Source organism: Pelmatolapia mariae, linkage group LG10_11, assembly GCF_036321145.2.
Source record: "Pelmatolapia mariae isolate MD_Pm_ZW linkage group LG10_11, Pm_UMD_F_2, whole genome shotgun sequence".
NCBI classification, from domain to species: domain Eukaryota; kingdom Metazoa; phylum Chordata; class Actinopteri; order Cichliformes; family Cichlidae; genus Pelmatolapia; species Pelmatolapia mariae.
Window position 1 is genome coordinate 14,897,359 of NC_086236.1, and position 72,089 is coordinate 14,969,447.

General features: G+C 39.5%; 4 protein-coding genes across 4 annotated transcripts in view; 3 read left to right on the plus strand and 1 right to left on the minus strand.

Annotated features, from left to right (window-relative positions):
* The window catches only part of ubtd2 (ubiquitin domain containing 2), a 12,373-nt gene extending 4,995 nt beyond the window's left edge, over positions 1 to 7,378 (plus strand). Inside the window, exons 2-3 of the mRNA XM_063486083.1 lie at positions 60 to 296; positions 5,930 to 7,378. Of these exons, the coding sequence (XP_063342153.1) occupies positions 60 to 296; positions 5,930 to 6,429 (737 nt within the window). The 3' untranslated portion in view covers positions 6,430 to 7,378. The remainder of the gene's footprint in view (positions 1 to 59; positions 297 to 5,929) is intronic.
* A 3,433-nt stretch (positions 7,379 to 10,811) lies between these two features.
* Positions 10,812 to 13,267, plus strand: il12bb (interleukin 12B, b). The gene is made up of 8 exons (XM_063487682.1): positions 10,812 to 10,905; positions 11,002 to 11,097; positions 11,285 to 11,461; positions 12,151 to 12,256; positions 12,356 to 12,525; positions 12,659 to 12,819; positions 12,925 to 13,043; positions 13,168 to 13,267. The coding sequence occupies exons 1-8, from the start codon at positions 10,812 to 10,814 to the stop codon at positions 13,193 to 13,195; spliced, it is 951 nt and encodes a 316-aa protein (XP_063343752.1). The 3' UTR covers positions 13,196 to 13,267.
* Positions 13,268 to 14,779: 1,512 nt separating this feature from the next.
* On the minus strand, positions 14,780 to 21,531 carry ublcp1 (ubiquitin-like domain containing CTD phosphatase 1). The gene is made up of 11 exons (XM_063487722.1): positions 21,397 to 21,531; positions 20,786 to 21,053; positions 20,294 to 20,385; positions 19,924 to 20,009; positions 19,713 to 19,828; positions 19,472 to 19,570; positions 19,073 to 19,110; positions 18,821 to 18,919; positions 16,539 to 16,655; positions 16,302 to 16,429; positions 14,780 to 15,545 (listed from the first exon to the last, which is right to left on the minus strand). Exons 2-11 carry the CDS (start codon positions 20,937 to 20,939, stop codon positions 15,518 to 15,520), a joined length of 957 nt encoding a protein of 318 aa, XP_063343792.1. The 5' UTR covers positions 20,940 to 21,053; positions 21,397 to 21,531; the 3' UTR covers positions 14,780 to 15,517.
* Positions 21,532 to 23,084: 1,553 nt separating this feature from the next.
* Positions 23,085 to 37,400, plus strand: LOC134635917 (RING finger protein 145-like). The gene is made up of 12 exons (XM_063485603.1): positions 23,085 to 23,249; positions 26,909 to 27,160; positions 28,365 to 28,473; positions 28,680 to 28,771; positions 30,091 to 30,326; positions 30,449 to 30,624; positions 31,115 to 31,255; positions 31,586 to 31,768; positions 32,112 to 32,259; positions 32,409 to 32,531; positions 32,655 to 32,888; positions 32,985 to 37,400. The coding sequence occupies exons 2-12, from the start codon at positions 26,977 to 26,979 to the stop codon at positions 33,696 to 33,698; spliced, it is 2,340 nt and encodes a 779-aa protein (XP_063341673.1). The 5' UTR covers positions 23,085 to 23,249; positions 26,909 to 26,976; the 3' UTR covers positions 33,699 to 37,400.
* The last annotated feature ends 34,689 nt before the right edge of the window (positions 37,401 to 72,089 follow it).

Genomic DNA, 72,089 nt, shown 5'->3' on the forward strand with positions numbered 1-72,089 from the left:
ATTAGTTGCATTTTCTCTCTAAATCCCCCCTTTCCTCTCCCTCTCTTTGCCGCTCCCAGTGGCTCTAGGGCGTAACCAGCCCCTGAAGAGAGAGCGGCCTAAATGGAAAAGTGACTACCCGATGACTGAAGGCCAGCTGCGCAGCAAAAGAGATGAGTTCTGGGATACGGCGCCAGCTTTCGAAGGCCGGAAGGAGATCTGGGATGCGCTGCGGGCTGCGGCCAGCGCCTTTGAGAGCAATGACCACCTGCTGGCTCAGGCGATCCTTGACGGAGCCAGCATCACACTGCCACATGGTAACACACATTTCCACAGTGATGGATCTAGTTGACAAGTCATAGATTTTGTTTTATTTTCTGAAAACTAGCTGTACTGGGACACTGAAATGTCAAAGTCGAAATGTCAAAGTGAAAATCTCCCCTGCGAATACTCACGATACAGAGCTTTTACTTCATTCCACCTGTCAGCATTCACTACCACATGCAGCTACAAAATAGTAGCTCTTCAATATAAAGAGGTTAAATTTACATAGAACAGAGAAGCAAAGGGAGGCTGCTTCCCCAGGAAGTGTCTTTAGATTGCCCTCTGATGAGTTTCATAAACAGGAAGCAAACTTTGCCACATATTACTGAAGCATTTTGTTTATGTAAGTACTTTCTTTGCTGTCCATGTTAAAGTCACAGACTACAATTGACATTTTAGTGAACATGGAAGTAAATAGAGCGATTATAAAGCATCAATATAATTCAGCCTGCTATAAAAGAACCTCTTAGTGATTTTCAGTGACCACATTTTAGAGTTTAGGCTTTAGCTGCGAGGAAGTGCTGCAGAAGTAACCCATAAATAATAAATAAGGGGCATGTTCTTGCTCTGCTGAAAGGAGGAAGTAATAAGTCACCTAAGTATGCCAAAGAGTGCAAAACACAAGAGCATTCTCTTAGAACAAATCTATAAAATATATGTGGCTCAAATTCAGGAAGCCCAAATCCAAGCCGTTATAACAATCTGCTGCAGTAGGCTCTCTACGCGTGGATGTGTCATTATTTATTGTTCCCAATTCATCAAACTTCACAAAAACAATACAGTTCTGTGCAAAATCCCTCATTTCTTCATATTTTACTTGAAAAATGGGAAATAGATGCAGAGTTGTTGACACATGAAAACATACAGAGAAATACAGGGCATAAGGCAAAAACAGAGTTTGTATAATTCTACCAAGCTTGAAAGGAAGTAATATTTTTCAGCATAGCCTGAACTCTAATAAGCAAGCTTTCTTGTCATTTCTTTAAGTAGTCTTCAGGAATAGTTTCTTGACCAACATTAAAAGCCCTTCTTTAGATGTTTGCTCCCTTTTGGTCTGTTCTATGTCAACGTGATTCCACACCGTTAATAATGTTCAGAGTTCTGGGTCTCTGGTGAGGCCAATCCATGATGGATTATAGCCCATTCTGCCAGTTGCTTGGTGGAATTGGTTCCAAAGAGGGTGCTGCACCAAAAACATTCTGGTGATTGCTTTGGTCACCAGCAGATTGGAACAGTTACCTGTATTTTCTGTGGAAAACACCAATTTGGCTGCAAACACAGTCAAGCAGCAGTGAAACACTGACTGGAAACGATGGCTTCAAAGAAATGTTTGCTGCAGTGAAGAGGCAGAGCTTTTACTCTGAAGAAAGATGCTCTCCCATTTCTGGTTTCTTCTCACAGTTTCACTACTGTTTGGAGACCACAGGAAGGGACCAAAGCAGTCGCAATGAGGTTTTTGCAAGCTGGTCTGGGACATTTTTCGAATTTTTCCCTAGCGACCAGTGGTTGCTAAGTGATCACTGACCTACGTCTCGGCCTTGGGTAACTGGGGCCTTATTAACTTGATCATATAATGTCGTATAATGATTGTATAATGTGACATTAGATGGTTAGTGGTCACCTGACTGCAAAACCTGTATATGTATATTTTAAGTACCATTAAGAACCTCATGTCAGTGCCTTACAATGTCTACTTTATTCCTCTCAGTAGTTTGGCTAGGTCAGATCAGGTCCTGCTGGGCTGCAGCTGTGGATTCTCTAGACCTGACATCATTGTTTCACTCTACCAGCAGTGCAGTGCAGAGAGTAGACACAACACTTAAATATTTTCACCACTCACACATTTACATTTTCTCATTCAGTCATGCAAAGCATTGATTTCAGATTTCTTTCACCATTCTGCCCTTGTTCACCAGGACACTTTTGGTCTTCCAGTACTGCTTTGCACTTAAACTGAGCAGCATACAGGAATCAGAACTGACATTCCTAAATGTTTTCATCACATTTAATACATCACATGTTGTACAATTGGGATAGAGGGAAAGATGGATGGATTCTTAACTGGTCCCACAAGGGAAATGACTGTGTTACAGCAGCAGAATAAAGGCAAGCTTGCTTAAATCTTTTGGCTATGTGTGATTGGCTGTGAAGTCTGTTTAATAGGTTTTAAGAAACAAATTGAAGTTGCGTTTTGTTTGATGAGAAAGGGCTTATCTTGAACATCAGGCCACCATTCTAGGTCTGCAGCAAAGGAAACGCATAAGAAAGAAACAACACATTGACAAATTTAAAGCAATTTTATTATGTCCAACATCCTAGTTATCATTCTTAGAAGTTAAATATTAAGAAATTCAGAGTACAGCTGAGGCTGACGAAGCCATCATTAGTTTTACACACACATGTTGATGTGGCTAAAGAAAAGCCAGGGTATTTTTGTGACACCAGAATAAAACAATCACTGTAATCTGTAGGATTCACTTTATGGCTGTCTTTTCAGTAGCTGTTTACATTTAGTCTGCACCAGCATGGTAAAAAGAAAATGTTTGCTCACTATGGGACCAAACAGTGATCCTCAAAAATCTTTTAAAATTGCATTACCATTACCAGCTGAGACTTTGTTGGTGCCATTCAGGAAATGGATTAGTTTCTCCAAATCCCCACTCAATTCATAATGGAGACTTTTATTTTATTACAGATGCATCATCTGATGGGTTCTCCTTTCACTGTTTTTGTTTTTTTTAAGAGTTTAAGTTTTTTGTTTGTTTTTTGTTTTTGTTTTTAAGAAAAAAAAAAGGCTGAAAACAAATTTTGTGGTCATTGAAAGTTGCTCTGTGAACCATGAAATGCAATTCAAGTCTTTGTCATTATGAAAGCACAAGGAAATTATAGAGCATCTTTTCTGGAGCCATTTGCTGTCATTAGCCAGCCAACCATCCATCCATCTATCTATCCATCCATTTTGTGCTGCTTATCTGTCTTGAGGTTCCAGGGGCATGAGGTACAAAGTGCCCAGAGGCTCTCCAGCCAACTCTTTAAGCACTTATGGGGACACTGTAACTGAGTTGTTACAAAGCCATCCCAGAAACTACGTCTCTCCAACATCTTTCCTGGGTCCCTATGGTCTCTACGACAGGCCAGTACAGCAGTACAACATTCTGTATCTCATTGTACAGCTGTAGTGACAATAAAGGCATTCTATTCCATTCTATCTGCATCACTACCAGTACCACCTGAATCCATCTGTTAGTCTCCCAGTCTACTCTCCGTTCACTCTGTGATACCTAGGTCTTCCAGCTGAGTCCAGCCATGTAGGTTCTCATCCTGTCCACTTGACACACTTCTTACAAGAGTGAAAGTTGGAGGTCATCATTCAATGAAGCCAACATTGCCACATCATCTACAACAGCAGATCCTGATTCCACTAATCTCAAAACCCTTCACCCCTTGACTGTGCCTAGAAATTTTGTCCATGAAAGTTATGAATAGACTCTTTAACAAAGGGCAACCTTGGTAGAGTCCAGCTCAGGATCCAGTCTGGTTTACCGTGGGTAACACAAACCAAGCTCTTACCACACTTGGCAGGCCAAATAGCCCATAATAATGGGCTAATACCACATACTCCCAAAGCACCCCTCAATCAACATCCCAAGGGATGCGGTCACTTGATTTCTCCAAGTCCATAAAATGCATGTAGACTGGTTGTGCAAATTCCCACGCAGTTTTGAATATCCTCGTGAGGATGGAAAGATTTACAGATTCACATCACTTATATTTTCATCCTTTAAAATTCAAAACGTGTTGGGGGGGGGGGATATGCAGCACAGCAAGCACTTCAACAACATGTTTATTTGCTTTTGTCATAAGATTTATTCTTTAAAATTTGGTACAAGGCTACTTCCACCTTGCGGGTGGAATTTTGTTTGTTTTGATGAAATGCCACAACCAAAAGCATCAGTACCATCTGGAATACATTGGTATTCTGCAGCTGAAAAATAAATAGCTGTTGAAGGGAAAAAAATCAAATGGAGATCCTTTCCAGATCATATTTATACATTTTCATTGAGCCATGTTAAAACTAATATTTATCTTAGCCTTTTGTAATGCTGGCTATCACTACTTCTTCATATTGTGCCCTCTCGGTTATCCCACATAAAAGGAAATTCATCAGAGCCTAAATAAACAACTGTTTAGTTGGTGTGCTGAAATATTGGAGGTAGGATAGCTCAACTGTAGATTTATTTGCTCAAATTTATATTTATTTTATGTACCTGATAAAAGCAGAGAGCTATAAAATATTTAAACATGCTCTCCAATTATTTATGTAGACTCCTACACAATATATAATAGTGTGGTTGTGGTTGAAATAATTGCTGCACTTTCTTTTTGTAGTGGTTTTTGGTGATTGCTGCTACATAGTGAGCTACACGTGCCAGAAACCAGTCTTTTTGCCACCTTATTCCTTCACACTTACATGAACTCTGCACTTTTCTTGAAGGCAAGAGTTACTTTCATGTCCTCACCGAGGCCAAAGTTGTCGTCATCTAGAGAGTAGCGAGAACTTCTCTGGGCTTCTGCTAACTCATCTCGGTCTTGGTTACAGGAAAACTCACTGCTACTCTCGGGTGGATCGTGCTTCGGTTTAAGTCATAAAACAGCGCCAACAGCAGCAAGGTGACCTTTTTTTAAAATGTCATTTAGAAGAAACTGTGGTCAGGCGGTCTTCTCACTTTTGTGGGGAGAGTTTTTCATCTTTTTGGATGTCATCATTAACTTAATCTACTGTTTTTGTTAATCCACAATAAATATGACCTTTTAGTTTTTTGGTATGAAAAGTAGTCACATTGAATTATTTTGCAGGGTATGTATCTGTCAGGAATCCCCTTAAGGACCCTCAGGGATCCCCCTCATGGACAGAATGGCTTACATTTTTACTCGTGGACACAACCTCTTCAGTATGCTATAATTCCCACTTTCTGTCCACCAACTCTTTATTGTCAGAGTCTGAATCACAGAAATGACATAATGTTTCTTTATGTTTTAGTCCAAGATGAGACTTTCCCTTTTCTCCTGCTTCCACAGTCTGTCCCCCTACAATCTTTATTTTCTATTTGTATGACTCTCATTTCTCCATTTCATATCAATCCAGGGTATTATGAAGCATAGTTCAGGTTTTGGCTTTGTTGAATGGGAAAAAGTATGTTTTGACTTTCACTTTATTACGAATGACTAATAGATTTCTTTAAACAGAAAGTATTCCATCTCATGCACAGCAAGGTGTGTGTATATATATATATATATATATATATATATATATATATATATACATACATATTATATAACTTATTTGTTGAGACAACTAGTCCATGAAGAGTTACGAAAAGGAAAAATTAGAAATGACCCTGCTGTTCACTTTAGTGTTTTATGGCTCTGCATTGGAAGCTCCCAGTTAATCATTTACCAAGCTCTTACACTTCTGTTTATATTGTAATGTGATTTATTGACAGTGGCAATTCCTGCAAGCCATAATCTGTAGCTTTCATTTGATTTATTAACCAAATTAATATTTAGATATTTGTTATATTTTATATTATATTGAATTAATTAGTTATATTCTCCGTTCTTCCAGGAGCTCTGACCGAATGCTACGATGAATTGGGGAATCGATACCAGCTGCCAGTCTACTGCCTCTCTCCCCCCGTCAACATGATTGAGGAACGCTCCGATGAGCCCGACGGTTCAGATCCTGACTCCGGAACCGCCGACCCGTCCTTGGGCAGCGCCGGTGATCCTGGCACAGGAGGGGAATGCCAGCTTCGGCTCCGCCTCTCCACGGGTCGCGACCTCCGGCTGGCAGTCCGTTCCACGGACACAGTAGGCATAATGAAGCGGCGTCTGCAAAGTCAGGAGGGTGTGCCTGCCGCAACGCAACGCTGGTTTTTCTCAGGGCGGCCACTGACAGACAGACTGCGCTTGGACCAACTCAACATCTCAAGAGACTATGTAGTGCAGGTCATCCTCAGCCAGCGACCACCACCAGAGCCTGAAACTACGCCAGAAACATCAGGGCCAGTGGCAGCAGAAGAAGTAGCCGCACTGCCACAAGAGCCCACGCCGGAGGAGGATTGATGCTCCCAAACTGGCAGCCTGGAGCGGGGCATACCAATGATGTGATAGTATAAAAGTTGGAGGATAACAAGGGACACAAAAGAAGCTGATTTCTCTTCTCTTCTCTTCTCTTCTCTTCTCTTCTCTTCTCTTCTCTTCTCTTCTCTTCTCTTCTCTTCTCAGACATTTTTTGCTGAGGACTTTGTTTGGGCTGATATTAGCCATCTGCTGGAGCATAAGGACTCTTGGATTGAGAAAAGACTAATCCTTTTGGTTTTTACACATTGAAATTTTGACCTTTTTTGAAGTCTTTTTAACTGTTCCTATGGAAACCAAACCGCAAAAAGAGAACTTTGTCAGATGGCTAAAATGGGTTTTCTTAGCAACACTGATATTTGAATGTTTCTGTGTTTCAGTTTCCATTCAAGTCCTGCTCTTTGGCAAAGCTGGTTCAGCACAGAGAATTCTTCGTATAAGGCGACAGGGTTACGCGTGTACTTTCACAGCATATGTTTTCAATTCAGACATTTCAAAAAGACACTTAACAGTACTGAGAGTTATTCAGAAATTCTTCATTTAAATACATGAAAGTAAATCAGTCAAGAATGCTTGCGTCAGGGGATAAAGTCAGTATACAAACAGCCATAAAGGAAGTTTGGTGTAGTTGGTTAGCAAGCAGATGTGTTCTCCCTCTTGAGGCTGCACTCAGAGGACATGACTGGATGTTTTACCAAGCTGCTGCTGCTGGATCATATTCTTTATTTCACTCTGCTTCACTGAACAATCAGATTAATCATGTTATAAGTAGTCAGCCTGTGCGTGAGAGTGCGTGTGAAGAAGTGCGTGTGTGCGTGCGCAGATGTTCATATATGATCAGGACACAACCACCACTCATTCATGTGGCGAAAAGGATGGACATCAGAAACACAGTTGCATATTTTGATTAAAGACAGAATGTTTTTAATGAAAACTGGTCATTGTTTGTTTTCTTCGATCTCTCTTTCAGAATTTCATATTTCGATGAAGACTTCGGACATACTGGACTGATATGTCACAATACTTAAACTTGCAACAACTGGGATTGCCTTTTAATGCTAGTTTATGACTTGCTTAGTTTTTCCACTTCTTGCGTTTTAATTAAGGTGATTTCCTCACTCATTTTCTTTGCTTAATACATTACAAATATTACACATCAAATGGTCTCACAACGTAATTGTTTGTAGATTGCATAATATTGTGTAAATGGCCTGTATTTGTATAGCGCTTTACTTAGTCCCTAAGGACCCCAAAGCGTTTTACACTACATTCAGTCATCCACCCATTCACACACTGGTGATGGCAAGCTACATTGTAGCCACAGCTGCCCTGGGGCGCACTGACAGAGGCGAGGCTGCCGGACACTGGCGCCACCGGGCCCTCTGACCACCACCAGTAGGCAACGGGTGAAGTGTCTTGCCCAAGAACACAACAACCGAGACTGCCAGAGCCGGGGCTCGAACCGGCAACCTTCCGATTACAAGACGAACGGCCACTATCGCCCCTTATCGCTCCTTGTGTATTCCCATGCACATAGCGTTATTTAAAGTTTCAATTAGAAAAATTCTCCCATATTTTGTGGCTAATATTGAAAGGAAAGGTTAAGGCTAAGGGCTAAAATTAACTTTCTTTCTTTTTACTGGGGTAAAATGAGCTGTGTGACATGTTCAATACCATTTTTAAGCCTGACTACTGAATTTACACATCATCACCTCCTATAAGTGTAACATTTTGCATCAGTTTTAATTTGAACAAAACCCTCAGAATTATTTTAAAATATCACAAATAAAAAAAGCATTTGGATTGTCTAATTTGTTTGGGTCTTTGGACAGGTACTGTAGCCATTTCCATTATAAATGTCAGGCTAAAATAATCACCTCCTGGCTTCAGTCACAACACCATAATAATGTAATATAAGCTCCCAGAGCACTGTTTTGTGCTGATGTTAATGCCACGGGTGTTTTTGGAATTTTGCAGATGCCAAGTTTTATCTACAAATATAACAGCAGAGCACTACTGACTCTTACACACCATGTGCCTCAGCAACATCCCCCACATGCTCTGTAATTTCACGTGGTCAACCACTTTGCGGCTAAGTTGCTGTGCTTCCTAAATGTTTCCACTTTGAAATAATACCAGCTAATTGAGGGAAGCAATTTCACAAACTGACTTGTTACAAAGGTGGCAGCCTGTCACAGCGCCACACTTGAATTCAGTTAGCTCATTAGAACAACTCATTCTTTCACGAATGTAAAGGCAGACTGCTTGGCTTGATGGTTTTATGCTCTGTGGGACTGAAAACACCTGAATTTAAAGATAAAGAGGGACTGTTTTTGTCCTTTGTTGTGTGATTACAATTCAGTAATGTGTCTTATCAATCTTTAAAAAACTAAAATGTAGGATTCCTCAAAAGATCAAATTATAATTTCAGGATCTGACACTGATATATCCATGATAATCTAATCTGTTTTATCTGTCTAGTCTCTTTAACAGGAATAATACAGCAATCTAAGTTTTCCCTTTTTCCTGTAGTCTCTTTTCTCTATAATTTCAGCATCATTGTTTAAGCCCATTCATTTAGTCCTGGCAGAAACTGGAAGTTTTCTTGAAAAACCCAATTACGCAAGCATTGATTAATTGGATTTGCTTTTGAAAGAAGTGCTGCTAAGCGGCATTTCCACCTTGACAATGACATACCTGCTATCATTCAGCTGGTATGAGGAAGGAATGCCAGCTGCCTCTCCACAATTCCTGTAAAATACAAAGGAAGTTAAAGAGTTGATAAGCCACTTGTTTAATATTGAGAAAAGTCGCACCATGCACACACACACACAGGGAAGTAAGGTTAGTATGATATGACATTTTCAGTCCTCATAAGAATACGAAATAGGATAGTGGGGGGGAAAAACCTTTTACTTAACTGAAGTGAGGGTCCAAGCAAGGAAATTGCATTTCCTTTCAAAACAGCATAAAACACACTCCCCTTGAGTCATCTGTTGCCTTTTTTTTTTTTAAATAAACAAAGGTTAATCAAAAGAAACCCCTATACTTATGTGTATTTATAGGAAAGGGTCTATGAGTTGTCATTACAGATGCAACCACACAGGCATGCTTAAATGTTAGTGGTTATTTTGGAAAGAAAACGCTCTGCAGGTAACTTCCCAGATGTATACGTTAAAAAAGAAGAAAATGCAACAGTGATTTTTCCATTTGGTCATTGCGTTTACAAAACTCATTCAGATAATCCTGTTTTGTTTTTTTGTTTTGTTTATAATCTGGGTTTTCTCCTTTATTTCGTCCCTGATGATTCTGTTCTCTTGACGCATTCTGTGGAAGCGTCCTTTTTCTTGTTCTTCTTTAGAAGTCCCATGACAGCTTTCTAGATTACCTGCTCCACTTTCAGTGGCGCATAACCATATTTAAACGTTTTAGGGGTTGCAGTTCTGTTTTCCAGAAGTTTCTGTATCATTAGTTGGCCTTACTTCCCCCCCAAAGTGGTTAGTGTGATCACACAATCATACATCAGATTGCAGCTTGGATTTTTGTACCGAGTGAATTGTCATCTCCAACACAGCTGAATTAATCAAGCTTAACAAAAGAGGAGAGCCGGGTGGAAAGCTAGTGGTAATCCATTTATTTTGATCATTCATTAAATTTCCTTTCATGTGCAGTGTGGTCCATTGTCATCGTCGTCATTGCTCAGGTATTAAAGAGTTCCTCTTTTGAGTGGGGATTTCTCAGCCTGACGTATAAATGCAGCTGCAGCTGCTGCATTTACACAGACACACACTGCTTCCTACATCTGGTTCCAGTGTGAAATTTTGGATCAAGTTTTGCAAGGTAAGATCTATTATATTCCATCTGATTGTCACAGATATTCAGGAGGAGGAATAATCTGCTCACTTTGGGTAATGTAAGAATCAAAAATTTAGGTATCTTGAAGTCTGTTTAAAACTTCTTATATAATTTCATTTTGAATTTGTTTTTAGTTCAGTTTGCTTCCAGTTAGTTTCCAAAGTGGGATTTTTGTGCTTTAGTTTAGGTTTTAATGTTTGAGAATAAAAACACAGAACTTTGTGAAAGCAGTCTTGTAAACATTCAAGACTCAACATCTTTTTTTTATTTATTTATTTTTTTACTAAACTAACAGATAGTAAAACTAAGGATATTTCCTCTGTAATTTTATTTTATTTTAATTAGTTTTCCAAGTTCACAACTCTTTTGTTGTTATTTTATTTTAGTTAACACTGCTTTGATTTAAAGGGTTAATTTTATACTTGAGTATTTCACTTATTTCAAGGTTTAAACAAATATATTTTTATTTGTTTATGTAAAAGAGTCCCATCACTTCCTTTCTTTTGTTACAGATGCATACATTTTTGCTCATGGTTGTGTGGGCTATACTGAGTGGCGGCAGCTGTGACACCCAGCAAGCAGATGTCGAGACACTCATGGATAATGGTATCTCCTTGTCTTTGAATATTCCTCAATGTTTTCATTTTTGTTTTTAATTCACCAACAGTAAAATCTTTTTTTTTTTGTTTTTGTTTTACCTAGTTGTGGTCCTGAGGGTGCCCTCTTTTACGGGTAGCATGGTTCACGTTCCTTTGACCTGCGGAGAAGCTTTTCAGAATGTGTTTTGGAAGAAAAATGGTAAAGCAACTTTTAATTCAATTAATTTTACTTATGTAAAGAAAAAGTCAAAGTCACAAGAACTTTCTTTTGTTTGTTTGCTCTATAGCTCATCAAGCTTTTGTTTATCCAGACGTCAAACTTTCCCCTTTGTCTCTTTATGGCTTTTTATGACCACATTGTAACAATGAACATGTCCGTGTCTCAGGTCAGGAGCTCAATCCGCCTCTGCAGGGGAACCAAGTCCAGGTCCTGGTGGAGGAGATGAAAGGAGGAAACTACACTTGCCACCTCAGTCCAAGTGGAGAATACCTGAACCACACTATGATCTTAATCCAGCTTAATCCAGACAACAGGACGGTCATATTGGAAAACAAAGAAGGAGGTAAGTTGAAAAAAAAAAAAAAGAAATAAGGAAAGGAGCAAAGGCAAAGAAAGAAGTGAAACGAGTAGGGGAGGGAGAACAAAGAAGGCATGCATGAAGGGAAAAGGGCAGAGAGCAGATTTTCTTTGACTGGATTTAGCCTCAGGCTTTCTCTGAAGAAGAAATGGTATTGATGGGACTGAACAGCTAAGATGATGGTCAGATAGGGATTTAGGATAAGAAAAAAAAATAGGGAAAGGGTGTAAGGGTGGCGTTCCAGAGCAGAAAACAGAAACTGGATCAAAGGATCACCATTAGTAGAGTGTCAAAGGAATTTTAATAGAAAAGATGGAGGGAAAGAACAACACAGTGAGCAGGCTTTATATTAGGCCCATCATCACATTGTTAGTGCTCGTGTTTCTCCAGAAGGTTTCAGCTTTGTAAATCTCAAACATTATGTTTCTGCAGTTTTGTGCTATGAGGCAATGTTTTCCCGTGATGGAACAAAACCTTAAAGTTGAAGTGAAGAGGCAGCTACAAAGCTTTTTTTTCTCGTTTACAGCAATTATATCAATGCCCTGAGTGATTTATTTGTGTTTACTTGATGGGATCTAGAAGTGCTATGAAACACTACAAGTGTAAGCTACACTGTTCATAAGAACATTAAACAAAAGAGAGGGAGGGGACTGACAGTAATTCTGTTGCTCCAGGTCACATCCACTGCTCGGCACCAAACTATACAGGATCCTTTCACTGCTCCTGGAAAAGAACAGCGCTCAGATCTGATGCCAGTGTGGTTTTGGTAAAGGCCGAACGGTAAGGACAAAGACAATGCAAAGCATACTTTGGTTGGGTGCTGGTGTGGAGGAGGTGCTCTAGATAGTATTTTAACATCAACTTATATTTATATTCCAGTTTTACTGAAGATATCCCCTGTGAGCTGGATGCTGATGCATCAGGGGTTCGCTGCCAGGATGCCCACTGCCCATACAAAGAGGAGCAACATCGCATTTCCCTCACCGTTTACATACGCAGCCATGCTCGTTTGGAGGCCTACACAAAGTCTTTCTACCTGAGAGAAATCGGTAAGTTTGTTTTTGTGTATTTTAGCGTATGAAAAGTAACTTTCTTAGTCATCGTGCTGTGATTCCCTCTCTCCATTCTCTTTCTTTTTTAACCTTTGCCCACCTCATTTCTCTCCCTCCCAACTCAATAAAGTGAGACCGTCAAAACTCCCTAACCTGCACATCAGTGATGGGAAGGTGTTCAGCTGGGACTACCCTGATACTTGGGAGAAACCCTGCACCTTCTTTGGCCTACAGTTTGAGGTCAAGCTGGTGCACAGTGGACACCCCTGCAACAGTGACAATCAAATAATTGTAATTAATACACGTACATCTACACACCAGATTCATATCTTTTTGCTGATGTCCAGTTTAGTCGAGGTTTCTTTGTCTTTATTAAGTCGCCTCTTCTTTGTGCAGAATATCACCACTGATGCAACCAAATACGAGGTTGGCGTTAAGACCAAGAAGTATGTTTTCTGTGTGCGAGCTCAGGACAAGTTCACCAGAGGGCCGTGGAGCCACTGGAGTCAGTGCACGTAAGTGTATTGATTTTTATTTATTTTTTTGCTAATTCTGTTCCTGTGCAAGGATTCACACTATTTACAAATCATTGTATACTGACTGATCCAATCTGTACTGTTTTTTTCTTTTTACCAACAGAGTGAACAAACATAACGTGGCATGCTAAGCGTTAGCCGCTGGACTCTGCTGCCGCACCAGAAAGAGGAAAACAGTTTTTAAAAATATTGTAATTCAGAAGAAAAAAAATGGTCTAATACATTTTTTCAAGCGATGCACAACATATGAAGCTGTGCTTCAGGAGTAAATGTATACCTGTACAGTATTTATTCATCCCTCTTCATCCCCATTCGTTATGTCTGTGGAACTACAGCACAATGTTACAATAATGATTTATTCTGTGATTGAAATGAATTAGTATTTCCTTCATGCCCTTTTTAACTTATTTATATCTGTTCATTTTATAATAAATTAATGAACATATCAGTTTACTGTATTTTCTTTCATTTTATAACAGGGCATCTCAAAATGTATTTGAAATGCATGGGTTATCTATAGTAATGAAGAGTTTCTTATTTTGAGTGCAGAACATACAAAAGATGAAAAATGCACTGACAAGCTAGAAAAAACACAAAATCATAAAACTAAAGTACTTGTACATATTTGCATATTTGATATTCTGATATTGTGCGAGTTGCATGTGTATTAACTCATCATGTGGCTACGTGAGACATCAATAGGTAATAACAATGACAACAGTAGGAAAATAATAGCCAGTAATAATACTGAAAAAATATTTATGACAATTAAATGAAGGGGAGGGGGGCACTGGAAACCATGGAGTTTTGGGAGGTGTCATTATTGGCCACGTCGTTAGTGTCTATGTTCTTTATTCAATGAATTAATCTTTTATCTTTTATGGTGTTCATGGTGTACAAGTTATGAACAGGAAGTAATGAAGTGTTTCTAACTGTTAACTAATTTTTAACTACCTCAGGAATGTAGAACAGTACAAGCAAGCGAGGTACAAAAAAAGGTTTATTTTCCTATTTACAGCCACAATTTGGTCGATGTAATGAAGAAAACACACAAAAAAGGCAGAGCTCAAGAAATGAAAAGAAACTGAATTTCCAGGGACTGCTTGAAATATCATATAGCTTATGTTTCCAGAGCTTCAGCTTCATGAAATGAGGCCCACCTTAATAAGAACTGAAATGTGTAAAAACCCACTTCAATTACAAAAGAGAAAAAAACAAAACACACAATTAAAAAATTGTGCTATCCAGTTCTTGTATTCTCATCACCTTTAGTTGGCTCATTGACATTTAGATGTTCCAGAAACATTTCAATGAAGAGCTGTCACGATCTAACGAGCATCAAAGAAATAAAACCTATGCTTTATGTCCGTTCAGGTGTTGCGTCCTGTGATTTAACAGAATCAGCATGCACAGAAAAACATGAATACGTTTCTGGACATGTATGCATACGAATATCCAGCCATGGAAGCCTGACTGTAATATGCATGTACAGAATGTAAATAACAAAAACCAGGCCTGTTTGTAGTGACCACCTACAGACACGTAACAAATGGTGTCACACTTGTTCACTAAAGCCACTTGTTTGAAATATTTTAGCTAGCCAGTTCTAAGACCAACAGATTTTGGTCTCTCAGTAGTTTTAAGAATCGCTGCATATGTCTGCATGTGTAGGCTGCTGTCATTTGTTTGACGCTCACAAAACTTCCAGGCATTCCAACTTTTCACTTCATTTATTACAAATCAAACAGACAATCCAAATACTACATAAAAAAAACACGTTAAATTACCAGGATATCCTCGCGTACTGAAAACACTTTCAATGGTTATGTAACTTCATTTTGCTTATTTGTTTCTGTTCGCTCTTTAGCTTTTTGCCGGTCAGTCTCTTTGAAGGCAGGCTACTGACCTTAGCCATAATGAAATTAGATTTCTATCTTCTCCTACTCACTTGGTACAGCAGAGAGGCTTGATAGAATATTTTTACTGGTAATCAACTTAACACATCTGCTACTATTCACCCATCTAAAATACCAAGCAGGTGTAAAAGATCTCAAATACTTTCAGGAAATAGTGGACCTCAGTTATCTATATTAAACCCTTGTTGACCACCATGAGTAAACAGGTGAGCTGGAGTCTGTGACATTAAATCAGTGTGGTCTCAAACAGGATTTTTTCCCCCCCCACAATGCACCTTGCACACTGATAGTAACTGTAAACAATATTTGAACAAACAAATGTTCCAGACTAAGAGAAGGCAGAGAACATGCAGATATATAAACTGGGAAGCCCGTCTCAGTCCTGAGGTTTTGACCTTGTGTGTAATTGTAGGGTTAATGTTGGACTTTTAGTGAGGTTTGGTATGAAGGACTTTATGTTTGTTCTTGTGTTTGACAAGTGGATGATGCATTGGTTGCATCCACTCCAAGTCTTTGCGCTGATAATATAGTCCCTCTTCAGTGGTGCTGCCTCTTAGATAGGTACCTGCAGAAACAAACAGGCACACATTCAGCGCATATTTTAAACACATTCAGTTGAATTCATGTTGATTTGGGGAAATGTACCAATGACACTGGGACACAACATTAAAAATGAGTAAATACATAATGGAAGAACATTTAAAGCCTTTACCATGTACCATGTACAGTACAAACAAATTATATCGTAAGTTGAACAGTCGATTAAATAACCAACCATGTACAGTCCTACCACATCACAGATAACAAAAATAAAGCTAAGAATGGACACAACAAAGTGCAAAGGAGACTTTTGCACGGAGATCTCACCTTTTAGCCTTTCCATCACAACTGCAAATAAGAAAGAGCTCAACGCTGATCCCTGATGTAACTCTACCCCGACCCTAAACTCATCTGTAATTCCTACTGCACACCTCAACACTGTTTCACAAATTTCTTGCCACTGGTGAGTTCCTGATGGAGTACCACAGTTACTCTCTTTGCTTGGGATGCAAAAGTCTCCTTCTTACTTTAGATTGTGTTCATTTATCCCCAGAATTGGATTTGCATTTTTAGGATGAATTTTATTCTTTAAATAATCTGAAATGAAGTCAAATTTAAGTAAGATTCATGTGTGTGTTGGCATTAGATGTTATTTTTTAATATAACTAGTATTTTCTTGTAAATGGCTGTTCAGGTCTAGCAGGTGCTACAGGTTTGAGGTTTGAAGTATGCAACTATAACTATGCAAATTATACTGTTTAGCTGTTCAATGAGTGCATACCTCTCCCAGTGTTTGTGGTTGAGTCCACTGAAGTCGTCAAGCTTGGCGATTTCTTTGAGGTATTGAGACAGTTTATACAGTTCTCTGTCCCGCTCCCTGTTGAGGTGGGCCTTCATGAAGGGTCGGATCTAACACAAATTCACAACGACAAATAAAGAAAAAGTTTCTTTAAGATCTGTAGTTGATTGTACCAAAAGAAGAGAAAAATGGTCAAGATAATTGTATGAACTAACCAACCTTAAGTCCATTCTGTGGGTTCATAAGAAAGTTTCTTCCAATGTCGTCAAACATAATGGTGTTCTTTCTGTTATAAAATTCTCCGTACTTCCCCCATATCACACCTAAGGGCTTCACCTGCGGAAGCCATAAAATAGATTAAATCAGTGCCATGACGTTTGCACAAAGCAGTAAACGTCCTCCACAAACATCATGAAAGAGGTATTCAAGCCCATCACAACATGTCGTCACGGCGCGTGCAGTCACACCTAGAGTGCAAAATGACTTACCAGAATTTAAACAAACAAAAAAAAAAAAAACAAACAACAACGATATGATACACGTCACCTAGGACCATAAGCCAGAAACATTCCCGAGAATTTACATAGTTACTTAGCAAGCATGACGTGTGTATACAACTTTATCTAGTGACAAATCTCTGACAAAGAGATACTTGACCCCCTCTTTTCAAATTTATCCTCACTACACATCCATATTATATATGTGCTTCCCATTTGACACCCCAAGACTCACATATGTTTTCATGCACAGTAATCTTATTTAATGAAGTTATGAAAAATTATACCTTCATACTATGATTTACTTATCTTTTTTTCAGGCCCTTGAAGTACAGAGGGGTGGTTCTTTTTAATATTTATTTGTTCCAGCAGTTTTAAGCTGTGACTAAAGCCAAATCGATCTGAAGCGCACTACCAAAATCCTGCTTTGGTAAATGGTGAATGAAATGGTTTTTATATCGCATGTGTGTGTATAACCTGCTCTGAGCCTATATCATAGTCTGACAAAGTAAGCTAGACAAGCTTAATGCCTAAGATGTCAAGTAATAGAAACAGGCATTGAATGTTTTATCTCGTCTGATGATTCACTGGAGAAAACAAAAAAAGTGCATTTCGAGTACATTCCAAAGAGTGTTATCAACACATGGTGTTTAGTTAAAACACGTGACAGCATATCTATTTTTTTTACCACCAAACTCATCTTCTATTCGTGATTTCTTTCTGCGTCAAAATAATTTGTACACTTTCTACTGTAACTGTGAAATAGAGAAACAGCATTTGCGTTCACATGTTCAAAAAAAGAATTTGTACAATGAAACAAATTAAGGTCCTGAAGATGTAAAATGTATTTTCCCTTTTACTCAGTTTACTAAACTAGAGGGGAAAAAGCAATTTGCTGCGACACTCATGATCATCTATTGACTCATTCTCAGATAATGAGCTCTGAGAGAGTGCTCAAAGGCATCAACGGGAGCATCAGGCTAAGGACAGCCTGGACATAGAATGAGAACAAATTTCCTGACCTGGTTTGATGTATTTTCCATTTTGGCTGTTTATTTCTGCAGCTCAAACTACTTTAAGCTATTTTTCATTATCTAAAATCTAACACATTTTAAGAAGGGTTTTTTAAAAATAATTTCTGTATCGAGTGTGGTGCATATCCTTTGTGAAAGCACCAATTATAAAACAGTGAAGGTTTCCAGATCCAAGGTTTCACATTGTTGACTCATCACATGGAATTTCCACCTGCAGTGACTCCATGACACCAGCTAAGATTCAAATGACAGGGCATGTTACTCATGACATCATTAAAGGGTGGAAGTTAAACTTTCAAAACCAAACCTTTGTGCATGTTGTGTACATGTGTAGCTCTCTCTCACTCACTCACTCCTTGAGTAAACAGAACCTCCTATTTAACATTTGGAGATTGCTACAATATGACTGTATTAATATGACTGTAGTGTGTGTGATTAGGTGAATGATACTGTAGGAAAAAGAACTTTGAGTGGTCAGTTAGGGCAGAAAAACTCTGTATAAGCCCCAGTCCATTTAACATTTGACCATGAACCTGTCTGTCACAGTCATGTGATGCTTGCAGTTTACCCAAAATGCCTTTTTCAGAATTATCTGAAAATAGATACTACCAATACTAATGCGTGTTTCTGTTATTCAGTATGACAAACATTAAATTCTTGGAGATTTTCCCTCTGAAACTATGATATATTCTATAATATCAATGCTCAGATTTAGTTATAGAAATAATGCTGAACAAAAATTAGATTATGGCTTTAGATAATGACACTCAGATTGGATACAAATTTGATTTTCTTGCAGTGTTATGTTCAATGACCCATTAACTGCCAGAATGAATAACGCTTAAAAAACCTAAAGTAAATCCGAATATTTTGTAAATCATTTCTTCTTCTGTGAAAGATATGTCCAAAGCATTGATGTCTGACCACAATAGTGACACAGGCCAATATTTTAAACAGCAAGTGTACCAACCTCCACAACTCCTCTCTTTGGGGTGTGTACCGTAATCATGGCCCCACTGTCCAGCATGAACGTAATCTTGTAATTAGGGTTGTCTGTCACTCCCAGCTCCTACACACACACACACACATGCACACTGTGGTGTTATCTTCTGATCCATCTACACTCATATAATGTATGCCAACTTGGTTAACACTGCCACCTTTTGGAACAAAATGTACAGGATAATAAAAGAAATGGTAAAGAAATAAGAGAAGTACTTGCCTTCATTTTTGCATCAATCCATTTCATACTTGTAGCAGCTTAAAAGAGAAAACACATTATGCGTGTTAATTAGTAATGAATTAAATCATGAAAGAAAACAATAACAATTAAAAACAACACAATGTCTACACACACCCAAGCACAAGAGGCATCTCAGTGAGAGGACACGGTTCTCCAAACACATACTAGACATTAAATTGGGTATTTACCACCAATAGAAAAATGGGCGACCTCAGTCTGTTTTTTGGGGGGTTTTTGTTCTTCTTGGTGGATCAGGTGTCAATTTGGGCCAAAACATCGGGAATTACTAGGCAGACATACTTATATGAAAACCCCAATCTAACATAAAAGCAATGAACCACTGCCACAGACAAGGGAAAGAGACGGAGAGATACGTACACCAAATTACAATATCGTAGTCCTCATAGGCTGATGTCAGGAACTCGTGAAGGTAGGGTCTCATCAGCTCCTGACCTGTTTCTGCACATGACTTATGATCTGAACACACACAGGATTATTGTATGGGTGTCCATGGTAAAAAAAAAAAAAGCAGCTGATAAACAGACAGTAACTGCAAAGCCTCCTCCTTTGTTACTTGCAAAGCATCTTATTAAAGAGACACATGATGATATCAACTCACCAAACAGTGTGTAGTCCACATCCAGAACCAGGAGCCTCTTGCCTTCTCTAGGAGGGTTTAGTTCCTCTACCTTGTACTCTTTGACTCTTCTAGCTATTTTTGCCAGGTTCTCCTCTCTGAAGACATAAAACAATATTTGTTTCTCAAATGCACCCACACATCCACACACAAAGACAGGTTTCCTTCAACAATTTCTAAAATTCTGACAGACCTGTTCTCCACTTCAATGACCTCCTCCTCAATGTCAAAATCATTGACAACGTCATCATTCTCTGGTGGAGGGGCTAAAACGTCTTCCTTCACGAAACAAAATATATGCACGGTTAAAACTGTATCAGTCAGTACATTATACCCATAGCATATATCCCTCAAAAATGTCAACGGCTGTCAGATCTTCACCTAAACAACCATTTTCTCATCTATTAATCAAAGCTAGCTGATTCCAAAATCCTGAATAAACAGATTATTTACAGGTTACCCCTCACCTCTCTTGTCTGGTAAACCTGAACATTAGCCAGGCACACAGTCCTTCTATAACAGTTCCAGCCAGATATATTTTTTAATTTTCTCTATCCACCTACCAGACTCTCCTCTCTGGTACCCATCATCATGATCTTGGTATTAGGCTTCAACTTCAACGAGCCCAGCTTCATCTCATCCTCTGCTGGTTTACCTGTGGGCAAGATGAAAGGGAAAGGAACAGAAAATATATATAGAGAGAAATTCTGAAAGTCATATTAAGAGAATGCATAACTTTTATAAAATTATATATATATATATATACAATAAAATAATTTATATACTCAATAGCCTGCAGATAGGTGGAGAAAACAGAAACTTTTGCACATAGACCTGGGGATAGATGTAGGGGTGAATATTTTTAATATGATTTACATCCAGGAGGGTCTTTTATGTAGACTGCACAATTAAATAAAAGCACAAGATGAAATGTCCTTTGGTCTCACACTTGGATTGGACTTCATATAGCATTATTTACACTAACTAGCGCAGAAATCAGAATACTTTATTAATCCCCAAGGAAAATCAGGTACTTATCATTGATATCATCTCACCTTTGACCTTGAGTCCCAGGAGTTTCTGTCTCTCTGGCAGGACCCCAGTCAAGGTCTTGATGGACTGTTTCAGGTCCAACACCGTGTCTTCCTCAGACAGAGAACTGATGAAGTATTCCTGACCTCCCCACTTAATGATAACCGACACCGACATGACTCTCCGGTGCTCTTCACACACACATACACACGACTGCAGCTGAAGTCAGGGATGCACGCGCACCCTAAGCAAAAAATTTCCAGCAACAATAACAAACATGCACGCGCACACCTTGCAGAAAGGGAGAGACGGGCAAATTCAAAGGAAAGGTGTTAGGATGCCACCATGTAACTGGCTGGAGCTCGACTTAAAACAAACAAGAGCAGCTTGTGATAAAACACAGAGAGCCAAACGGGACAATACTATTGTTAAGCAGGTGATGGTACGTCTGGCTATTTCAAGACACAACGGCCAAATGCCACCTAATCAGCTCAGACACTGTGTGACTGTCCCTGATGCTGATATTTATAGCACAAGGTTGCTAACACTGACTAGCAACGATGTAAACACACCGGGTTTAACAGTCAGCTCGCTAACATTAACTGACTGAGCTCCGCGGTCTGCTCACTCTTACCTGGTAGCACAAACTAACATGTAATGCTTGGCACACACTGTCAAATTTCCTCATAAAGTTGAATGAATGAACTGAGTTGGCCGTTCAATTTCATTCAGCGGGAGCCTCACACACCGCTGCTCTCTTCCTGGCGTCCCGAATCTTTCCGGTAGTGACGTAATTGAAAAAGGAGGCTTTGTTGCTATAGTGACAAAAGCTCGTTACTTTAAAATACAATCCTTTGAATTGTTTCCTGTGGTGAAGAAAACTTAACACTATCAGGTACAGTTTATTGAAGGCACATAATTTTTTTTTGCACTTACCTCTGAAAAATACATACAAGCATACAAGTATCTTACTATGGTCAAATAAAGTCATCGGAATTATTGTTCCCTGTTTACAAATGTATATGGCTGCTCAGGGTATATAAAGATACCCTCTCTGCTGCTGGAAATGTGGACAAACTGCATGTCATATTTATATATATATATATGCCTGCCATAAGAAATATTTCAGCTATATTCAAAATAAAACTGTCCAGTATCTAATTGTCACGGTTCAGTGACTGACCACTACTAATGCTATGCATTATGTATCTTGATACAAGTCTAATTTCACAGCAGGAAACACATTATGATTTACCATGGTCTAGAATCAGAATCAGAAATTGTTTAGTTATAGATGCACCCTTAAAATATTTATATGAACTAGAGAAACCCCTTAAAAAAGGTGTAAATATAATTAAAACAAAGGCAATCAAAGTGTCATATTAAATTAGAAGTAAGTTTTAAAACATACTATGTACAATATAAATAAATGAAAGTGAAAATAGTCCATGTCCACGTAAGGATAAGGATACTAATAGTATTGGTTTGAGAAGTATGTACTTCTTAAACCAATATATAAATGCTTAATAGGAATGTTTGCTAACCCCTGCCAAAAACAACAGTCTTTTTGACGACCAAAACACACCTTTGTTCTACTATAACTTGCCTGGCGAAAGGGGAATTTATGCTTATCCGCACTGCCGGGAGAATATCTCATTCATATAAACCTAACAATTCCATAAAACCTGTAAAATCAAACACAATTAAAGTAAGTAAAGTGACTGGCCACCACCTTAGGCTATGCATTAGGCCTCTCCATTAATTTTACTTTCAAGTTTTGTCCCTGGCTAAATATAAATAAATAAATGAATAAATTTCCTCTTCACATTAGGCAATCGACATCAGTGCTGGTTTTTAAATCCAGATTGAAAACGCATTTTTATTCACTGGCTTTTGACTCAGTGGTTGACTGACTTGTATTTACTTATATTTTATTGTTTTCGCCATGTTTATTATTTTATCGTATTTATTATTCTTATGGTATCTATTATGTTTCTATTATTCAGCACTTTGGTCAGCCTTGTGTGTTTTTAAAGTGCTATATAAATAAACGATGATGATGATGATGATGATGAAATATTTTAGGCTTTTGTTAATATACTATGATGGCTTATTTCTGTAATATTTCATTCCCCTCCCAAATTTATTTTTACCATTAATCGAGTGACAAAAAAAATCACACATCCTAATTCCACTTTATAACAGTCTTTGACAATATGTTGTGAATAAAAAACTTTGTCAGGTTAAAAAAATATAACCTGTTCTTTCTGTACGGGACAGTAACATTGCGCATGCTCAGTACATCTTGCTTGGTAACTTGGATAATGGCCGCTAGGTAAGATGAGCGGATGGGCCGCGTCGTTTCAGCGTGAAGTGCTCACTCCGAGAGGACCGTTAACTCGGGCGGTGGCGAGTTAAAATGGTCGATATCCGACCCGTAAGGCATCCAGAAACAGTTGTACATAGTGCGAACATCGTCCTTCAAACGTAAGTTCTTATTTTTTTAAAGAAATTTGTCTACGTGCCATAACTGGTTTCTAGCCGAGTGTCCCAGTCTGCTACATTTGGGCTTACTTGCTTAGGGGAGCAGGTTATAGTAATCCTCAAGCGTTATAAGCTAGAACATTTTATGTGAATATGTGCGAAGGCTAGCGCCTTAATTTGTAAGGTCAAAAGCAAGCTGATTCGTTCGGAGTGTTTTATTTCCCGCTGTGTTAAACATAAGCTAGGTTGTTGTTGTTAGTAGTTCCTCGGCTCTGTGACAGTGATGCTAGCTGAAAGCGTTAGCTTGATGCGGCTCATCACATAGCGCACGTACGCTGTCATAGCTCGCTATTACTATCACTTTTATATACACCAAACTGCGTGGAAACCGTAGGCATGCATTGGCATGTCTGTTATAAGTATTCGTGGACGATACAGACCAGTATAGCAAGCAAAATATTCCCGTATTTGCGGCGTAGTTGCGAGAATTTTATTCCGTCGAGACAGAGGGGTTACTAGAGTTCATGGCGTAGCACAGTCGTTGCAGCACTCACTCATCCATAACGTTTTCATTGCCGGTGCTTCAGTTAAACTAGTAAATGGTATGTAGCCATTAGACCAAATACACCACAATATACCCTACAGCTGTCAAAGGATTACAACGGATAAAAATTCATTGGTAGACGGCCTTGTTATATAAGTTCAGATTCTGCAAAGTGATGTCTTTCTGGGCAGTGATAGTCGTGGTAAATTTAAAGTTATGTAAGTTAACGAGATCCTGCCACGGGATGCTGGGATAAGAGATGGAAACACTGCTGTTGGCAACTCAAGAAGGAAAAGAAATGTAAGAGCTTTGTTTAAATGGAGTGGATTGAAACTTCGTGACGTTTCTTTTTTAAAAACTAGCACTCGCAGTGAAATGTTCCTCTAAAACTTCACGCAGGTATTAAAGGGCACTTAAACGAAGGGGTTGTAAGCAGCTATTTTTTTTTAAAGTGAAGGAGATATGTTGTTTGGAAAAGGCCAGGAAAAAAGAGGCAACATGTTGCTCTGTGGAATTCACTTTTGTGAGGCTTTGAATTTCCTTAAGCTCAAGCGCTTGTGGGTGAGAGCCTGGTTAACAATTGCTGATTTGTTGGAGAGCCTCGAGTTTCCAAACATGCTCAGATTGCCTTGGAGTAATCCATGATCACTGTGAGAGGTTTCATCACTTTGAGGTTAATACTTTAGAAATAATATATTAAGTTGCATTGATTACATTTGGTGTGTTTGCTTTGCATCATGCAGTAGTGGCAGTGATGGGATTTAGTAGGTGGGAGGAAACAAAACTGAAATCTAATCTTTAAACAAATCTTGTTTTTATATTTTAAGAACTTCAACATTTGTGTAAGAGATGTTTTATGCCATTTTTTAATAGCATTTCATAACTTTGAGGTCAGTCGTTGAAATGATTGAAAACCTGTACATATTCAAGAATTTTCCTACATTGAACAACCTTTAGCACCCACCAAATCATCAGAAAATGTAGTTAAACTAATTTTAATCTGTTCTGTTAATGCAGGTGCCATTTACTCAATCATATAAAACATTTTTGTTTATCAAATAAGTAGGAAAATCCAGAGATAGGGTAACTGACTGTATGCTAACTGATCATGCTTATATGACTAGTTGTCCACCAAAAGCCCATTTTAAGCCAGGATAACACTGATATTGGCTAGTGTATGTATAGAACCATAGATGCGAGTTAAAATGTTTTTGTTTTTTTTCTTTAATCCCATCCATTAGATTTTCCATCAGGATCTGTGTTGATATAATAAGTCGGCATATTCTTTCTTTATATATTTCATGTTTTGTAAACTGTTTTGACTTGTAGAAATTGTATTTTGTATGTGTTTATATCCACCACCGCATTGCTCACCCCCAGATAGTGTTAATAAATGTGTAAGTAAACCAGGAAATTATTTTGGCAAAGAGAGAAGAAGTGTAACCATTCTGTCAGCGCAACAGAACAGTATGTGTGCTTTTTTAAATGTGAACTGCAGATTTTGCAAGTATGCCTCATTTGTCAGACTTGACCTTTTGAGTTGCACCTGCATTAAAACATCTGAATGTGTTACCACATGCTGTACTTTCACAGTTTCCCATGGTGGATTCTGTGCTGTTGGTGATTGTGTGGTAGCAGATAGAAAGGCCTGGACAGATTTACATGTCTAGGTTGATTATTGACCCACAGATTTGACTATGCAAATTACAGTTGTGGATGAAGCTGTTTTTAGCTGGGTCAACCGTGCAATGTTTCTTTGGAATCTTGGTAATAATAACCTATTCAAGACTAGCTGTTGTTCCCAGGATCAAGTTTCCTGCATTCCTGTATGGGTGGATGACGGTAAACAAAGTGAATTGTGGCTGACAGTAGTGCTTTCTGCCTGGACCTATAAAAATACTGTTAGCAGCATTTTGAGAATTTCTTGTTGGTTATTATTGCAGCAGCCTTCTTAAAATCATGTCAAAATTATCTGGGTTTCAACACCAACTCCTACAGAAGAGTACATTGGACTTCTTATGTACACAGCATCACTGGATTGGTTTCAGTTAAGATGGTGAGAAAATGCTTAATGTTTCCCAGCTGTATGCCACTTAATGTTAGTGTTGTGCTTGAATAAATAAGTACATATTTAGGCATGGGCAAAAGAAGTAGTGAGTTAAACTAATAATCTGTAATTTACTGATATAAAGCAACAGTTAACTGTTGTTCCTGAGCTGTTATGACACCACAACCACTAACTGAAAGATGTGGCATATGGGAGCAACCATCTTGATCTCTGTGACAGGAAGTTGTAAACAAGCAAGGTAAAAAGTAAGACAGATGACACTAACCAGTGTGGTTCTGCAGTACTTTGATTTAGAAAATGAGGGGCTGTATGTAGGTTTCAGGGTAAAGTGATAACTACTGGAAGTAGTGGGTAACCATATTTGCCATAGGTTTGTGTGTTGTGGATGGTGGCAATTCTTATATTCTGTTCTGACTAGTGAATTAGTTACCTTAGTTATTCTTTTATGCTGTTGTGGCAAAGGGGTTTCCTTCATTTAGAAAAAAATAGAATATGCCCACCAAAGATGTTTTGGGATTCTACCAAAGCAAAATAGACTTTCTAGTTTCTGTTGTATTTGCTTATAGGCACATTTGTTTATAAAATAGCCAAAAACTTCCTTTAAGTAAGGTAACTGCGATTCTTTGTCTCTGGACCCATTGTACTTTAGTCGATAGTCTCCTTGAAAGTCCTGTTTGCATCAGGAAAAAAACAAAACACTGTCATTATGCTAGCCTTTAGAAACTTTAAAATGATTTACGGTCATGTTAGTAACTTATTATAAAAATTTATGGTAATAATGTAACAATTGTTGAGTTTTACCTTTACGTTTAGACCACATATGAATGAGACAGTTTTGTGATTGAGCTCTTAAGTCTTTCGTCTTTTCTTCTGTCTTTTCTTCCTCTGTAGCTCACAGCTTTTCCTTTGACCTTTATACTGAATTTATATTTTGTTGCCTTTGTTTTGGCTTTCATCTCCTTCTGTTTTCCTACTCTCACCTCCTATAACTGCTTCATATTAAGACTCCATCTTCATTTTTTTATTTGCATTTTCTCTCTTTTGCTACAGACCACCCACTATTAACATCACGTCTTAGTGGTCAGTTCTGCCTTCGGATCAGAGCTTAAACTGAAACCATGGCAGTGAAGGACCGCGTAGAGGCTGTGCTCAATGTGGGTCTGCGTGTTCCCAGCATCATGCTGTTGGATGTCCTCTACCGCTGGGATGTCAGCTCCTTCTTCCAGAAGATCCAGCGCTCCAGCCTTTCCAATAACCCCCTTTTTCAATACAAGTACCTGGCCCTCTACCTGCACTACGTAGGTCAGTGCCACCTTTCCTGTATTAAAACTTAAGAAAATGTTTGGTGTAACTGAGACACTTTGTTTAAATGCTTTGCACTGTCTGTACCACATTAAAGAGTTCCTCATTTGAAAACATCATGTGTACTTCCCTGTAGTCAGGTTATCATGACCTGCACTGAAACAGTGTTATATGCCATGCATTACTGTTTTACCTCTGTTGGTTGAAAGTGCGTGATTTCTTTTTCCATTCAGAAGTGTCGACTCACGTGTGGTATTAGTCAGTAAGCCATGAGGCTCAGCTCTGTAGTGATTGAGAGGGATTATTTGACAGTGTGGCCAAAACCACCTGATGTACCCAATGAATGAATGAATTTAGCCTGGGTCCAGTTATTCTTGTCCAGCTGTGAAGTTCATGATCCAGATGTGACATTCAGATGGTCTGAGACAGCTGTGCCAGTCAAAATTAATGACACAAGTGTCGTGTGTGTTGGTGGCTCTGTCAAACTTACGTAAATTATTAAGTTGAAAGGAGAAATTGTTTGTGATCAAACTTCTCTGTAGTGTTGGTTAGGAAATCAGCTGTTCTTAACCAACCAAACAACACATGTTCTTTTACAATAGGACAACCATCCGCTTTTAAGACACAGTAGAAACTCAGAAAACCAGTACTCAAACACAAAGTTCTTAATTCAGTTTTGAAGGCATTACAAAATGTCTTTGCAGCACAAGTGGTTAGCCAGATACATTTACATTGACACAGAAACACTGAAAGTAACATAAATGACATAGCTAGGCCTCATTCTATTTTGTAATTTAACCTAGCTGAAATAAAGCTATTGTTGAGTTTTCTTTGTGTTTTGGCTGTGTGAGCTCTCAAACTTGGCTGCAGTTGGTTAATGAGCCAATAGGCTTGGTATGTGCTGATGAGCACTGTGGGTGGAAAGACAGAAGGGAGAGCAGGGCAGTAAAAATAAATATGGCTTTGCACTGAAGTGCTTTTAGACACGGTTTTAGGTAGTAGGCTATTGTATGGTAAGGCTTTCTGCAGTTTGTCAAAAATACCCCCCCCCCCCCCCCCCCCCCCAAAAACTATGTCATAAACATCTGTCATACACTTTATTTATGTGTTTTAAAACACACTCTGGTCTGCAAACAGGAAGACGGATGCCTTTCAGAATGCATGACTTTCTTGTATTTCTTTTATATTTATGACTACTTCACAGGTTACATCTTGAGTTTGGTGCTTCTGACTCTGCCTCGTCAGCACCTGGTTAAACTTTACCTGTATGTTCTTACGGCCCTGCTGCTGTTTGCTGGTCACCAAGTGTCAAGGTACACATTCACAGAAACTTAAATCTACCAGAATAGTTAACAAGATACCACTACTAGTCTTTTAAATACTCGTGCGTGTGTATATATATATATATATATATATATATATATATATATATAACAGTTTTCCTCTTGTTAATTCATGTGAAGGACTGGACATTTTGAGAATTTCCTCTGTATTGATTGTTTTAGTTTTTCTCTGTCAGGGATTATGTTCGCAGTGAACTGGATTCTGGTTATGAAGGCCCTGTCTACCTGGAACCTCTCTCCATGAACAGATTCACCACTGCACTCATAGGTATAATACTCATAGGTATAATTGTTCAACATTCATATTATTGAAGAATGTGAATGATGAGGTACCAATGTATTGCACATAGATACAGACCCGTAGACCCACTTGGGCAGCAGAAAGAGATTTATTCATTTATTTATTTATTTCAATTTGAACTGTTTCCTTCTTTTTAATGGCTGCACATACTGCTGTACAAAGTATAGGAACATTAATTCTATAGATTGGCACCTTGTAGCACTGCAGTACAACCAGTAGGACTAAAGCTCAGAATTCATATGCTCTAACCAAATGGCTAAACTGAATGGACATAGTATTCAGAGCATATGACGAGTAGGATGCATCTTTTGCCATGGGTCTGTGTGAATTTCATCCAAAAGAAAACAGTCTTCATTTCGGGATTGTGTTTTTGGACCCCGCATGGTGCAGTAAGTTGAGATTTTTCATTGAATTTGTGTAACCTGGGTCAGTAAACATTCATGGACTATAGTAGACTGTGCAAAGTTGCTAAGAAGATGCATGCAGGTACTGGCAAAAGAAAAGCAGACACTTGAGTCTTTTCCTTAAGAAATTTTTGTGTAACAGGAATAAGCACACCTTGTTTTGTTTTTTAACAAAAAAAGTGGAAATAGAATACTTGGCTGCACATATGTACATATTTGGCATTGCTGTCATGTCCATTTGAGCACTTTCATTAATTATATGAATACCTAATGCCACAGCATCCACACTAATGGGATTATGAAGGGACCTAATTTGTACCAACTCCAGAATTAAGAAGTGCTCACATACGTATGTGCTTCACTCTTCCTCTGGGTGGGAAAACAAAAAGAACAGCCTCCTGTAGTTTTTCATTATGTTTGTTGCTGCGATGCTTAATTATGTAAAAATTAATCATTTTCTAAATAGAAAATGCTGTAGAGTCTGTGTTTTTAGGACCTAGTTTCAACTTACTAGAGAGTATAGATGGAGTCTCCTGTGCTATAAATAGACCGTAGAGTGCTGATTTTACTGCGTAGTGAAAGCCTGAGAAAGTGAAAATAAGATGAGTACAGTGACAAAAATATGCTACTGTAAGGAGCAATGTGAGATTAAAGCTGCTTCTCTTCTCTTTTAAATGTTTGTTGCTTTTTGGTGTTTGACACATTTTCACCACTCTAGGAGAGCTATAAATATTCTGATAAATTTTCTTTTAATTGTCAGTTACACGAAAATGATAAATACCACATCACAAAAACCGTTCTAAAATCAGAGTGATAATAGTGTCTTTAGTCATTTATTCAACTCTTTGTTTTATATATGTGTGTACGTGTGTCTTCTTTCAGGTCAGCTGGTGGTTTGTACACTTTGTTCCTGTGTGATGCAAACCAAGAGGATTTGGCTGTTCTCTGCTCACCTCCTCCCTCTAGTGGCTAGACTGTGTCTGGTCCCACTCGAGACCATCGTCTTCATCAATAAGTTCTCAATGATCTTCACAGGCCTGGAGGTCATTTACTTCCTGGCGTCTAACTTGCTGGTACCATATAACCTGGCCAAGACTGCCTACAGAGAGCTGGCTCAGGTATTTATTGTGGGCTGATGTTGCAAGCTTTTCAGTTTCTGTGACAGGATTTCAGTTCTGAGATATTTTCCTGTAGATGGTATCAAAGGTATTCTTTATTTCGGTCTTTTTCTGTCCTGCAGGTGGTAGAAGTGTACGGGCTTCTTGCTTTGGGAATGTCACTGTGGAACCAGCTGGTCCTTCCAGTTCTCTTCATGTGTTTTTGGCTCGTGCTGTTTGCTCTGCAGATATACTCCTACTTCAGCACAAGAGACCAGCCTACCTCCAGAGAGAGGCTGCTTTTCCTTTTTCTTACAAGGTAAGACCATAAATCAGGCTGCAAGACACTTTACATTTTACGTCACTGACCCTTTAGAAGGTGTGTTTATCTATTTATTGCCGTGTATCATTGAAGGGGCAGGTAGTGTGTACAAAACATAAATCTAGTTTCGATGTACTAGATTTTATCTAGAAAATCTAATTATATAAATGTATAGCATCATATAAATTACAGAGACATTAGATTGCAAAGCAAGTCAGTCTGCAGAGTTTGAGTAAAGCAAGTTTTTAGAATTTGAGATAATTTTGCAGAAATGTGTCAAGAGGAAATTCTAAAAGATGTGTTAGATCCATTTGTCACAGTGCTAAATAACCCATGTTTTGCACTGGTGGACAGAATTAAGTTAAAGCAGACGACTGAGATACTCATCAGAACTTTAAGGGCGTGATCTAAATATTTAAAATTGTTTAGAAAGTTGTTGTTGTTTTTTTGTCATGTTCTCTAAGTAATTTGCTCCTCCTTTCTCCAGTATCGCAGAATGTTGTAGTACACCGTACTCTCTGCTGGGTCTGGTTTTCACAGTTTCTTTCATTGCGCTGGGCGTTCTCACACTGTGCAAGTTCTACCTGCAGGGCTACAGAGCCTTTATGAATGACAACACCATGCACAGGTCAGCAAGGTTTTTATTTTCTTGATGTCTTCTGGTATGTTTCTTTTAATTATTTTAGTCTGTTTCAACCTTTCTGTCCCAGTAACCATCACGGCTGGAGGCAATATGTTTTCTGACTGTTTATCCCATTCGTGTGGAAACACATATATCTGGAACTATTCTTTAAGGATGTCTGCATTTCACACAACTGTCCAATAGGATAAAATAATTGACATTGTATACCAAAAGGTCAAGTCTGGATAAATGTGTATATGATCTCCAACTTGACTGCAAAGCCAAGGCATATAATTGTGTGGTGTGTTAACTCTAATTTGTTTCCTCTCTGTGCAGGGGGATGACTGAAGGTATCACCTTGCTAATCCTTGCGGTCCAAACTGGCCTCATTGAGCTGCAGGTCATCCACAGAGCCTTCCTCCTCTCTATCATCCTCTTTATTGTTGTTGCTTCAATCCTGCAGTCCATGCTGGAGATCGCAGATCCTATAGTCCTAGCCCTGGGAGCATCTAGAGACAAGTAAGAGAATATACCAAATACTTTTTTTATGTGTGTATTTTTAAGAAAACTCTGTGTCCCACTGTTTGTTTTATGTTTTTACTGATCATAAACAACTATTAATAACTATGGGCAGTTAGTTAATTATCACAGTATTCATTATCTATGGTCATCAGTACAACTCATGCTAACATGATAAATTAAGTAACACTACAGTGTACAGTCCTTCTTTTTTCATTCCTACCTAAACAGGCAGTTAGTCTTTTGGACATCAATAAATGTAATCTGACTCAATGTGTGTATGCAAAGCCTGCTATCAACCTGACTGCTTTCTCATATGCTCGTTTTGCTGCCTGTCCCGTAGGAGTTTGTGGAAGCACTTCCGTGCAGTTTCTCTCTGTCTCTTCCTGCTGATCTTTCCAGCGTACATGGCTTATATGATCTGCCAGTTCTTCCACATGGACTTCTGGCTTCTCATCATCATCTCCTCCTCAATCCTCACCTCTCTCCAGGTAACACACAACCGCATCGCAATGTGCAAAAACATTAAATTAAATAGTTTAAACTTGCTCTACCCAAACAGTTCAGCCTAATACTAATTAAACATTTATATTTGCTTGTTTTTTAATTCCATAATAACTCTGAAACACTGTACCGCCAGGTCCTTGGCACTCTGTTGATCTATGTTCTCTTCATGGTGGAGGAGTTTCGTAAAGCTCCAGTGGAGAACATGGATGAAGTCATATATTGTGTAAATGGGACCTACAGATTGCTGGAGTTTCTGGTATGTCACACACACATACACCAACTCTTTGCTAAGTTCTGCCTTCTGACTGTAAACAGACACTGTCATCTAATGCATCAGCACGATCTCTGCCTCACTGTCAGTGATTTGTTCCCTCGCCAGGTTGCGGTGTGCGTGGTGTGCTATGGTGTATCAGAGACTGTATTTGGCGAGTGGAGTGTGATGGGAAGCACCATCATCTTGGTCCACTCGTACTATAACGTCTGGCTCAGAGCCCAGCTGGGCTGGCAGAGCTTCCTGCTCAGGAGAGATGCTGTAAACAAGATAAAAAGCCTCCCCACAGCTAGCAATACACAGCTGGAGCAGTATAATGACATCTGTGCTATCTGCTTCCAGGTATGAACTGTTTTTATGTTTATCTAAAGAGGATGCATGAGAGAGTTAATCTGGGGCTTTAAAAGGTAGGCTAATGTGAAATTTGATTTGTTCCAGGACATGACCAGTGCTGTGATCACTCCGTGCAGTCATTTCTTCCACGCTGGCTGTCTGAAGAAATGGCTGTATGTCCAGGAAACGTGCCCTCTCTGTCATTCACAACTCAAGAGCCAATCACCAACTAATGGCGGAGCTACCCAAGATACACCTGCAGCCAATCAGAACCCTGCAGGACAGGAAGAAGCCCCAGGCAACAAGCAGGAGGAGGACCACGGCACTCTACCGGATGATAGGAAAGAGGAAGCATCAGTAGAGCAGGAGGGAGATAATGAAACTGCCACATCAGCTGGGGAAACCTCCTCTTCCACCTCCCCCACTGGCATGCAGTCTGCTCCCCTGCACATCGTCAAGCCTCCATTATCATCTTCCTCTTGTTCTTCTTCTCCTCTTGCAACTGATTCTGTGCCGCACCAGTCCCCTGCAGATCACCCTTCTGCATCTTCTTTCTCTACCTCTTGCACATCAGACACACCTGACGCTCCTGCATCTCTCTGCCATTCTGTCTCCACCTTTCACCAACCAACGTCACAGGTACTAACCCAAGCAGAGGCGAACCCTGCTGAACCCGAATCCCTCCCTCAGCTAAAATTAGTCTCCCTTGTGGACAGCCAGGAAAACTCTACTGGTCCATCATCACAATCTAACCCACCAACTCCCCATTCAGTGGAACCTCCTCCTCGTCCTCCACCCCCTCCTCCATTCAACCCCTGAGCTCCATTTTAACACACACACAACATACATGCATGCATGCAAATATAATCACACAATCTAAATAATCCCCTATTGTACTTGTCCAACTGTTTGCTGTTGGCTCTCCCATCATGTCCAACTCCTTCATATCCATATTATGTTTCAAAAGATCTAAAACAATCTCTAAGTAGAAATTCATCACTCGGTATTAAAAAAAAAGAAGACAATGATTGCAGCTTTACAAAATGTTAGTACTTGGAGCAGTGAAAGGTTTCCCATGATAGGTGTAACCCATGCCAGCAGTGATTTCATCACAGGTGCAGTTGTTTTCCACATGTTCTTTCACAGGGATTCAAATTTCATACAAAAAACAGGATGCAGTAATCTCATCTCATCTCAGAATGAATTGGGAGTTTTAAACCATGTCCAGAAAATGTGAAAATCGGATTTCCATCACGGCCTTTTTCTTTTTTTTCCCCCTACGATCATGCTTTTACCCCTTACCTTTTGATGCCCGATATTTAGGGCGATGGTTGCTCCTGCCTTTGTTTGTACAGCTTGAACTTTCACTGCTGTACACTTCATAGTGTTTGGGTGCCACGATTTATCGAAAAATTGATCAGACTATCGATTACTTATGGTTGCATTTTATACCGTGACAAAGTCTTAACATTTCATAACGTCTAGAAATTCTCCACATTTTTTGTTTTTCACTGCTGGGTGTCAGTAGTGTTGTGATTTAGTGAATACTGAGCGTTAGCAGACTGAATGTTGTTTATTGAGGTCGCCGCATGACCTAAAGCCTGGTGCTAAGCAGAGGACACATGGTATGGTCTAGCTGAGGGGTGCAGTGTGAACTCTTGGTTCACATTGAATAACTTACATGTGTCAAGCTTTTGCTTTTATACTACTTCAATATCTGATTCAGACTTGTTTGGCTGGTCCCAGCAAAAAAAACAGTTCTATTCCTCATCGCCAAACTTTTGTATTACTGTTAAAGCAACTTTATTTTTAAGGTCATTTTTACATTACTGCTTTATTGGATACCACACGCTGCAAATGGACTAAGGGGAAGATGGAGAGATGAGGTATAAATTAGTCCACAGAGTTGATAATGAGCTCGGATTTTGCCCTCATTAGCTCTATTTTATGGTTCTCACTCGCGCTTACCGTTGCAAGCTTAGCTCACTAACAGATCAACCAATCATTCACATTGTTGATCGCTGATGGCAGGAGCCAATCAGCTCCTTTCATCCAGTTACATTAGAGACCCTGTATTTTCTAAGACATTAGGGTTTTCCTGCTCGTCAGTCAGTTTACTCCATAAATTGTTGATACCAGCAAATTGAGCCATAGCTTCTCCTTTTTTTTTCACAAAAACACACTCTTTCTTTTGGCTACTGCATTTAGCAGATGAAGCACGGTGAGGAAGAAATATGCTTTGAAATGAGTGTGAAAGACTGAAAACTTTAGGATGGCAAGTCCTGATGCACGCTTATATGTAGACCTTGCTGCCACTCTGACCACAGAATTTGTTTGTCCCCAATGTGCTATAACCTTGCTACCAATGGGTTTTTTTCTACCTTTTTTTTTTCTTTTGGGGTTATATTTGCACTAATGTCATTTTTTTACTAGCAATGCTCCAAAGCTGTTCTGTGGATGTCGGCAACCAAATACCCTCTGATGTCTGTGTACGAGGAAACGGCCCAATCTGTTTGTGTGTAATGTACATAAATGTTGCTCTGTACGGAATCTATATTAAACCAGAGGAGTGTTGAGATGTGTGTGTGTGTGTGTGTGTGTGTGTATATATATATATATATACGTATATATACATATACATATATATACATATACATATATGTATGTAAGACGAGGGCTTGGTTTCTCCAAAGTTTCCTTTCTTTGTTTCTTTATGTGCCTGAGAGCAAAGACAATTTTTGGATAAGAAGCTGCTGGGAAATCAAGCCCTCTGATCTTTGAGACCAGCCAGTGTTGCTGCTTCTCCAGTCTATATGATGCATCTTTTAAGCTGGTGTGATCACTCTGGTGCCCTCTACTGTTAGGAGTGGGATCAGCATGGTGCAGACGGACAGGAGACGCATTAATTAGCGCTCAGCAGTATTACTTACTAGCACTATTATTAAAGGTCTTATTAGTATGAATGACCATATTCTTGACATTGGGAAGCGTGGGCTGCAGGGTTGAGAATGAATACACAATCAGTGTAGGATCAAACCTGACCAACGCTGTTTTGACTTTTTATGTTTATTTTTTTTAAAGAGATGAAATGTAGAGTTTGATGTATTTTGCACATGTTCTTCTGAGAGGCGAAACTAAGGACTTTTCTGTATACAACTTCTTATATTATTACCAACACCATTCCTTTGACGTTGATTTTTTTTTTTTTTTTTTTAATACAGCACTTGAAAAGGTTATAATGAATTGAGCTGTTTAAAACACACACTTGGTTGGAGCCATGACGCATTTCCACTGTGTCCTGCATTGAGATCACCTGTAAGATGAAATGTGACGTGACGCCCCACGAGGGCGATAACACTCAGTGGCAGCTGTATGTGAATTTTGCATTTCAGTATTAAATGATGAATACGAGATGCTTGTCAGCTGTTGATTCCTCAAGTATTTGCTCGGTTATTACTCCACGTTGGAGAAGTTGCAGTTTCTCTCTTCAGGCTACGAACTGTGGCTTCATTTTTTCATACTGTCTGGGACAGTTTGACATCAAATTACTAGCACGTAATAAGCACAGTGTTGTGCTCAGTATTCATCTGATTAATATAAAGTACATGCAGACAGTGAAGCTTTAAAAAAAAGTCTTTAATGCATTATTTACATCCTGTGATTTGTGTTTTTCTTTCTACATTTTTTTTCTGAATTGACTTAAAATACGCATCAGTGACTGTGGTAATGTTCCAACAAATGTCTTAGCCATCACTGGTGCTCCTCACACTGAGCAGGATTCATTTTACAGTTAAGCTCATCTAAGGGGCCGTAATGATTTCAGATTGTAAAGTCACACATACATACAAGTACAATAAGTTAACCTGAATATCTTTTTTTTTTTTTTTTAAATCTTTATTTTTTTTTAGTTGCTCCTAATTGGCTTGCTCTACAATCATAATTTCAGGATGTATTTTGTCTACTTAACTAGTACTGCTGTTAGACTTTCATATTTGATGATCTTTACTGAATGCAACTAAAAACCCAGAGAGAGAAAACTATTTTTGAGCAGTGTGACAGCAAAGTTAGCCTTGCATCTGATATCCAGATGTTTCACTGTTTACACTTTTCATGATTCTTTGTAAACATCATAATTTTTCGAGTGTGAGCAAATACAGAAATGGAATCTACAGCTGCCACGGAGTGAGAGCTCTGTAAAGACGTTTGACTGTATTTGCCGAATGCGTTCTTAAATCTGCTGTTCGATACTGTTGCCTCTGACTGACAGATGTGTAGAGATGAATTGTACTTGTGGGGCTGCTCTCCCCGACACTCCCTGCAGATTTTTGTTTAAGATGAATTGTTTTTGTCCATTGAGTTTGTCCAAACACAGCTTTAGGACCTGCTCTGTTTAATGTGGCTCTCAGTGCCATTTCTTTTCTGTTAAAATGCTTCATTTTGGTTTTTGGACTTTATGCCTGGCATTGCCTTGGTTATTTTACAAAAACTGAATGTCAAATAAAATGAACCATCCACTCTGAATGCTGTAACTGTTCTTACTAATGCTTTGATTAAGTGTAAGGAAAATAACAAAATAAAGATAACTGTTTTGGAAAAGGTAAGCGACTGAAAAGTGGGAGTGATACCACCTGCTGAAATTAAAATGAATAAAAATGAAATACCACACAAATAATGTTAAGCAAATAATAATGGGTGTAGTCCGTTAGGGTCAAAAGCAGTCGAAGAATGTATTACAAAAGCTGTAACAATCAGTTTCTTTGAAAAGTCTCATTTATATGTACATTTTGGAGACAATGCATCGGGTGACTGAGCCGTTGCGTCTGACTGTGAGGTACTGCAACAGCAGAGGGCAGCAATACTGCAGGAAACATGCTCCCCAAAAATGAAGCCAAAACGTCTCTATCGCCGCCTAGTGTCTTGGCTGCAGTGTAGGTCATAAAAAACCCTCCTCTGTGTTAGCGGATGGGACTGGGGTCAGACTAAAATTAGAAAACAAAATCTCCTCAGATCATTTTTTTTCCAAAGATGCTTTCTTTCATTATCAGTAGTTCTCATCAGGCTGATTTATGTTCATTGGGTCTCCTTTCTTATAAGTTTGATTCTAATTAGTAACACAAAGCTGTTAAATTGGGGTGAAACGTCATCATGACAGCTTTGACTGGCAGCTGCAGTCGCGGAGAAACTTGCTTATCTCTGTTCGGGAAGGGCAGATGGAGCCGGAGGCTGAGAGGAGGTCCAGCGTTTACTTTACAAAACCACGACCAGCTGTTTCAAAGTGACAGCCTGAGGTGTTCTTGAGTAAAGTGGACTACCCCACAGACAACCCCACTACCCCCCCGCCATGACAACAAGGAGGTCCCATAAATCGGGCTGGGCTGTTTGTCCCTCTGTGGGGTGGTCTTGCTGCAAGCAAAAGCTCGCCGGACCTCCTCTCAGCGTCCCGCTCTATCTGCCATTCCCGAGCAGAGATAATCAAGTTTCTCCGTGACTGCAGCTGCCAGTCAAAGCTGTAAAGATGAGGTTTTAGCCCAATTGAACAGCCTCGTGTTTTATGATGCAAAATACATCCTGAAATTATGATTATAGAGCAAGACAAGTAGAAGCAACTAAAAAAAATGAAGATAAAAACAAGATATTCAGGTTAACTTATTTTAAAAAAAGCTTCAGTGTCTGCATGCACTTTATATTAATGAGATGAATATTGAGCACAAGACTGTGCTTATTAGGTGCTAATAGTTTGATGTAAAAGTGTGGCAGACAGTATGAAAAAATGAAGCCAGAGTTGGTAGCCTGAAGAGAGAAAGTGCAAGTTGTCCAAGGTGGAGTAATAAGCGAGCAAATAGTTGAGGAATGAAGAGCTGACAAGCATGGGTATTTTGCGTGAATAAAAGGTAATAAGAGAGCTGTAGAGCGGGCGGAAGAGTTGTGGAGAGCAGGAAAAAGGAAAAAGGAGACGCAACTTGGCGTCTCCCACCCCCCAAGCAGGACCGTGGCAGCGAGTCCGTGAGGAGTCGAACTCGGGGCGCTCTGCTCCGGAGCGCTCCGTCACACGTCTTACGCCAAACGGCCGGCACGCAAAACAGGGAAAACAAAGGACATTTATCTTTTCTTAGTCTGTTTTTCAGTTTACTTGTCTTGCCTGCACTCGTCTTAGCTTTTGTTTTTGCCTTCTGTTATCAGCCATAATAAAGGCTCGCTTTTTGTCAAGTCCAGTTTTGTGTCCTCAGCTCTGTCTGCTCTTGGGTCCTCTACTCACTCCACACGGTCTGCCCCGGCAGTCTGGGACACAGGGTTGGAAATCAAGTCATCTGGAGCCACAAACAACAACATTCCTATAAGAAGGCAGAAGCCGCAATGAGTTTTTGGTAGTGACTTTTATATATGCGCTTTATTTATCTACTTCCAAAATGTGGTTGACATTAAAAATGTGTGTTGTTTTTTTTAAGAGTAATGTGGGCAAAAGGACAGCAGATCTTGCAAGAAATCTAAGAGTAGTTGTGTAAAGATATTTTAAGTGGACAAAGAGGAAAAGGCGTTTGTAAACCCTGTTCAAGGAATTCTATCTAGCAAGATATGTAAATTCAATTCAATTCAATCTTTATTGGCAGACTTCATGTCCATAAAAACAAGACAGAAACACACACAACACCCCCCCCCCCCCCCCCAACACAGGGTATAAACCATTAAATATATATACATATATATACACACATATACATATACATATATATACATACATATACATGTATATAAATAAGTATATAAAACATTTGTAAAAATATAAAAATATAAAACCATAATATACATAAAACCCAATTACTTAAAATAAATCAATAAATACACAAACACTTTAACCAGTGCTTTCTCAGACTGGATGAGTAACGGGAACCACTCACTGTCGGATCTGTAAGTGCTAAAATTATACTGTTACTCGAACCATCCAGTCGTTCTCTAAAATTGTACATTAACTTTCTTAAAAGTGCTTTAAAAGTCCAAACACCCACAGCTACAAACATCTGACTGGCACTACCACTTCTAGGTATCCTGCAAAGGATTCTCATCGCATCATTATATGCAACATGCAGCTTCTGCATGCTACATTGTTTGTAGGATGACCACAAGGGGGCAGTATATAGCGGTGTGCAATATGCTTTAGACAAAGCCACTTTAACTGGAAGTGAACAAAAGCTGAATTTGCGTGCAATAGTATTTGCCTGCACATAGAGCTTACACCGTTGTCTGTAGATGTCATCATCATCACTCATTTGCTCAGTAATAAAGTGACCGAGGTATTTCACCTTTTTATGAACTTCAAGAGTTTTTTGGGCCAGTTTAAACAAAGGGAAATTTAGCTGTTTATCCTGCTTGGTTCTACATATCAAAACAGCACTTTTAGCAGCATTGTACTCTATGTCATATTGCACACCATATTCAGTACAGACATTAAGAAGATCCTGTAACCCAGCACTGCTTGGACTAAAAACAACCAGGTCATCTGCATACATAAGATGATTTATCAATGTTTCACCTAATATACACCCAGTGTTACAGGCTCTCAGCTGTATGGACAAATCATCAACATATAGATTAAATAAAATTGGAGACAAAATCCCACCCTGTCTGACACCATTGCTGACACCAAAGGGGGCAGAAATACTACTTCCCCATTTAACCTGCATGCTCTGATGAGCGTACCAGTAAGAGAGAATCCTCACGATGTATTGAGGAACTCCCCGTCTCTTCAATTTATCAAAAAGTTTTCTATGGTTCACTCGATCAAAAGCCTTAGAGGCATCAATGAAACACATGAGGACAGATGAATTTTTAGCCTTATACAAACTGACTATTTCCTTGAGTGCATATATGCACATGTCAGTGCTGTGCTTTGGTTTGAAGCCAAACTGATTATCCAGAGAAGAGATGAACACACTAAGTCTGTCAAACAAGATTCTTTCTAACACCTTAGATAAAATACTGGCTAGTGCAATCGGCCTGTAATTATCCAAACAACTCACTTTTGCAGCTTTGTCCTTTATAACTGGTACCAATAAAATACACAGCATTGAGTCTGGTAATATGCCATGAATCATAAACCCAGTGAAACAGAGTGCTAGAAGAGGAGCTAGCCTTAAACTAGCATGTTTTAAATGTTCTGCAGTGATGTGATCCAAACCAGAGGATTTATTATCAGATAACCTATGAATGGCTTCATATACTTCATGTGTCCTTACACTTATTGTGTCATTACTCATGTCAAAATTGTCCTCATATGGATCACTTTTTATACAGTTAAACAACGTACTGTAATGCTGTCTCCATAATGCAGCAATGTTATCTGCCCCAGAAACACCTTCAACAGTTGATGGTAGAGATGGTTTACAGTTATTAAGAGCTTTCACCTCTTTCCAAAAATCTGTCATATTATTACACATCATTTTCCTGGCCAAAGAATCTGCTCTCAGCATTTGCTCATTTTTAGTTATAAAGCGAACAGCGTACTTATATCTGGCATTCGCACATTTTTTCTGTTCAAATTCTGGGCCTTGTTTAGGTCTTCCAGCCATGGCCCAACATTTATAAGCTATACGAGCTTCATCATGGTACATGGATACATGTTCTTTCCAGCCAGGTCTGATCTTAGGTTTCTTATGCTTATATTGTTTATCAAGCAGTGTACCACTTTCATACAGAGCAGTCACTATATCATCATACATGGAGCAGAAAAATGTTTATGCACAGCATTCTTACAGTTGACATCCTTGCACAAAATAGCTTCTTTGGGCAAAGAAATGTTGTTCAGATGTATATCGGTATTACTATGATAAGCTAAGAAATCATCTTCACTACATGCTGACCAGTCTAATTTTACACTGGTAGCAATTTTAGCAATATTATTTCCAGTTGTTACTGGCATTTGTTCCACATTCACAGTAAAACCAAAAGGTATATGATCTGACACAGTTACCTCATACCTAATAGTCATGTTTGCTAAAGCTGCATATCCATCAGCTGTACAAATACAATGGTCCAGCCATGATGTACTATGCCAGGCTTCACTTATGCATGTATAGCTATCTGCAGGCAGTAACTCTTTGGTAGATAGGATAAGATTGTTAACTTCACAAAAGTGAGTTAAGTGGTTAGCAAACCGAGAACTGCTGTCTGTGAGATCAGCATTAAAATCACCCAAAACATATATGCTGTAAGTATCGTTGTCTTGAATAAATGCATTAATAAAAGCCAGCCTACTAAGGTATTCTTGCTCATTTTGACAAGATTCGTAGGGAGTATAAATATTAAGAATGATAAAACTACTATTATTCTGTGTATATTGTATACCAATACACCAGTCTACATTCAGTCTAATGGGCTTTATCACAGGGTCTATTTTTTTGTCCCAAAGCACAGCAACCCCTCCAGGTATTCTACCTCTGACTATAGCTGTGCTGAGATCAGTTGTTGATTCCCCCACTCCCAAAAAACTTGCATTTAGACAGTTAAGTTTTCCCAGGTCCTGTTTGGACAACCATGTCTCCTGCAAGCATAAAATGTCACATTCTGCAAGCAGACTGTCCACAACAATCCGTCGAGCTTTGTCCCCTGCACTCTGTCCCAAACGTAGACCACGACAGTTGTAAGATAATACCCTAATAGACATCTTCATGTAGATACGTTGGTACCAGAAGGCGCAGTTATCTCCCCTGCTGGATCCACTGAGTTTGGCACCACCGTACCGGGCATACGAGGTTCATAAAAACGCCGGACCAGAGCCCCTTCAGGCCAGAGTTCAGGATTGTACATTTCACCCACATCATTACATTCAGCAGTAACCTTGAAAGAGCCGAACCTGCTACGTTTACTAGCAAATTTTTGACAGGTCACATCTCTTCTGAGTTTCTCTCTCAAATACAGAGCAAGAGTTTCTGCATCTACATCCAGGGCAAATTTAGTGGCAAACACGCTCACCAATTTAGTTTTCACAGTTCTAATTGTACTCACAGCTCCAGTGCCGATAATCGATACAGGTCCAGGCCTCTTATTGCGTCCAGTGGTAGCAGCATGCATTCCTGAACCCGAATTAACCTTCTCCAGCTTGTGACGAGGCTTGCCATTTTTCACAACTTTACTCCATTGTGGGGAGCATGTAGAAATCACTGTCTCAACGGGATCCTCCGTTGTTGCTGTAGTTTCCATATTACGACCTGAGGCTGTCGTCGGAGCCCGATCATGACCACATAGCAACATCTCCGGACAAAACGCTGACACTGTGCTTGTCCCAGTCCTTGAAGCAGCCAAAGCTCTGGCTCCCTGCCTTCCGCGCGGACCGCCTTTACTTCGACTCCCCCACTGCTCCTCTGCGTGTTTCCCCAGGGGAAAGTGGGAATCGGTCCCCGACCCCTGAGCATTCAGAGTAACAGGCTCAGCCATCACCTCAGACCGACACTCAAGAACAGTCACACGTTGGTCGACCTCCACAGCATTGGTCATAACTTGCTCGCAGACATCCGCCTGTAGTTTAACTACATTTTTTAAAGCACCCACCTCAGCACACAGCTGGTCCATTCGCCGTAGTAGACAACACACATCCATGCTGGAGTATGTAACAGGCGGCAAATCATCCAGGTGAGATACAAATCTTGGGATATTCTCCCCACACTCATTCAGCACTTTAAGACAGAGTTTAATATTGTTGGCGTCTTTATGCTGTCCTTTATATCCAACGCACCGCTGTGAGGTAGTAGGGCAGAGCTCAAACAAAACTTTCTTGGAGGCTTCAATCCCCTCGGATTCAAATGTGTTCGTGGCCAACAACACAATTTCATCCTGACTTAAAGTTTTGATTTTTACAGCAAGGAAATTAAGTAGTTCATCCTCTACAATTACCCTTCCATCAGTTGTTTTATATATCTCTGGTTTTAATCGTGACCGTTTGAAAGTCGGAGCTATGTCTGCACCACCACCTGCTACATCCGCCATCTTTGATTGTTGTTTCAGTTGCACAGGTTTGGAGGTCCTAACCAGTAAAGATATTTGACATAAAAATAAATAAATAAATAAAATAAAAAAAGACAGGGAAACATAGGAAATAATTTTTTGTCAGGCAATGACTTGTTGGTAGCCATGACAACAAGGAGGTCCCATAAATCGGGCTGGGCTGTTTGTCCCTCTGTGGGGTGGTCGGAAATCTAAGAGTAGTTGTGTAAAGATATTTTAACCCTCTACAGCATAGCGTTGCCCTGAGGCAACAAACCACATTTTCATGCCTTACACTGGCCCGTCAAAAAAAAACAACTTTTTTTTTTCAAATAATGCTACCAGACACATCTCTTTCCAATAAAATGATGAGTTGAAGGTGGTGTGACTTTCATTTTGGGGGGGGGAAGACCCCTTTCTGCAAGCTGCACTACACGAGAGACATCTCGATTAGGAGGCAAGATAAAGATCACTATTTTACATGTTTATAGTGAAATAAATGTATAATAAAAAATACTTGTATGTACATGAATATGTTAAGAAGCATATTTGATTGTTTGTTCTACTTTTTAAAATTTATTTATACAGTAAAACTGTTAATTTTCATTCGTTGCCTCAAGGCAACACTGCGCAGTTAGCCCAATTTTTTTCAGGCAATATAATGCATTTGCATATGTGTGTACAGATGTGTTTGTGTACATTTATATGATCATAGTATATGTTTTTTACTTTACAATCTACTCATAATTACAGGACATAGATGTAAATACCTTTTATGGAAGGAAACCAAGGGAATGTGCACTTTCTGTCCTCAGAAAGTGAGCACAGTGAGCTTTCAGGGAGTGACAGTGAAGTAGAGGAGTGGATCCCTAAATGAGGTTTGAGGGACACTTAGGAGCTCAGGGGTCAGTTGGTAAAGTAACTGTGCCTGTGTTTGTGTTAGTGCCCACATAACAAGCAGGCCTGGCCAGGATCTGGTATCAAGTCGTCACTGCTGGCTGACTTCTGGCATGACAAGACGTATGTCATCCAGATGTGGGCCAGGCCTGGCATAGATGGCACTGTCTATGTGATGGCATGCAATATCTTGCTTGATTGTGGCTTGGTTTATGTGCCCTACGCCTACAGAAAACAGGTCTGGCCCAGATCTGGCATCAAGCTGGCACTTCTGACTGACTGGTGTTTTGGCAGAGTGTATGTCAACCAGATATGTGCCAGGTCTGGCAATGACGCCACTGTTTATGCGATGGCAGGCCATATCTCAGCTTGTAGAGCAGGTTACAAACTGATCGGAAGGTTAGTGATTCGATCCCTGGCTCCTCCAGTCTGCATGTCAAGAGTGTGAATGTGTATGAATGTAGTTAGGAAGCACTCAGTTAAGCCAAAGTGGGTGAATGTGGCATGTTGCACTTTGAGTAATCTGGGAGAGTAGAAAAGTGCTATCAGTCCATTCACTGTCTGAACAGAGTTTCGGCATGTTACTTTTGCACTGTTTTGCATGTTCTGGCACCTGTTGTTATTGCATGGATTGATTAAGGTCCACATTAGGCTGACATTTGGGGCCAGAGCTGAAACTGTTCTGGGCCAGCACAGGGCCAGCAGTGTGTCTACAACTGGCCCGTGGCTGCACACCACCTACAGATGGCCCACATACTGCAATGAATGACGCCCCTTTGGTGGCCCAGATCAGGTTTGCCAAAGGGAATCTACACATGGGCCAGCACAGGACCACCAGTGTGTCTGAAACTGGCCTTGTGCTGGCCCATGTGTGGGCCACCTCTGGCAAACCAGGTCTGGGCCACCAAAGGGGCGTCATTCATTGCAGTATGTGGGCCATGTGTAAGCACATTGTGTGGGCCTGATCCGGGCCATACCAATTTTGCTGTGTGGGTGTGTGTGTGTGTGTGTGGTCATGTATTACTTGTTGTGGGGACACAAATTTCTTTACACACTCACATTGTGAGGTCTCGCCTACTTTATGGGGACAAATTGCAAGGTAAATCATCAATTTTAGGGTGAAGGCTTGAGTCAGGGTTAGGGTAAGATTCAGGCAGGGACTTGTGATGGGTAGAGTCAGGATAAATCTCCAGGAAATGAATGTAAGTTAATGTAATGTCCCCAAAAGTGATGGAAACACAACTTGTGTGTGTGTGTGCGCGCGCGCTCGTACATGGGGTTAGGGTCAAATGTTGGATGTATTTTGGTGTTTTATTGTTCTGTAAAATGTTTACATTGTTTATTTGTTGTTTATTTATTTGTTCATCCTTGTTGTATACAACAACTTATTATAGAATAACTTGGCATTTTACTACCCTTGTCGCACAGTGTTGCCTTGAGGCAACAAACCAATATTTTTTGGGGGGGGGGGGGGGGGGGGGGGCAGGGTGTCAAATTTTATGATTGATATATTGTTAGTGACCCTAAAGCTCCCCCAAAATAGGGAAAAATATTTTTTTCCCCAAAAATTAAAAAGTCATGCAGTAGAGGGTTAAGTGGACAAAGAGAATAAGGCGTTTGTAAACCCTGTTCAAGGAATTCTATCTAGCAAGATATGTAAAGATATTTGACATAAAAATAAATAAATTAAAAAAAAAAAAAGACAGGGACTCCGTGGTCTTGCTGCAAGCAAAAGCTCGCCGGACCTCCTGTCAGCGTCCCGCTCTATCTGCCATTCCCGAGCAGAGATAATCAAGTTTCTCCGTGACTGCAGCTGCCAGTCAAAGCTGTAAAGATGAGGTTTTAGCCCAATTGAACAGCCTCGTGTTATATGATGCAAAATACATCCTGAAATTATGATTATAGAGCAAGACAAGTAGAAGCAACTAAAAAAAATGAAGATAAAAACAAGATATTCAGGTTAACTTATTGTACTTGTATGTATGTGTGACTTTACAATGTGAAAAGGCATTATGGCTCCTTAGAGGAGCTTAACTGTAAATCCTGCTCAGCGTGAGGAGCACCAGTGATGGTTTAGACATTTGTTGGCACATTACCACAGTGGCTGATGGGAATTTGAAGTCAATTGAGAAAAAATGTAGAAAGAAAAACCCAAATCACGGGATGTAAATAATGCATTAAAGATTGCATTTTTCTTTTAAAAAAAGCTTCAGTGTCTGCATGTACTTTATATTAATAAGATGAATATTGAGCACAAGACTGTGCTTATTAGGTGCTAATAGTTTGATGTAAAAGTGTCCCAGACAGTATGAAAAAATGAAGCCAGAGTTGGTAGCCTGAAGAGAGAAAGTGCAAGTTGTCCAAGGTGGAGTAATAAGCGAGCAAATAGTTGAGGAATGAAGAGCTGACAAGCATGGGTATTTTGCGTGAATGAACTGCCAAAACAGGCAGTTAGTCTTTTGGACATCAATAAATGTAATCTGACTCAATGTGTGTATGCAAAGCCTGCTATCAACCTGACTGCTTTCTCATATGCTCGTTTTGCTGCCTGTCCCGTAGGAGTTTGTGCAATCACTTCCGTGCAGTTTCTCTCTGTCTCTTCCTGCGGATCTTTCCAGCGTACGTGGCTTATATGATCTGCCAGTTCTTCCACATGGACTTCTGGCTTCTCATCATCATCTCCTCCTCAATCCTCACCGTGTGAAAACACACTTGGTTGGAGCCGTGGCGCATTTCCACGGTGTCCTGCATTGAGATCACCTGTAAGTTGAAATGTGACGTGACGCCCCACGAGGGCGATAACACTCAGTGGCAGCTGTATGTGAATTTTGCATTTCAGTATTAAATGATGAATACGAGATGCTTGTCAGCTGTTGATTCCTCAAGTATTTGCTCGGTTATTACTCCACGTTGGAGAAGTTGCAGTTTCTCTCTTCAGGCTACGAACTGTGGCTTCATTTTTTCATACTGTCTGGGACAGTTTGACATCAAATTACTAGCACGTAATAAGCACAGTGTTGTGCTCAGTATTCATCTGATTAATATAAAGTACATGCAGACAGTGAAGCCTTAAAAAAAAGTCTTTAATGCATTATTTACATCCTGTGATTTGTGTTTTTCTTTCTAAATTTTTTTCTGAATTGACTTAAAATACGCATCAGTGACTGTGGTAATGTTCCAACAAATGTCTTAGCCATCACTGGTGCTCCTCACACTGAGCAGGATTCATTTTACAGTTAAGCTCATCTAAGGGGCCGTAATGATTTCAGATTGTAAAGTCACACATACATACAAGTACAATAAGTTAACCTGAATATCTTTTTTTTTTTTAATCTTTATTTTTTTAGTTGCTCCTAATTGGCTTGCTCTACAATCATAATTTCAGGATGTATTTTGTCTACTTAACTAGTACTGCTGTTAGACTTTCATATTTGATGATCTTACTGAATGCGACTAAAAACCCAGAGAGAGAAAATAACAATACTGTAGAAACCATGAACCATCCATTCTGAATGCTGTGACTGTTCTTACTAATACTTTGATTAAGTGTAAGGAAAATAACAAAAGAAAGATAACTGTTTTGGAAAAGGTAAGCGACTGAAAAGTGGGAGTGATACCACCTGCTGAAATTAAAATGAATAAAAATGAAATACCACACAAATAATGTTAAGCAAATAATAATGGGTGTAGTCCGTTAGGGTCAAAAGCAGTCGAAGAATGTATTACAAAAGCTGTAACAATCAGTTTCTTTGAAAAGTCTCATTTATATGTACATTTTGGAGACAATGCATCGGGTGACTGAGCCGTTGCGTCTGACTGTGAGGTACTGCAACAGCAGAGGGCAGCAATACTGCAGGAAACATGCTCCCCAAAAATGAAGCCAAAACGTCTCTATCGCCGCCTAGTGTCTTGGCTGCAGTATAGGTCATAAAAAACCCTCCTCTATGTTAGCGGATGGGACTGGGGTCAGACTAAAATTAAAAAACAAAATCTCCTCAGATCATTTTTTTTCCAAAGATGCTTTCTTTCATTATCAGTAGTTCTCATCAGGCTGATTTATGTTCATTGGGTCTCCTTTCTTATAAGTTTGATTCTAATTAGTAACACAAAGCTGTTAAATTGGGGTGAAACGTCATCATGACAGCTTTGACTGGCAGCTGCAGTCGCGGAGAAACTTGCTTATCTCTGTTCGGGAAGGGCAGATGGAGCCGGAGGCTGAGAGGAGGTCCAGCGTTTACGTTACAAAACCACGACCAGCTGTTTCAAAGTGACAGCCTGAGGTGTTCTTGAGTAAAGTGGACTACCCCACAGACGGACCCGAAGCCCCGTGGCTTTTTTTCGCTAAGTTAAATGTGTTTGTGTGGGTAAGTACCGTCCTTAGCTAGGTCCTGAAATGTAGGCAGCTAAGCTGAGAAGCAGGCTCTTCGGGGAAACTTGTTTTGTAAAGTTGGTTTAACTAATGCCTCCAGGCGAATGAATTGACCGTGACAAAAGAAATGATGAGAAAAGCAGTGGGTAGGTGTTTTGTCCAGTCACTGGTGCTAGCTAAGATGATGTAATAAAGGCAAGGTAGCAGAGGTGAAAAAGGAGTGGTTTTTGATAAATAATTAGAGAAAGAGGTGTGCAGGGCAAAAAGCAGGTGTGAGTGTGTGAAATGTGTTGAGTATTTGAGTGAAAAAATGCGTGGTCCCCAGCTAATTTGGAAAGGCTGCTTGCACGATGTACAGCATGTGCACTTGAAATAGAAGAATTTTCCCCATTCTCTTCGCCCGTCATGTGGCGACACATGGCGGGCTAGCAGGTTAGAAACATAGATGTCCGGGTTCGAGCCCTCGGCTCTCCTACCTCTCTATGTTCATCTGCTAGGGGGAGGTCCAGGCAGGTGATCTTGGAATCACAATTCCGAGGGATGAACCTTGTTCAGCCTGGGCTTCCCCTGATTTTTTTTTTTTTTTTCTTGGGGGGGGTCTGTTTTTGATTTTTCCTGCCAGCAACAAACAGCCCAGCCCCATTTATGGGACCTCCTTGTTGTCATGGCTACCAACGACCACTCTTCTTGTGCCAACAAGTCATTGCTTCACAAAAACTCACTTCCTATCTTTCCCTCTGTTTTTTATGGCCAATATCTTTACATATCTTGCTAGATAGACTTCCCGCAACAGAGTTTACAAAGGCCTTATCCTCTTGGTCCACTTAAAATATCTTTACACAACTATTCTTACATTTCTGGAAACATCTGCTGTCCTCTTGGCCACACTACTCTTAAAAAAACACATTTATAATGGCAACCACATTGTTTCAACTGCATAAATAAAGTATATATACAAGTCACTAACAAAAACTGATTGCCGCTTCTACCTTGTTATAGCAATTTTGTTTCTGGCTCAAGATGACTTCATTTCATTCATGAAGGTTACATTTGATAGATCTTTTCACATATTGTAGACCAACAAGTTGTTATGGCAGTTTAAATACGACCGATCCGTTTTTGGCAGACCATCATTTTGTAGCACAACACCGCTAAGCACAGACTCATCCATCCTTTCTCCTCTTCTTCTTTTCATGCCGCCGCCATGGGAAGCACCCACAAATGTGTCATTTCACACTGGCAGCAGGCTGGCGGAGCTAGCCGTGGTGCTTGATTTCTCGGACTTTGCTCTTTCACCGTGTTTACACACGTGTGTGTGTGTGTGTGTGTGTGTGTGTGTGTGTGTGTGTGTGTGTGTTTCTTTTAATTATTTTAGTCTGTTTCAACCTCTCTGTCCCAGTAACCATCACGGCTGGAGGCAATATGTTTTCTGACTGTTTATCCCATTCGTGTGGAAACACATATATCTGGAACTATTCTTTAAGGATGTCTGCATTTCACACAACTGTCCAATAGGATAAAATAATTGACATTGTATACCAAAAGGTCAAGTCTGGATAAACGTGTATATGATCTCCAACTTGAATGCAAAGCCAAGGCATATAATTGTGTGGTGTGTTAACTCTAATTTGTTTCCTCTCTGTGCAGGGGGATGACTGAAGGTATCACCTTGCTAATCCTTGCGGTCCAAACTGGCCTCATTGAGCTGCAGGTCATCCACAGAGCCTTCCACCTCTCTATCATCCTCTTTATTGTTGTTGCTTCAATCCTGCAGTCCATGCTGGAGATCGCAGATCCTATAGTCCTAGCCCTGGGAGCATCTAGAGACAGGTAAGCTAATATACCAAAGACTTTTTTTATGTGTGTATTTTTAAGAAAACTCTGTGTCCCACTGTTTGTTTTATTTTTTACTGATCATAAACAACTATTAATAACTATGGGCAGTTAATAAATACTGTGATAATTAACTATCTATGGTCATCAGTACAACTCATGCTAACATGATAAATTAAGTAACACTACAGTGTACAGTCCTTCTTTCTTCATTCCTACCTAAACAGGCAGTTAGTCTTTTGGACATCAATAAATGTAATCTGACTCAATGTGTGTATGCAAAGCCTGCTATCAACCTGACTGCTTTCTCATATGCTCGTTTTGCTGCCTGTCCCGTAGGAGTTTGTGCAATCACTTCCGTGCAGTTTCTCTCTGTCTCTTCCTGCGGATCTTTCCAGCGTACGTGGCTTATATGATCTGCCAGTTCTTCCACATGGACTTCTGGCTTCTCATCATCATCTCCTCCTCAATCCTCACCGTGTGAAAACACACTTGGTTGGAGCCGTGGCGCATTTCCACTGTGTCCTGCATTGAGATCACCTGTAAGATGAAATGTGACGTGACGCCCCACGAGGGCGATAACACTCAGTGGCAGCTGTATGTGAATTTTGCATTTCAGTATTAAATGATGAATACGAGATGCTTGTCAGCTATTGATTCCTCAAGTATTTGCTCGGTTATTACTCCACGTTGGAGAAGTTGCAGTTTCTCTCTTCAGGCTACGAACTGTGGCTTCATTTTTTCATACTGTCTGGGACAGTTTGACATCAAATTACTAGCACGTAATAAGCACAGTGTTGTGCTCAGTATTCATCTGATTAATATAAAGTACATGCAGACAGTGAAGCTTTAAAAAAAAGTCTTTAATGCATTATTTACATCCTGTGATTTGTGTTTTTCTTTCTAAATTTTTTTCTGAATTGACTTAAAATACGCATCAGTGACTGTGGTAATGTTCCAACAAATGTCTTAGCCATCACTGGTGCTCCTCACACTGAGCAGGATTCATTTTACAGTTAAGCTCATCTAAGGGGCCGTAATGATTTCAGATTGTAAAGTCACACATACATACAAGTACAATAAGTTAACCTGAATATCTTTTTTTTTTTTAATCTTTATTTTTTTAGTTGCTCCTAATTGGCTTGCTCTACAATCATAATTTCAGGATGTATTTTGTCTACTTAACTAGTACTGCTGTTAGACTTTCATATTTGATGATCTTACTGAATGCGACTAAAAACCCAGAGAGAGAAAATAACAATACTGTAGAAACCATGAACCATCCATTCTGAATGCTGTGACTGTTCTTACTAATACTTTGATTAAGTGTAAGGAAAATAACAAAATAAAGATAACTGTTTTGGAAAAGGTAAGCGACTGAAAAGTGGGAGTGATACCACCTGCTGAAATTAAAATGAATAAAAATGAAATACCACACAAATAATGTTAAGCAAATAATAATGGGTGTAGTCCGTTAGGGTCAAAAGCAGTCGAAGAATGTATTACAAAAGCTGTAACAATCAGTTTCTTTGAAAAGTCTCATTTATATGTACATTTTGGAGACAATGCATCGGGTGACTGAGCCGTTGCGTCTGACTGTGAGGTACTGCAACAGCAGAGGGCAGCAATACTGCAGGAAACATGCTCCCCAAAAATGAAGCCAAAACGTCTCTGAGTCATTCCATGAAAATGGCACAATTTGAGTCCCTCTCACCTCTTATGGTGTATTTCATCTATTGGGTCACCAAACTTTCTATTTAAACAGCTTTACATATATATTTAAATGTACCCTTTAAAAAAACTAAACTAATTTTTATCTTTTCATGGGAAATAATACAGTTTTTTCATTTGATACCACCTATTTTGTCATGTCCCTCATGGCCTTGATGAAAGTTTACTTTGAAAATACCAAATAAAACTATTTAAAACGTCAATAAATTTTGGTATCAACCTAAACATCTATTTGTGCTCTTTTGCTGTTAATATTTCTTTTTTTCAAATTTAATTGTTAATTATTCATTAAAATCACAATTATTCCTGTACCTGACTAACCCCTCAACCCCGTTACATGAATGATCCCACCCCCATAAATACAATGGTGTTATCCAGAATTCCATATACATCAGGAAGTGACATCAATGAAGTCTTTTGGACAACAGGACCACAGAGACAGGCAAATTGCTCCATTCTTTTCCTTTATTTTTGTCATTTATCTTGTGATATTGTGGTCGTCAACCTCAATGACTCAACACCGTAACATGAAAAAAAGATAGAAAACTATTACTTATGAAAAAGTTTTTTGTTAGTTCATGAATATATGGTGATTTTGAATTTCATGCATGCCATGTGCATGCGAGTAAGATGGCACCATCAACAGCAGCAGAAAGGCAAAGGAAGTATCGGGAACGCCTTAAAGCTGATCCTGAAAGAAGGGAGAGAAACCTGCAGAGTGAGCATGAGAGATGGAGGCAACTGTCAAGGTGACAGTCAAGAAATCTGTGGAGGGCACACAAGAGGACCTCATTGAGCTCTTCCAGAGCTTTGTAAAGAAATTTAAAATGCATCACTTTAATATCAAGCAGCCTTCTGCCGTGAGCTGAAGAACAACATGTCAGGGGAGGAGACTTTGATACATGTTGACTTCTCAGAAAACTACAGCTGTAAATACAGTTCTCAAGTTCAGGCGGTCTACTTTGGGGCTTCACATCAGCAGGCCACCCTTCATATTGTATGTTGGTGGACTATCAGAGCCTGTGTGCTTTAGCACCATCTCCGCCAGTAGACATAAAGGCCCTCCAGCAATATGGCAGCACCTAAATCCTGTGCTAGATTACCTTCAAGGCCGACATCTACAAGTGTCTGTGCTGCACTTTTTAAGCGACGGACCCTGTACACGATACAAACAACGAAGAAACTTCTACCTTTTCACTACAGAACTGGACAGAAGAGGATTCAAGGCTGGTTCTTGGAATTTTTTCGAGGCTAGTCATGGAAAAGGAGCACCAGATGGTGTTGGGGGAGCCTTAAAAAGAGCAGCTGACATGATGGTAGCAAAGGGGCATGATATCCCAGATGCAGAAGAGTTATTCAGGGCCTTGTCTGAAACAAACACAAGTATGAAACTGTTCTTTGTGAAAAGTGAAGATGTTGAGGAAGCTATGAAGAAAATGCCAAAGCAGATACCAGCTGTTCCTGGAACCATGAGAATTCACCACGTCATTAGTGTAGCTCCAGGAGAACGGATGGTTTGTGATGTAAGCTGCATGTGCACAACCCGGAAGCAGTTTAACTGCAAGTGCTTCAACAACAAGTGTTTCACTTTTGGCCAGAAGATAGAAACAGCTGTATCACAGACAGGCAGTGGGGGGAATCCAGAAAAAGAAATCCAGAGGGAAAGTCCAGAACTGATTGGCAAATGGTGTATTCTCAGATATGACGATGATTTGTATCCAGGCATCATTCTAAACATACAAACAACACAAGTCCAGGTCAAATGCATGCATCGTACATTATCAAACAGGTGCCAGAGGATATCATCCTCTGGCACCTGTTTGATAATGTCCTTGAACTCATTCCACCCCCACGGGCTGTGACAAACTGCCATGTGGAAGTCTTGAAAGAGGTGTGGAACCGACTCACAAGATGAATTCATGAAACAAAAGGCACATTCATGCATATATACAGACACACACACTGATGCAGGCACACACATGCAAAAACACTCTGACATGGACACAGACACAGGCACTGATACAGACAGACACACTGGAATCGTTAACTGATTATTATTGTTATTAGTTCAACCAGTTCATCAAGTTTAATTGTATGTTATCGGAGCAAGGATGAGGTGACTTTTAGCACACCTCATGAGGCTCTCTTATGCCTAGACACACACACACACACACACACCCTCACACACACACACACACACACACACACGCATTATGTTACATTTGAGCAATTCACTTTACAATGTTTGTTAGTTGTTAATATGCTGTTGTGGTTGTTTTTACTTTAGATTAATAAAACTTAATTCTACTGCAATTTGTATCTGATGTCCTTCCTATGGTTACAAAGTGAGATATAATGCTAATGGAAAGCCCTATACATTGAATTTAAGAGTAAACAACTGTTTATATGTAAAGCTATATTTGTCTCTTCAACCCTGTTACCATCTTCAACCCTGTTATGCTAGTCTCAACCCCGTCACACCTACATTTTCATATATTATTTTCTTAAAATGTTGAAAAAATAATTTAATGTTTGGGGATATCTGTCTAAAATATTGAGCGCTATCATATGATCATTGATTTTGATTACAATTCTTAGTTAAACTAAATTTTTGATGAAAAATGACAAGATTGCTTTCACTCATTAGTTACATTTCAGGTTTTAAGAGAGTAAAAATGTGTGATTTTATGTAATTTTTTTTATGTAAAGTTATTGAATTAGTATGGGGGACATCTAATTAATGTAAACATATTGATTTCTTTAGAAATACATTTTATGATAATATTCAGAGAGCCTCCAAAGTGTCCATAACGGGGTTGAAGAATTACAGTCAATACATCTTGAAAATATGATCAATAATAAAAGAAAACAAATGCCTGAGATGGGAAAATGCATTTTTCTGATAGTTAAATATATCCTTAATGATGTGGGATATACATATAAATAATACATTTTGGTAAAAAATGCGAAAACATCCAAGTCCAATTTTAACCATTCTCGTGGAATGACTCCTCTATCGCCGCCTAGTGTCTTGGCTGCAGTATAGGTCATAAAAAAACCCTCCTCTGTGTTAGCGGATGGGACTGGGGTCAGACTAAAATTAGAAAACAAAATCTCCTCAGATCATTTTTTTTCCAAAGATGCTTTCTTTCATTATCAGTAGTTCTCATCAGGCTGATTTATGTTCATTGGGTCTCCTTTCTTATAAGTTTGATTCTAATTAGTAACACAAAGCTGTTAAATTGGGGTGAAACGTCATCATGACAGCTTTGACTGGCAGCTGCAGTCGCGGAGAAACTTGCTTATCTCTGTTCGGGAAGGGCAGATGGAGCCGGAGGCTGAGAGGAGGTCCAGCGTTTACGTTACAAAACCACGACCAGCTGTTTCAAAGTGACAGCCTGAGGTGTTCTTGAGTAAAGTGGACTACCCCACAGACGGACCGAAGCCCCGTGGCTTTTTTTCGCTAAGTTAAATGTGTTTGTGTGGGTAAGTACCGTCCTTAGCTAGGTCCTGAAATGTAGGCAGCTAAGCTGAGAAGCGGGCTCTTCGGGGAAACTTGTTTTGTAAAGCTGGTTTAACTAATGCCTCCAGGCGAATGAATTGACCGTGACAAAAGAAATGATGAGAAAAGCAGTGGGTAGGTGTTTTGTCCAGTCACTGGTGCTAGCTAAGAGGATGTAATAAAGGCAAGGTAGCAGAGGTGAAAAAGGAGTGGTTTTTGATAAATAATTAGAGAAAGAGGTGTGCAGGGCAAAAAGCAGGTGTGAGTGTGTGAAATGTGTTGAGTATTTGAGTGAAAAAATGCGTGGTCTCCAGCTAATTTGGAAAGGCTGCTTGCACGACGATGTACAGCATGTGCACTTGAAATAGAAGAATTTTCCCCCTTCTCTTCGCCCGTCATGTGGCGACACATGGCGGGCTAGCAGGTTAGAAACATAGAGGTCCGGGTTCGAGCCCTCGGCTCTCCTCCCTCTCTATGTTCATCTGCTAGGGGGAGGTCCAGGCAGGTGATCTTGGAATCACAATTCCGAGGGATGAACCTTGTTCAGCCTGGGCTTCCCCTGATTTTTTTTTTTTTTTTTTTTTTCTTGGGGGGGGTGTCTGTTTTTGATTTTTCCTACCAGCAACAAACAGCCCAGCCCCATTTATGGGACCTCCTTGTTGTCATGGCTACCAACGACCACTCTTCTTGTGCCAACAAGTCATTGCTTCACAAAAACTCACTTCCTATCTTTCCCTCTGTTTTTTATGGCCAATATCTTTACATATCTTGCTAGATAGACTTCCCGCAACAGAGTTTACAAAGGCCTTATCCTCTTGGTCCACTTAAAATATCTTTACACAACTATTCTTACATTTCTTGAAACATCTGCTGTCCTCTTGGCCACACTACTCTTAAAAAAACACATTTATAATGGCAACCACATTGTTTCAACTGCATAAATAAAGCATATATACAAGTCACTAACAAAAACTGATTGCCGCTTCTACCTTGTTATAGCAATTTTGTTTCTGGCTCAAGATGACTTCATTTCATTCATGAAGGTTACATTTGATAGATCTTTTCACATATTGTAGACCAACAAGTTGTTATGGCAGTTTAAATACGACCGATCCGTTTTTGGCAGACCATCATTTTGTAGCACAACACCGCTAAGCACAGACTCATCCATCCTTTCTCCTCTTCTTCTTTTCATGCCGCCACCATGGGAAGCACCCACAAATGTGTCATTTCACACTGGCAGCAGGCTGGCGGAGCTAGCCGTGGTGCTTGATTTCTCGGACTTTGCTCTTTCACCGTGTTTACACACGTGTGTGTGTGTGTGTGTGTGTGTGTGTTTCTTTTAATTATTTTAGTCTGTTTCAACCTCTCTGTCCCAGTAACCATCACGGCTGGAGGCAATATGTTTTCTGACTGTTTATCCCATTCGTGTGGAAACACATATATCTGGAACTATTCTTTAAGGATGTCTGCATTTCACACAACTGTCCAATAGGATAAAATAATTGACATTGTATACCCAAAGGTCAAGTCTGCATAAACGTGTATATGATCTCCAACTTGAATGCAAAGCCAAGGCATATAATTGTGTGGTGTGTTAACTCTAATTTGTTTCCTCTCTGTGCAGGGGGATGACTGAAGGTATCACCTTGCTAATCCTTGCGGTCCAAACTGGCCTCATTGAGCTGCAGGTCATCCACAGAGCCTTCCACCTCTCTATCATCCTCTTTATTGTTGTTGCTTCAATCCTGCAGTCCATGCTGGAGATCGCAGATCCTATAGTCCTAGCCCTGGGAGCATCTAGAGACAGGTAAGCTAATATACCAAAGACTTTTTTTATGTGTGTATTTTTAAGAAAACTCTGTGTCCCACTGTTTGTTTTATTTTTTACTGATCATAAACAACTATTAATAACTATGGGCAGTTAGTTAATTATCACAGTATTCATTATCTATGGTCATCAGTACAACTCATGCTAACATGATAAATTAAGTAACACTACAGTGTACAGTCCTTCTTTCTTCATTCCTACCTAAACAGGCAGTTAGTCTTTTGGACATCAATAAATGTAATCTGACTCAATGTGTGTATGCAAAGCCTGCTATCAACCTGACTGCTTTCTCATATGCTCGTTTTGCTGCCTGTCCCGTAGGAGTTTGTGCAATCACTTCCGTGCAGTTTCTCTCTGTCTCTTCCTGCGGATCTTTCCAGCGTACGTGGCTTATATGATCTGCCAGTTCTTCCACATGGACTTCTGGCTTCTCATCATCATCTCCTCCTCAATCCTCACCGTGTGAAAACACACTTGGTTGGAGCCGTGGCGCATTTCCACTGTGTCCTGCATTGAGATCACCTGTAAGATGAAATGTGACGTGACGCCCCACGAGGGCGATAACACTCAGTGGCAGCTGTATGTGAATTTTGCATTTCAGTATTAAATGATGAATACGAGATGCTTGTCAGCTATTGATTCCTCAAGTATTTGCTCGGTTATTACTCCACGTTGGAGAAGTTGCAGTTTCTCTCTTCAGGCTACGAACTGTGGCTTCATTTTTTCATACTGTCTGGGACAGTTTGACATCAAATTACTAGCACGTAATAAGCACAGTGTTGTGCTCAGTATTCATCTGATTAATATAAAGTACATGCAGACAGTGAAGCCTTAAAAAAAAGTCTTTAATGCATTATTTACATCCTGTGATTTGTGTTTTTCTTTCTAAATTTTTTTCTGAATTGACTTAAAATACGCATCAGTGACTGTGGTAATGTTCCAACAAATGTCTTAGCCATCACTGGTGCTCCTCACACTGAGCAGGATTCATTTTACAGTTAAGCTCATCTAAGGGGCCGTAATGATTTCAGATTGTAAAGTCACACATACATACAAGTACAATAAGTTAACCTGAATATCTTTTTTTTTTTTAATCTTTATTTTTTTAGTTGCTCCTAATTGGCTTGCTCTACAATCATAATTTCAGGATGTATTTTGTCTACTTAACTAGTACTGCTGTTAGACTTTCATATTTGATGATCTTACTGAATGCGACTAAAAACCCAGAGAGAGAAAATAACAATACTGTAGAAACCATGAACCATCCATTCTGAATGCTGTGACTGTTCTTACTAATACTTTGATTAAGTGTAAGGAAAATAACAAAATAAAGATAACTGTTTTGGAAAAGGTAAGCGACTGAAAAGTGGGAGTGATACCACCTGCTGAAATTAAAATGAATAAAAATGAAATACCACACAAATAATGTTAAGCAAATAATAATGGGTGTAGTCCGTTAGGGTCAAAAGCAGTCGAAGAATGTATTACAAAAGCTGTAACAATCAGTTTCTTTGAAAAGTCTCATTTATATGTACATTTTGGAGACAATGCATCGGGTGACTGAGCCGTTGCGTCTGACTGTGAGGTACTGCAACAGCAGAGGGCAGCAATACTGCAGGAAACATGCTCCCCAAAAATGAAGCCAAAACGTCTCTGAGTCATTCCATGAAAATGGCACAATTTGAGTCCCTCTCACCTCTTATGGTGTATTTCATCTATTGGGTCACCAAACTTTCTATTTAAACAGCTTTACATATATATTTAAATGTACCCTTTAAAAAAACTAAACTAATTTTTATCTTTTCATGGGAAATAATACAGTTTTTTCATTTGATACCACCTATTTTGTCATGTCCCTCATGGCCTTGATGAAAGTTTACTTTGAAAATACCAAATAAAACTATTTAAAACGTCAATAAATTTTGGTATCAACCTAAACATCTATTTGTGCTCTTTTGCTGTTAATATTTCTTTTTTTCAAATTTAATTGTTAATTATTCATTAAAATCACAATTATTCCTGTACCTGACTAACCCCTCAACCCCGTTACATGAATGATCCCACCCCCATAAATACAATGGTGTTATCCAGAATTCCATATACATCAGGAAGTGACATCAATGAAGTCTTTTGGACAACAGGACCACAGAGACAGGCAAATTGCTCCATTCTTTTCCTTTATTTTTGTCATTTATCTTGTGATATTGTGGTCGTCAACCTCAATGACTCAACACCGTAACATGAAAAAAAGATAGAAAACTATTACTTATGAAAAAGTTTTTTGTTAGTTCATGAATATATGGTGATTTTGAATTTCATGCATGCCATGTGCGCTCTGTATGCTATTCACTACATTGAGCAGCAGCCAGTTTGTGCAAAAATCTCAACCCTGTTATGTTTTTGATTGTAACGGGGTTGTGAGATTGTGATGGGGTTGAGATTTTAATACTTTGGTTGTTAAGTTATCCAATTATTTAAATTAATTATTATTATATTCAATCACCATTGTTATACTGCATGCATGCGAGTAAGATGGCACCATCAACAGCAGCAGAAAGGCAAAGGAAGTATCGGGAACGCCTTAAAGCTGATCCTGAAAGAAGGGAGAGAAACCTGCAGAGTGAGCATGAGAGATGGAGGCAACTGTCAAGGTGACAGTCAAGAAATCTGTGGAGGGCACACAAGAGGACCTCATTGAGCTCTTCCAGAGCTTTGTAAAGAAATTTAAAATGCATCACTTTAATATCAAGCAGCCTTCTGCCGTGAGCTGAAGAACAACATGTCAGGGGAGGAGACTTTGATACATGTTGACTTCTCAGAAAACTACAGCTGTAAATACAGTTCTCAAGTTCAGGCGGTCTACTTTGGGGCTTCACATCAGCAGGCCACCCTTCATACTGGTGTATTGTATGTTGGTGGACTATCAGAGCCTGTGTGCTTTAGCACCATCTCCGCCAGTAGACATAAAGGCCCTCCAGCAATATGGCAGCACCTAAATCCTGTGCTAGATTACCTTCAAGGCCAACATCTACAAGTGTCTGTGCTGCACTTTTTAAGCGACGGACCCTGTACACGATACAAACAACGAAGAAACTTCTACCTTTTCACTACAGAACTGGACAGAAGAGGATTCAAGGCTGGTTCTTGGAATTTTTTCGAGGCTAGTCATGGAAAAGGAGCACCAGATGGTGTTGGGGGAGCCTTAAAAAGAGCAGCTGACATGATGGTAGCAAAGGGGCATGATATCCCAGATGCAGAAGAGTTATTCAGGGCCTTGTCTGAAACAAACACAAGTGTGAAACTGTTCTTTGTGAAAAGTGAAGATGTTGAGGAAGCTATGAAGAAAATGCCAAAGCAGATACCAGCTGTTCCTGGAACCATGAGAATTCACCACGTCATTAGTGTAGCTCCAGGAGAACGGATGGTTTGTGATGTAAGCTGCATGTGCACAACCCGGAAGCAGTTTAACTGCAAGTGCTTCAACAACAAGTGTTTCACTTTTGGCCAGAAGATAGAAACAGCTGTATCACAGACAGGCAGTGGGGGGAATCCAGAAAAAGAAATCCAGAGGGAAAGTCCAGAACTGATTGGCAAATGGTGTATTCTCAGATATGACGATGATTTGTATCCAGGCATCATTCTAAACATACAAACAACACAAGTCCAGGTCAAATGCATGCATCGTACATTATCAAACAGGTGCCAGAGGATATCATCCTCTGGCACCTGTTTGATAATGTCCTTGAACTCATTCCACCCCCACAGGCTGTGACAAACCGCCATGTGGAAGTCTTGAAAGAGGTGTGGAACCGACTCACAAGATGAATTCATGAAACAAAAGGCACATTCATGCATATATACAGACACACACACTGATGCAGGCACACACATGCAAAAACACTCTGACATGGACACAGACACAGGCACTGATACAGACAGACACACTGGAATCGTTAACTGATTATTATTGTTATTAGTTCAACCAGTTCATCAAGTTTAATTGTATGTTATCGGAGCAAGGATGAGGTGACTTTTAGCACACCTCATGAGGCTCTCTTATGCCTAGACACACACACACACCCACCCTCACACACACACACACACACACACACACACACACACACACACGCATTATGTTACATTTGAGCAATTCACTTTACAATGTTTGTTAGTTGTTAATATGCTGTTGTGGTTGTTTTTACTTTAGATTAATAAAACTTAATTCTACTGCAATTTGTATCTGATGTCCTTCCTATGGTTACAAAGTGAGATATAATGCTAATGGAAAGCCCTATACATTGAATTTAAGAGTAAACAACTGTTTATATGTAAAGCTATATTTGTCTCTTCAACCCTGTTACCATCTTCAACCCTGTTATGCTAGTCTCAACCCCGTCACACCTACATTTTCATATATTATTTTCTTAAAATGTTGAAAAAATAATTTAATGTTTGGGGATATCTGTCTAAAATATTGAGCGCTATCATATGATCATTGATTTTGATTACAATTCTTAGTTAAACTAAATTTTTGATGAAAAGTGGCAAGATTGCTTTCACTCATTAGTTACATTTCAGGTTTTAAGAGAGTAAAAATGTGTGATTTTATGTAATTTTTTTTATGTAAAGTTATTGAATTAGTATGGGGGACATCTAATTAATGTAAACATATTGATTTCTTTAGAAATACATTTTATGATAATATTCAGAGAGCCTCCAAAGTGTCCATAACGGGGTTGAAGAATTACAGTCAATACATCTTGAAAATATGATCAATAATAAAAGAAAACAAATGCCTGAGATGGGAAAATGCATTTTTCTGATAGTTAAATATATCCTTAATGATGTGGGATATACATATAAATAATACATTTTGGTAAAAAATGTGAAAACATCCAAGTCCAATTTTAACCATTCTCGTGGAATGACTCCTCTATCGCCGCCTAGTGTCTTGGCTGCAGTATAGGTCATAAAAAACCCTCCTCTGTGTTAGCGGATGGGACTGGGGTCAGACTAAAATTAGAAAACAAAATCTCCTCAGATCATTTTTTTTTCCAAAGATGCTTTCTTTCATTATCAGTAGTTCTCATCAGGCTGATTTATGTTCATTGGGTCTCCTTTCTTATAAGTTTGATTCTAATTAGTAACACAAAGCTGTTAAATTGGGGTGAAACGTCATCATGACAGCTTTGACTGGCAGCTGCAGTCGCGGAGAAACTTGCTTATCTCTGTTCGGGAAGGGCAGATGGAGCCGGAGGCTGAGAGGAGGTCCAGCGTTTACGTTACAAAACCACGACCAGCTGTTTCAAAGTGACAGCCTGAGGTGTTCTTGAGTAAAGTGGACTACCCCACAGACGGACCCGAAGCCCCGTGGCTTTTTTTTCGGTAAGTTAAATGTGTTTGTGTGGGTAAGTACCGTCCTTAGCTAGGTCCTGAAATGTAGGCAGCTAAGCTGAGAAGCGGGCTCTTCGGGGAAACTTGTTTTGTAAAGTTGGTTTAACTAATGCCTCCAGGCGAATGAATTGACCGTGACAAAAGAAATGATGAGAAAAGCAGTGGGTAGGTGTTTTGTCCAGTCACTGGTGCTAGCTAAGAGGATGTAATAAAGGCAAGGTAGCAGAGGTGAAAAAGGAGTGGTTTTTGATAAATAATTAGAGAAAGAGGTGTGCAGGGCAAAAAGCAGGTGTGAGTGTGTGAAATGTGTTGAGTATTTGAGTGAAAAAATGCGTGGTCTCCAGCTAATTTGGAAAGGCTGCTTGCACGATGTACAGCATGTGCACTTGAAATAGAAGAATTTTCCCCATTCTCTTCGCCCGTCATGTGGCGACACATGGCGGGCTAGCAGGTTAGAAACATAGAGGTCCGGGTTCGAGCCCTCGGCTCTCCTCCCTCTCTATGTTCATCTGCTAGGGGGAGGTCCAGGCAGGTGATCTTGGAATCACAATTCCGAGGGATGAACCTTGTTCAGCCTGGGCTTCCCCTGATTTTTTTTTTTTTTCTTAGGGGGCGGGTGTCTGTTTTTGATTTTTCCTGCCAGCAACAAACAGCCCAGCCCCATTTATGGGACCTCCTTGTTGTCATGGCTACCAACGACCACTCTTCTTGTGCCAACAAGTCATTGCTTCACAAAAACTCACTTCCTATCTTTCCCTCTGTTTTTTATGGCCAATATCTTTACATATCTTGCTAGATAGACTTCCCGCAACAGAGTTTACAAAGGCCTTATCCTCTTGGTCCACTTAAAATATCTTTACACAACTATTCTTACATTTCTTGAAACATCTGCTGTCCTCTTGGCCACACTACTCTTAAAAAAACACATTTATAATGGCAACCACATTGTTTCAACTGCATAAATAAAGCATATATACAAGTCACTAACAAAAACTGATTGCCGCTTCTACCTTGTTATAGCAATTTTGTTTCTGGCTCAAGATGACTTCATTTCATTCATGAAGGTTACATTTGATAGATCTTTTCACATATTGTAGACCAACAAGTTGTTATGGCAGTTTAAATACGACCGATCCGTTTTTGGCAGACCATCATTTTGTAGCACAACACCGCTAAGCACAGACTCATCCATCCTTTCTCCTCTTCTTCTTTTCATGCCGCCGCCATGGGAAGCACCCACAAATGTGTCATTTCACACTGGCAGCAGGCTGGCGGAGCTAGCCGTGGTGCTTGATTTCTCGGACTTTGCTCTTTCACCGTGTTTACACACGTGTGTGTGTGTGTGTGTGTGTGTTTCTTTTAATTATTTTAGTCTGTTTCAACCTCTCTGTCCCAGTAACCATCACGGCTGGAGGCAATATGTTTTCTGACTGTTTATCCCATTCGTGTGGAAACACATATATCTGGAACTATTCTTTAAGGATGTCTGCATTTCACACAACCGTCCAATAGGATAAAATAATTGACATTGTATACCAAAAGGTCAAGTCTGGGTAAACGTGTATAAGATCTCCAACTTGAATGTAAAGCCAAGGCATATAATTGTGTGGTGTGTTAACTCTAATTTGTTTCCTCTCTGTGCAGGGGGATGACTGAAGGTATCACCTTGCTAATCCTTGCGGTCCAAACTGGCCTCATTGAGCTGCAGGTCATCCACAGAGCCTTCCACCTCTCTATCATCCTCTTTATTGTTGTTGCTTCAATCCTGCAGTCCATGCTGGAGATCGCAGATCCTATAGTCCTAGCCCTGGGAGCATCTAGAGACAGGTAAGCTAATATACCAAAGACTTTTTTTATGTGTGTATTTTTCAGAAAACTCTGTGTCCCACTGTTTGTTTTATTTTTTACTGATCATAAACAACTATTAATAACTATGGGCAGTTAATAAATACTGTGATAATTAACTATCTATGGTCATCAGTACAACTCATGCTAACATGATAAATTAAGTAACACTACAGTGTACAGTCCTTCTTTCTTCATTCCTTCCTAAACAGGCAGTTAGTCTTTTGGACATCAATAAATGTAATCTGACTCAATGTGTGTATGCAAAGCCTGCTATCAACCTGACTGCTTTCTCATATGCTCGTTTTGCTGCCTGTCCCGTAGGAGTTTGTGCAATCACTTCCGTGCAGTTTCTCTCTGTCTCTTCCTGCGGATCTTTCCAGCGTACGTGGCTTATATGATCTGCCAGTTCTTCCACATGGACTTCTGGCTTCTCATCATCATCTCCTCCTCAATCCTCACCGTGTGAAAGCACACTTGGTTGGAGCCGTGGCGCATTTCCACTGTGTCCTGCATTGAGATCACCTGTAAGATGAAATGTGACGTGACGCCCCACGAGGGCGATAACACTCAGTGGCAGCTGTATGTGAATTTTGCATTTCAGTATTAAATGATGAATACGAGATGCTTGTCAGCTGTTGATTCCTCAAGTATTTGCTCGGTTATTACTCCACGTTGGAGAAGTTGCAGTTTCTCTCTTCAGGCTACGAACTGTGGCTTCATTTTTTCATACTGTCTGGGACAGTTTGACATCAAATTACTAGCACGTAATAAGCACAGTGTTGTGCTCAGTATTCATCTGATTAATATAAAGTACATGCAGACAGTGATGCTTTAAAAAAAGTCTTTAATGCATTATTTACATCCTGTGATTTGTGTTTTTCTTTCTAAAAAATTTTCTGAATTGACTTAAAATACGCATCAGTGACTGTGGTAATGTTCCAACAAATGTCTTAGCCATCACTGGTGCTCCTCACACTGAGCAGGATTCATTTTACAGTTAAGCTCATCTAAGGGGCCGTAATGATTTCAGATTGTAAAGTCACACATACATACAAGTACAATAAGTTAACCTGAATATCTTTTTTTTTTTTTAATCTTTATTTTTTTAGTTGCTCCTAATTGGCTTGCTCTACAATCATAATTTCAGGATGTATTTTGTCTACTTAACTAGTACTGCTGTTAGACTTTCATATTTGATGATCTTTACTGAATGCGACTAAAAACCCAGAGAGAGAAAATAACAATACTGTAGAAAACATGAACCATCCATTCTGAATGCTGTGACTGTTCTTACTAATACTTTGATTAAGTGTAAGGAAAATAACAAAATAAAGATAACTGTTTTGGAAAAGGTAAGCGACTGAAAAGTGGGAGTGATACCACCTGCTGAAATTAAAATGAATAAAAATGAAATACCACACAAATAATGTTAAGCAAATAATAATGGGTGTAGTCCGTTAGGGTCAAAAGCAGTCGAAGAACGTATTACAAAAGCTGTAACAATCAGTTTCTTTGAAAAGTCTCATTTATATGTACATTTTGGAGACAATGCATCGGGTGACTGAGCCGTTGCGTCTGACTGTGAGGTACTGCAACAGCAGAGGGCAGCAATACTGCAGGAAACATGCTCCCCAAAAATGAAGCCAAAACGTCTCTGAGTCATTCCATGAAAATGGCACAATTTGAGTCCCTCTCACCTCTTATGGTGTATTTCATCTATTGGGTCACCAAACTTTCTATTTAAACAGCTTTACATATATATTTAAATGTACCCTTTAAAAAAACTAAACTAATTTTTATCTTTTCATGGGAAATAATACAGTTTTTTCATTTGATACCACCTATTTTGTCATGTCCCTCATGGCCTTGATGAAAGTTTACTTTGAAAATACCAAATAAAACAATTTAAAACGTCAATAAATTTTGGTATCAACCTAAACATCTATTTGTGCTCTTTTGCTGTTAATATTTCTTTTTTTCAAATTTAATTGTTAATTATTCATTAAAATCACAATTATTCCTGTACCTGACTAACCCCTCAACCCCGTTACATGAATGATCCCACCCCCATAAATACAATGGTGTTATCCAGAATTCCATATACATCAGGAAGTGACATCAATGAAGTCTTTTGGACAACAGGACCACAGAGACAGGCAAATTGCTCCATTCTTTTCCTTTATTTTTGTCATTTATCTTGTGATATTGTGGTCGTCAACCTCAATGACTCAACACCGTAACATGAAAAAAAGATAGAAAACTATTACTTATGAAAAAGTTTTTTGTTAGTTCATGAATATATGGTGATTTTGAATTTCATGCATGCCATGTGCGCTCTGTATGCTATTCACTACATTGAGCAGCAGCCAGTTTGTGCAAAAATCTCAACCCAGTCACACTCAACCCTGTTATGTTTTTGATTGTAACGGGGTTGTGAGATTGTGATGGGGTTGAGATTTTAATACTTTGGTTGTTAAGTTATCCAATTATTTAAATTAATTATTATTATATTCAATCACCATTGTTATACTGCATGCATGCGAGTAAGATGGCACCATCAACAGCAGCAGAAAGGCAAAGGAAGTATCGGGAACGCCTTAAAGCTGATCCTGAAAGAAGGGAGAGAAACCTGCAGAGTGAGCATGAGAGATGGAGGCAACTGTCAAGGTGACAGTCAAGAAATCTGTGGAGGGCACACAAGAGGACCTCATTGAGCTCTTCCAGAGCTTTGTAAAGAAATTTAAAATGCATCACTTTAATATCAAGCAGCCTTCTGCCGTGAGCTGAAGAACAACATGTCAGGGGAGGAGACTTTGATACATGTTGACTTCTCAGAAAACTACAGCTGTAAATACAGTTCTCAAGTTCAGGCGGTCTACTTTGGGGCTTCACATCAGCAGGCCACCCTTCATACTGGTGTATTGTATGTTGGTGGACTATCAGAGCCTGTGTGCTTTAGCACCATCTCCGCCAGTAGACATAAAGGCCCTCCAGCAATATGGCAGCACCTAAATCCTGTGCTAGATTACCTTCAAGGCCGACATCTACAAGTGTCTGTGCTGCACTTTTTAAGCGACGGACCCTGTACACGATACAAACAACGAAGAAACTTCTACCTTTTCACTACAGAACTGGACAGAAGAGGATTCAAGGCTGGTTCTTGGAATTTTTTCGAGGCTAGTCATGGAAAAGGAGCACCAGATGGTGTTGGGGGAGCCTTAAAAAGAGCAGCTGACATGATGGTAGCAAAGGGGCATGATATCCCAGATGCAGAAGAGTTATTCAGGGCCTTGTCTGAAACAAACACAAGTGTGAAACTGTTCTTTGTGAAAAGTGAAGATGTTGAGGAAGTGTCCTGATTCGAGATATTGAGAACCAAAACAAAATATCAGAGGCCCAGAAGGATGCAATCAGATGAAGAGTTTATTGACACACACGTGTGGGAAGAAGCACACAGCATCACATCTGCGAGGTTCTTTCCCAAACATACACAGAGAATGGTTTTTATAGCATCGGAGTATAACGCCTCCTCTTGCGTTCTATAACATATTTTTGTATTTCTAAGAACATCATTTGCATCTTGTACAGACAATGATCAATTTTAGAGCCAAAGTCAGACACAGAAGTTCCTCTTTCTAGCATCTTCTTTCCAAATATGGCGATGATCTCAGACCTTGGATGTCCCCGTAAACTTGTCCTCCTGTTGACCCATCACCTATCATCTGTTGTTAAGCAGACTTTAGTAAAGCAAATTACACCAGAAGCTGATTACATTCAGGCCTTCACTCCAGCCTGTTTCTAAATTATCTGTACTATATGTGTTTTGTAAACCTATATGCAGTTTTAACCTTAATGTTATATGTGTATACAATGATTATGGCTGCTCCTCTAATACAAATGTCAACATATGATCATGACAACACCTGTAACACAAATTTCAATGCAATGCCAACAGCTTCAACAAATGCTTTGATGAAATGATGATTAATGCAATGATAATGATGATGGTTATGAATAGTAGCAGCAAAATATTTCCCTCATCCTGACAGAAGCTATGAAGAAAATGCCAAAGCAGATACCAGCTGTTCCTGGAACCATGAGAATTCACCACGTCATTAGTGTAGCTCCAGGAGAACGGATGGTTTGTGATGTAAGCTGCATGTGCACAACCCGGAAGCAGTTTAACTGCAAGTGCTTCAACAACAAGTGTTTCACTTTTGGCCAGAAGATAGAAACAGCTGTATCACAGACAGGCAGTGGGGGGAATCCAGAAAAAGAAATCCAGAGGGAAAGTCCAGAACTGATTGGCAAATGGTGTATTCTCAGATATGACGATGATTTGTATCCAGGCATCATTCTAAACATACAAACAACACAAGTCCAGGTCAAATGCATGCATCGTACATTATCAAACAGGTGCCAGAGGATATCATCCTCTGGCACCTGTTTGATAATGTCCTTGAACTCATTCCACCCCCACAGGCTGTGACAAACCGCCATGTGGAAGTCTTGAAAGAGGTGTGGAACCGACTCACAAGATGAATTCATGAAACAAAAGGCACATTCATGCATATATACAGACACACACACTGATGCAGGCACACACATGCAAAAACACTCTGACATGGACACAGACACAGGCACTGATACAGACAGACACACTGGAATTGTTAACTGATTATTATTGTTATTAGTTCAACCAGTTCATCAAGTTTAATTGTATGTTATCGGAGCAAGGATGAGGTGACTTTTAGCACACCTCATGAGGCTCTCTTATGCCTAGACACACACACACACCCACCCTCACACACACACACACACACACACACACACACACGCATTATGTTACATTTGAGCAATTCACTTTACAATGTTTGTTAGTTGTTAATATGCTGTTGTGGTTGTTTTTACTTTAGATTAATAAAACTTAATTCTACTGCAATTTGTATCTGATGTCCTTCCTATGGTTACAAAGTGAGATATAATGCTAATGGAAAGCCCTATACATTGAATTTAAGAGTAAACAACTGTTTATATGTAAAGCTATATTTGTCTCTTCAACCCTGTTACCATCTTCAACCCTGTTATGCTAGTCTCAACCCCGTCACACCTACATTTTCATATATTATTTTCTTAAAATGTTGAAAAAATAATTTAATGTTTGGGGATATCTGTCTAAAATATTGAGCGCTATCATATGATCATTGATTTTGATTACAATTCTTAGTTAAACTAAATTTTTGATGAAAAGTGGCAAGATTGCTTTCACTCATTAGTTACATTTCAGGTTTTAAGAGAGTAAAAATGTGTGATTTTATTTAATTTTTTTTATGTAAAGCTATTGAATTAGTATGGGGGACATCTAATTAATGTAAACATATTGATTTCTTTAGAAATACATTTTATGATAATATTCAGAGAGCCTCCAAAGTGTCCATAACGGGGTTGAAGAATTACAGTCAATACATCTTGAAAATATGATCAATAATAAAAGAAAACAAATGCCTGAGATGGGAAAATGCATTTTTCTGATAGTTAAATATATCCTTAATGATGTGGGATATACATATAAATAATACATTTTGGTAAAAAATGTGAAAACATCCAAGTCCAATTTTAACCATTCTCCTGGAATGACTCCTCTATCGCCGCCTAGTGTCTTGGCTGCAGTATAGGTCATAAAAAACCCTCCTCTGTGTTAGCGGATGGGACTGGGGTCAGACTAAAATTAGAAAACAAAATCTCCTCAGATCATTTTTTTTTCCAAAGATGCTTTCTTTCATTATCAGTAGTTCTCATCAGGCTGATTTATGTTCATTGGGTCTCCTTTCTTATAAGTTTGATTCTAATTAGTAACACAAAGCTGTTAAATTGGGGTGAAACGTCATCATGACAGCTTTGACTGGCAGCTGCAGTCGCGGAGAAACTTGCTTATCTCTGTTCGGGAAGGGCAGATGGAGCCGGAGGCTGAGAGGAGGTCCAGCGTTTACGTTACAAAACCACGACCAGCTGTTTCAAAGTGACAGCCTGAGGTGTTCTTGAGTAAAGTGGACTACCCCACAGACGGACCCGAAGCCCCGTGGCTTTTTTTCGCTAAGTTAAATGTGTTTGTGTGGGTAAGTACCGTCCTTAGCTAGGTCCTGAAATGTAGGCAGCTAAGCTGAGAAGCAGGCTCTTCGGGGAAACTTGTTTTGTAAAGTTGGTTTAACTAATGCCTCCAGGCGAATGAATTGACCGTGACAAAAGAAATGATGAGAAAAGCAGTGGGTAGGTGTTTTGTCCAGTCACTGGTGCTAGCTAAGAGGATGTAATAAAGGCAAGGTAGCAGAGGTGAAAAAGGAGTGGTTTTTGATAAATAATTAGAGAAAGAGGTGTGCAGGGCAAAAAGCAGGTGTGAGTGTGTGAAATGTGTTGAGTATTTGAGTGAAAAAATGCGTGGTCTCCAGCTAATTTGGAAAGGCTGCTTGCACGATGTACAGCATGTGCACTTGAAATAGAAGAATTTTCCCCATTCTCTTCGCCCGTCATGTGGCGACACATGGCGGGCTAGCAGGTTAGAAACATAGAGGTCCGGGTTCGAGCCCTCGGCTCTCCTCCCTCTCTATGTTCATCTGCTAGGGGGAGGTCCAGGCAGGTGATCTTGGAATCACAATTCCGAGGGATGAACCTTGTTCAGCCTGGGCTTCCCCTGATTTTTTTTTTTTTTTTCTTGGGGGGGAGTGTCTGTTTTTGATTTTTCCTGCCAGCAACAAACAGCCCAGCCCCATTTATGGGACCTCCTTGTTGTCATGGCTACCAACGACCACTCTTCTTGTGCCAACAAGTCATTGC

What these genes read in the sequence shown, in the direction of transcription:
- il12bb (XM_063487682.1), top strand. Translation starts at nt 10,812, where the DNA reads ATGCATACATTTTTGCTCATGGTTGTGTGGGCTATACTGAGTGGCGGC. An exon ending in ACAGTGACAATCAAATAATT is followed by an intron (nt 12,820 to 12,924) that starts GTAATTAATACA and finishes TTCTTTGTGCAG; the next exon opens with AATATCACCACTGATGCAAC. An exon ending in AGCCACTGGAGTCAGTGCAC is followed by an intron (nt 13,044 to 13,167) that starts GTAAGTGTATTG and finishes TTTTACCAACAG; the next exon opens with AGTGAACAAACATAACGTGG.
- LOC134635917 (XM_063485603.1), top strand. Translation starts at nt 26,977, where the DNA reads ATGGCAGTGAAGGACCGCGTAGAGGCTGTGCTCAATGTGGGTCTGCGT. An exon ending in CCTCTACCTGCACTACGTAG is followed by an intron (nt 27,161 to 28,364) that starts GTCAGTGCCACC and finishes ACTACTTCACAG; the next exon opens with GTTACATCTTGAGTTTGGTG. An exon ending in CTGGGAGCATCTAGAGACAA is followed by an intron (nt 31,769 to 32,111) that starts GTAAGAGAATAT and finishes CCTGTCCCGTAG; the next exon opens with GAGTTTGTGGAAGCACTTCC.
- ublcp1 (XM_063487722.1), bottom strand. Translation starts at nt 20,939, where the DNA reads ATGTCGGTGTCGGTTATCATTAAGTGGGGAGGTCAGGAATACTTCATC. An exon ending in ACCCACAGAATGGACTTAAG is followed by an intron (nt 16,430 to 16,538) that starts GTTGGTTAGTTC and finishes AATTTGTGTTAG; the next exon opens with ATCCGACCCTTCATGAAGGC. An exon ending in AACCACAAACACTGGGAGAG is followed by an intron (nt 15,546 to 16,301) that starts GTATGCACTCAT and finishes TTGTTTCTGCAG; the next exon opens with GTACCTATCTAAGAGGCAGC.